The sequence below is a fragment of the Diadema antillarum genome, unplaced genomic scaffold (genome assembly GCF_040938485.1).
Source record: "Diadema antillarum isolate AM-2024a unplaced genomic scaffold, OU_Dant_1.0 seq00001323_RagTag, whole genome shotgun sequence".
Taxonomy (NCBI): Eukaryota; Metazoa; Echinodermata; class Echinoidea; order Diadematoida; family Diadematidae; genus Diadema; species Diadema antillarum.
Window position 1 is genome coordinate 530,544 of NW_027272094.1, and position 60,948 is coordinate 591,491.

At 36.4% G+C, this 60,948-nt stretch overlaps 4 protein-coding genes across 4 annotated transcripts; 2 read left to right on the plus strand and 2 right to left on the minus strand.

The window, feature by feature from the left end:
- Positions 1-17,185: 17,185 nt before the first annotated feature.
- Positions 17,186-23,183, plus strand: LOC139708257 (uncharacterized). Its single transcript, XM_071620231.1, has 5 exons — positions 17,186-17,311; positions 17,751-17,981; positions 19,036-19,182; positions 19,897-20,007; positions 21,655-23,183. Exons 1-5 carry the CDS (start codon positions 17,291-17,293, stop codon positions 21,898-21,900), a joined length of 756 nt encoding a protein of 251 aa, XP_071476332.1. The 5' UTR covers positions 17,186-17,290; the 3' UTR covers positions 21,901-23,183.
- Positions 23,184-30,580: 7,397 nt separating this feature from the next.
- LOC139708258 (uncharacterized) lies at positions 30,581-36,684 on the minus strand. The gene is made up of 2 exons (XM_071620232.1): positions 36,580-36,684; positions 30,581-31,006 (listed from the first exon to the last, which is right to left on the minus strand). Exons 1-2 carry the CDS (start codon positions 36,676-36,678, stop codon positions 30,770-30,772), a joined length of 336 nt encoding a protein of 111 aa, XP_071476333.1. The 5' UTR covers positions 36,679-36,684; the 3' UTR covers positions 30,581-30,769.
- A 537-nt stretch (positions 36,685-37,221) lies between these two features.
- LOC139708272 (uncharacterized) lies at positions 37,222-39,448 on the minus strand. The gene is made up of 3 exons (XM_071620243.1): positions 39,328-39,448; positions 38,207-38,401; positions 37,222-37,334 (listed from the first exon to the last, which is right to left on the minus strand). The coding sequence occupies exons 1-3, from the start codon at positions 39,346-39,348 to the stop codon at positions 37,242-37,244; spliced, it is 309 nt and encodes a 102-aa protein (XP_071476344.1). The 5' UTR covers positions 39,349-39,448; the 3' UTR covers positions 37,222-37,241.
- Positions 39,449-53,784: 14,336 nt separating this feature from the next.
- Positions 53,785-58,484, plus strand: LOC139708265 (uncharacterized). The gene is made up of 5 exons (XM_071620237.1): positions 53,785-53,910; positions 54,349-54,579; positions 55,631-55,777; positions 56,480-56,590; positions 58,239-58,484. Exons 1-5 carry the CDS (start codon positions 53,890-53,892, stop codon positions 58,482-58,484), a joined length of 756 nt encoding a protein of 251 aa, XP_071476338.1. The 5' UTR covers positions 53,785-53,889.
- Positions 58,485-60,948: the final 2,464 nt, after the last annotated feature.

The following is a 60,948-nucleotide window of genomic DNA, read 5'->3' on the forward strand; positions in this document are numbered from 1 at the left end:
AGCAGAGGCCGCGGATGATTGGTCCGTTTGAGTTCTGGAAATAACCGTCTGGAATCTCTCCGACGACGTCATACATAGTCATTGCCGTATCTGACACCACGTTGATGACCTGTCATTTGTCAAAACAACACACGTGAAATAATGAATACACCAAATATGCCGCTCGCCAGCAGACGCTTCTATTCAGCTATTCCAACTTGATGTATGTCTAGATGGGTTTAGAGTGATATGCAACTAATGTTATAAATTGAATAAGGACACTATACTCATTTACAAGTAACGCCTGGAGTAACAACTATTTTTTTTTTTTGTATCCGGTTGAACTATAAAAAGGAATTCACGACTTGACAAAGGGAATACGAAAACAAAGACAAAAACAGAAAGCCTTGAAATATCGCTACTTCCTTTCTTCAATAACATTTTTTTTTATGCAAATGACTCCCACCGACACAACGACTTTGATGTGAATATCTTTAAAGGACAAGTCCACCTTCATATACATAAGGATTGAGAGAATGCAGCGATATTAGTAGAATACATCAGTGAAAGTTTGAGGAAAATTGGACAATCCATTCAAAAGTTACGAATATTTTAAGTATCTGCGCAGTCACTGCTGGAAGAGAAGACTACTACAGTGTATGATGTCACATGCGTACAACTATATAAGGAAAATAAAAAGAGAATTTCACAAAACTTTACTTTTTGAATAAAGTGCACTGTTCTTCGACTTGCTACTGACGTACTTTAATCAGACAGGATTCTTTGCTAACACAATATGTTCTTTGCGAATACCAGTGGTAACACTGGTGTGGCTGTAAGTATTAAACTTTTTGCAAACATCAATCATCAGCCCTCTTTGATAATCATTATGTCTATTCTGACTTTTTTTTTTTGCTTTTGACAAAGTTCCATATCATCTTCATTATGATTTCAGTTATTTTGTCTGCTGACATCATTACTATTTTGATACAGGCCATCACTGGTATTATTGCAGTCATTATCATGAAACATTGCCCAGATACAAAGTTATATTGGGAAAAAAATATCAAATTTTTATGCGCTTATTTTCATATTGATATCACTGTTAATGAGCAAATGATATTAAGAGGATTTAATGTAATGGATAAATCTTTGATGTTGTTGAATTTGATATCAGTTTTTGCCCAATATACGATTTGTCGTTTGTACATAATTAGCAATTATACAGCAAAAATAACGAATGCTTACGCACTATTGACAGATTTTAGAACGGAGCTCATTATGAATTTGAAATTTTTGGTTAAAAAAAAGCTACTTGACTTCACGAAAAGGCAACTTTGTGAATTAGAGCAGAAGTTGGATCATAAAAATTATATTTGATTACCTGTGGATGCACAAATTAATATGCTGAGATAATGTTACATTCAGGGAATATTTTGGATATAATTTATTCGAAGTATGCTTTCAACAAAGAAATCGAAATGTATGTGATGATATGATTTTGGCAATTAATTGTTCGCACCCTTATTTTCTATGTTCATACATCCTGCTCTCTATATGTCTTTGTGAACTTTTTTAGATATCTGAAATGAAATAAAGTCCCTCGAAGGAGGATAAAGAAAAAAAAATCATGAAACATTTAATTTTCTGAAGCTTTTTCATAATGTGTCAGCTTACGATACCACAGCTCACCTGGTGTCGTTGGTCGTTGCGCACCAAGGCCTTAATCGTCTCTGCTGTCTGTTCTTGGAGGGCGAAAACCGAGCACGTCTGGTCGTCATGGAAACTCATGACAACCACAGACTGAAACAAACATTGTGTAGTAATATTTCAAAATATGCAATATAATGAACCAAACATATTATTATATTATCGTCGGGACGAAATGTCTACCTGAATGTTTACAAGGTTGAAATCCTTTGAGGAACGCTACAACAAAAAAAAAAAAAAAAAATAATCCGAAAATTATACGATTCTTTGCCATATATATCGAATCTCTAATGATATTATCAAGTATGCAAAGTCATGTTAAGAAACTCATGGATCTCTATCTCTACGAATATGCCATTAAAAACAAAGAGCTAAAAAACGAAGTGATATTTGACAACAAAAACAGGATAATAATTGTTATTTAAAGATAAAGTTCTGGTACCTCAAAAGTTTCCCTGAGTTTCCTTGTCTTAGATTGTGATTCAGGTTAAAGTACCTTTCATATAACTAACACTGTGAGACTTACTCGCCCCAAAGTGCTCTCATGTCTTAAGGCCGTGTCACACCAGCCTTGCGTGCGACTTGCAAAGAACAATTTTGACTACCCGGAGGTCCCCGTAGATGATCCGCACATGACAGTACCTAGCATGTATCTCAAAAGTACTCGCCCGGAGGTGCGCACGCATATTTTTTTTTACCCGCAACCGTGTTTAGGCCCTGTCACACCTTTCCGGGCAAGCTACTCGGGCTTGTTACGTGTAGGGATTTTCTAGCATACCGGACATTCCTGAGGGCGGAAAAGGATTTGTGCGAGTCAGCGCATGTGTCTTACTTGCTGGACGTACACTGTGTGACCTTTGTACCAGTCGCGTGGGGGCTGACAATTCAGTGAAGGAATTCCTTTAATGGAATGGCTGAAATCTCACAGAATTTCATTATCTTAGCTGCATACGGGACTACGAAGTACCTGCGTGGGAATTGCCCGGGAAGTACTGCCGCTACATGAACTCGCTTCTCCTCGTTTCACTGATCATCCACTCGACTGTTACTCGTTCCGGCTCGATCCGCTGCGTATCAGTTCGCCCTGCTGCGTATAAGCTCGTAGAGAGCTACACTGGTATAAAAAATTTGACATTTTACAGTTACGGGGGGGGGGGGGGGGCACAAGGACTTTTTGGTTCAAATTCTTCAAAAAGCACTAAATTTGGTACACGTGTTGCCAAAAGCGTACTAGTGTATTTCAATTTTTGATGGGCGCCCTGAGTCCATATTGGCCAAATCCAATATGGCCGCCATCTGAAATTCAAAAGTCAATTCCATTGTTTAAAAAGGTAAACATTTCACAATAATTTTCAAAATCTGTATTATAGGTTTTCTGGGTCAATGAAATCGATTCTGAATGTTGTTTTCATGGTCTGAAGTCAACTTTTCCTTATAGGGTCACCCTTAATGTCGCTTTGGGTCAGGACATTATTTTCAGTACAGGTTATTTCAAAATGGCTTGCCTACGGCAAGGAATGACAACCTTGCTCATTACCTGCAGTTGTTGAGGACTAAACAGAGCATATTACTGTGTTAAAAAATTACTTTTCAGCAATATACATTGTGTGGTAATACAATTCTGAGAGAGAGAGAAAAAAAAGATTTTCCACAAAACATCCGCAACGGTCCCTGCTAATGCGAGCAGAGTACTAGGAGTAGAGTGAGGTGATGCGAGGTAAAGCGAGGTAACGCGAACGAAAGCGAGGTAAGTCGAGGTGAAGCGAGCAGGTATCGTAACCATACGCAGTGAAACGCAGTTCAAAGTAAAGCTGCGTTGGCCTGCGTTAAGCAGCTCGTTGTCGCTCGCCCTTGCTCGTCCTTGCTCGCACTAGCTGGTTGTCCCTCGTTTTAGCTCGTATGAATTTTGATCTTGCGTTCAGTTGCGGATGTTTGAAAACATTTCAAACTAGCGAGCTAGAACGCAAAGCCTCTGCGTTAGTCTGCGTATTAACCTCGTAAGGGTCTCCTACGGGCGTTCTGCGTGGACCTCCGGAAAAAGTTTTGGTCATGCTCAAAACTTGGCTGCGGTTAAATCGGACTTGCGTGAGCACCTCCGGGCAACTACGCGCTAGATACTGTCAGGTGCGGACCAACTGCGGAGAGCTCCGGGGAGTAAATTTGTTTCCCCGCAAGTCAAGCCGCAGACGTTCCCCCGTACGGTATGACAAGGCAGGAATGAAAATTGCAAACATTCTTGTTCGCCCGCTGAAAATCTTCTACGTGCTGGAAACTACCTCCTCGCCACAAGCCCGCGTAGCTTGCCCGGACTGGTGTGACACGGCCTTTAGTAACCATGCAATAATGATTTCGTACAATACGTGTATATTGATTCTCGCGGTACCGCGTCGAGTCAAACTAACGGCTCGTTCGAATTTTTCAGAGCCCGCTCTGCTCTGGTACGAAACCATTATTGCATGATTACTAAGACATGAGAGCACTTTGGGGCGAGTACGTCTCACAGTGTCAGTTATATGAAAGGTACTTTAACCTGAAACACAAACTAAGACAAGGAAACTCAGGGAAACTTTTGAGATACCAAAACGTTGTATTCTCTTTAACAATTTTCACCTTAGAATGTTGTCCTTTGTCCAGGTTCTTGATACATGTTATCTAAATGCTTTTAACTTTGCTGTCGAATTTGTATGGCAAACATGATGTCTATGAAAAGAAAAGAAGTTAGCAAAATAAGCAAAGATCATTCTAAGCATGTTGTGTTTATCAATCATCGCTGGTTGTCATCAACAGAAGGACTCACACGATCGAAGTCAATCGCGATGGTTGCCGCCGATCCCACGCTGAAGTTGCCCGGTGAGTTTAGGAGAACTGTGTTAAGGGCGCTGTTGTACGTCAGTGCCTCGGAAGCAGTTTCACCAGCCTCGTCTCGGAGTTCCAGGTCTTTGACCTTTATGAAGATTGATGACAAAAACACAAGAGTCGTGAATCACGAAAAACAAAAACAAAAATGACAAAGTGAGCTGTTGTTACAATTACCGATTTGAGGTTTGTGTTTTTAGTCTTTTCAAAGTTGGATCAAATCTACTGGAATCCTTACTAATTGCAAACAAATTTTTCAAGGAAACCCAAACCCAAATATAATGAAGATTGAGTGAAACAGCAAGTACAGTAGAACATATCAATGAAGGTTTGAGGAAAATTTGACAATCATTTCAAAGGTTCGGAATTTTTCAAAATCAAATGCCATCATTACTGGTTAAGGAGGCCACTACAGTAAGAGTTCATGACGTCACTATGGACAACAACACTTAGAACATAAAGACAATTATTTTCACTTATTTTTTTTTTTTTTAGGAAATGAAAGAGCACTTGACCTACCTCTTTCAGAAAGCAGGGGAAATGATATTACAATCACATATTTGTCAGTATCAAGTCGAAGGAATCTGTACCTTTCATGACGAATGACATTTATTGGAACTCTCCTTATGTGTTCTGTATATTTTCGTCCACAATGACGCCATGAACTGTAGTATCCACCTTTAATACAGTGAGGATTACTACGAAACTTGAAACATTCATTCATTGTCCAATTTTCTAATTTTCCTCAAAATTTAACTGATATGCCTACTAATATTGCTGCTTTCACTAAATCCACATTTACATTTACGTTGTGGTTTTCTTTACATTGCATGCTTAAATGCTTGTAGCATAATGATACTTTAATTTCAATTTAAGTCCTACAGATATCAATATTTGTGGTAGTATCATTGATATTATCATCATTAGTATCTCTGACAATGATAACCGATAAATATCACTTCCTTACCACGTCAGTATCCATGATCCTGTTTGACGACCTTCCATCTTGTCCCAATTCAGAGGTCGGACACATGGTTTTCACCCGGTGGTCGCTGCGGATGATGAGCGCGACTGCGATGGCGCCGGCCACCAGCAGGGCTGCGATCACGATCGCAGTGCAGGATCGCACACGTGACACTTTGAGGGTTGCCTCATTGTCGAACTGCAGGTCGTAGGTATAGAGAGCGAAAATGGCTAGCATATCATATTCGACCTTTGAATCAGTGGTTGAGTTGTTTTCATTTTCATAGTCAAGTTTACTTCGGTGTCAGCTGAAATACAGTATGGTCTTTTTTTTTGGGGGGGGGGGGACTTGAAAGTCTAAAAACCTCCTTTAGTTATTATAGTTAAGGTATAGAAAAACTTGTGGGAATTGTCAAGATCTCTCCGCTTAAACATTAACTTAAGAGGAACTTTCTTTTTGCTTTTTAAAGTACGTAGTAAAATAGCAAGAAGCACAATCACTGAAGAATGATCAGGGATGAAAGAAGCATTTCTATAGATGCAAACAGTATAGGGCAAAGAAAGTTGAGAGACAAAAAGGAATACATAACAATCAATACATTCATAAAGGGGCTCTGATAAGCCTTTGATTTTTGCCAGGTTCCACCAGAGTTTAAAGTTTACTTTTAAGAGAAGCCTGCCAAGATACTAAAGTGACTTTTATTTCGATAAAGCTGAATCAACTCTCTCAATGGTTGATGTTGAGAATAGTTCTTTAAGATTTTTTTTCTTTTCCTTTAAAAGTGAAGTGAAGAGAACTTAATGCTGAAGGATACAATTCTTGTCTGTTACGTTATGAACGTTTTCTTTTTGTAATTAACGGCTGATTAGCAACGAATATCCGTAACGAAGCGTTGTGCCCCTTCAATCGGGTAAAATTGAATACTAGTATCTATATCACCATTATGAAATGGAGATGATATACTATAGCTATTCGTATAACGATGAATCTCCCATTTTCGGCGTTAAGGCAAACCACAATAGATAAATCTTTTGACAATAATGTAATCATCGAATAATCAAGTAATCTTTTATATTTGCCCACTTAAATTACACTGTTATCTAGTGCTAAGCTAACTATAAAAAATGATGTACTCACCAGTAGTGCTGACTTGTCCATAGTTGAAGGCAAAGAAAGATGGAGGAGGACTATCAGTGGATGTCAAAGTTGAAAACGTTTCAATCGACGGACTTTTGAATCGGTGCGAGCTTCTCTTCCCGGAGTTCGAAGCCTGATGTTTAGCCAGTGGTTAATCTACGCTATTTATCGTAAACAATGGAGGCGTGGTTTCATGCAGCGCAGCTAGCGTTACGCCCAGAGCAATTTGGATTGGTCGGCACGGAGTGCATAGATAACGAAGTAATGTTTGTTTCGAATGCCATGCCAAGATTGGTTACATTATCAAAGCTCCCCGCATAATGATGTAACTGGGCATCATTTCGTGCAGTAATCATTTGAACTTTTTGTTTTTACTTTGTTTTGCAATTTTTTCATCAAGGTCATTTTGGTTTGTTGTCCTTGTCAGTACTTGTTTTTGTTAGATCTTTTGAAATTTTTGTTAATGCCATGCGTTGGCACAACTCTTTTCGAGGAAGCTAACTGTGTGAGGAAAACGTTGGGAGATATAGAAAAGACAATAAAGGGGAATTATCCAGGTGTCCAATGACGCATTTGCAGCAAACGTTATGCCTTTTTCTTCTTAAAAGTAGCAATGCTGTGAAGACGAGTTTAAAGGGGAAATGAAACAAGAATGAAATTAATACTTGCAAATTGTCTGTCCTTTTAACAAAAACATAACGCGTACATTCGTAGATACATGTACATGTTTCATCTTTTTAATTTAGTTTTAGTTTTAGCAGTAGATATGTAAGAAAACAATGTCCTCACCGTCTTTCGAACACGGCCACTGAAAGTCACTTTTTTTTTTCTAAAAGAGCATGAAAGAGAGACAACGGACTAAAACACTTTGAGCAATACATCTAATAAACACAGCATAAAAATATATCATCGCAGCGCTGCATAATCAAAGACAGGATGTATGCTTGAAAAAAATAAAGTGTAGATTTTCTTATTTCTTTTTCAATTCGGAGAGAGTCTGGTTAAAATGCTCAGAGCGTAATTCGTGTTGTTGCTATATCAAGTCTGTGTGTGTGTGTGTGTGTGTGTGTGCGTGAGGTTCTTAGCCGTTAATAATGAGTTACCAGACTACAACCATTTGAGGATAAAATGATAACTGTTATCACAAACAAAATGTAATGATAGGTATTAGCTATTGTTACAATTGCTATCAAATTTCAGTTCTATCCCTAACAGCTTAGTATTGTAATCGTTCTCTGTGACATGGCGATCAAAGAGAAATCGGTATGATATTGATGTGATGTGTTTGTGTTTTAATCAATAAAAGACAACAAACTGTTGATTACAAGGTCTATACGTGGCAAATTATACTTTGACTCTGGATGTAAAATACTCCCGTTAAAAAGAACACGATTACAACGGAATTCTCGTTACAACGAGATAGAAAGTCAAGTCCCGAAATTACCATTTCGGTATGTTTTTACTTATTACTGTTTGGCAATAACGAAATTTCGATATAACGAAAGTAAACTGCCGGTCCCAATGACTTTTCCACTATATACGAGTAGCTTGCAGTATCAACACCTTGGCATAAGAAACATGTTGTTGTTTGTTGTTGGTGCAGTTCTTATATCTAAGGCGCGTCATTCAGATATGAATATTTACTATGTATACTACTATGTATTGGATAGGAGTTAGCCTTCTTTCAAGGCCCTCTGGCTGCATGGTGGAGAGAGACCAGCCAAGTGGGGTTGCACGAGGTCGCACTCGGCTGGGCTCGCTAATACGCCAGTTCGCAGTTCCACGTTGCGCGTGATCAGAAGAAAGGTCATTCGTACCAACAGGAATGTTGGTTTTTAAGTTCACTGGGATAAGCATATGTGATGTAATGATTATTAATGTAATCCTTGTAAATGCTGCTTGCCAGTACATTAACCTGACAACAAAAGAGGTTATTTGGCAATATCAATAGAAAGAGATTGTTAATACATTCATTGCAAAATAATGAAATGATGCTTTCCCTAGTGTTAATTGAGGGATCATTTTGGTGATCTGGGCCCCGTTTCATAAAAGATGTTAGGATGGCAACTCTTGCTGGAATGTCAACTTCAAACAGCAACAGCCAATCAGGAAGCAGGATTCTTGTCGTTACCATGACAATTGCCAATCCTAGCAAGAGTTACTATATATCATATCATTTTTTTCTTTGAAATGGGACCCTGGTCTACGCAAGTTCATTCTTTGTTTGAACAGGATCAATGAATTCCATAAATATTATTGTTACGTTACGTAAAGCTTACGCATTTTGTCGCTCTAAAATGAGTGAAGTGCCCATAACATCCTTGAATTGAATAACGGACCGACAAAAAAGAAAGTTAATTCTGACCAATGTGCCCATGAGCTAACTCCAAACTGGCTTATTCGCTCGCCCGTTATGTCTACCTTACAGCGATAGGGCCTTGACAAAAGGCTAGACAGGAGTCCGATGACAATCTGTGGTTCGCTACAATCACAAAGCAATGGAATAATCCTTACTAATATGACTGTAATGTATCTCCATCCCTCCCTCCCCCTCTCCCTCCCCCCTCTCTCTCTCTCTCTCTTTCTCTCTCTCTTGCGCAGGGTAACTTTTTTTTTCTGTGATAAGTTTCTGAGCACTGTGCATCCTGATTGGCAAGGAGTCAAAACAATGACGAGATTAAAAAACAAAACAAAAAACAAGATGCACACTTTTGAAGGCCAATAGAAGAGCAGAAGCCAGTAAACACTTCCTCCAGATAGAAGCAGGCACACTTTGATCACTGACAGATTTCCTATTCAGTGCTGTTGTTCTTTATTTTTAATGGAATACCATGCCTTCTGATGATCCAGCGATCTCGTCGCCAGAACTTAGAAGAAAAATTATAGCTTTTGAATGGATTGTCCGATTTTCCTCAATCTTTCACTGAAGTATCCTTCTAATATTGCTGCATTCACTCAATTAAATTGTTATTGCTGTTTTTTTCTTGTTTCATTCCCCTTTGATTACAACCAGACCCACCTGATAGACTTGTTTGACCATTGTAATTTGACAGAAAAAAAGGGTCAAATCTGGCGGGATTTTACCCTATTAAATGTATACCTTTTTTCCCTTCCGGGTAAGGTAAATGGCTATCGTTTCCGTTGAATAAGTCATGACAAGAATTGTGCTGTGCTTCCTCATGTGATAAAACCTTTCAATGTCAGAAATACAGGTCACAATTGGACTACGCACTATAAGAATAACTATAAACAGATGCTTTCCTGACTCTTACATTACAACAATTATAAATTGAATATACTGGGCATTGCAGTTTCAGAGTTTATAGTGATTGACATGAGAAATATTTTTTTTTTCAAAATTCATTACGAATCACAATTAACGAGGATGATGATATATAGAATTTGCCATAAGAATACATGAGTGAGGGCTCAAGAAAGGCAAGTAAAAGAAGCAAGCAAAAGGAAATTCTACACAGGTGAACTTATTAAGGAAGCTGTATTGTAATAGAATTACATTACTACATTTCTGAAATACGTGAGTCTCCGATGTCATCATCTTTGTTTAGTGCTTTTTTTCTTGGGTTTTTCAAAGTATTGGTTTCTCTGCTCAGGGACCCCAATGATGCCAATAATCTAAACATGGAGCTGTCCATTGATGTACTACATGAAGATCGCTTGGACTTTCCATTTAAATACAAGTGTTGAAAAGTCAAGCAGAGCTTCAGGTGGAGCTTAGTAATGATTATAGCCAGGAGCAGCATTTTTAAGGTTCGGATGTGTTTTATCGAGGCTCGTCATCCGCTGGCTACGCAGTCACATATTTCAACCCGACTTGGCATGTTTCCAAACGTCAGTCAGGAGGATGGTTACGTTGATCAAGGTAGAAATAAAAGGATATAAAATAGATAAACAAGTACACAAAAATATTAAGTAAATAAACAAATAAAAAATTAAGTAGCAGAACCTGCACTTTGCGACTTTTCTTTTTGCGTCCAAGAGTATCTATCATAGAGTATTTCATTCTCGTTAGAATAGATTTATACCTATGTTTCTCACTCATTTACCGAATTATGTGTCATGATATGAAGAACTCATTATTTCAATTTTGAAAAACTTCATAAATTTTTAACGCTGACCAAGGATCCCCTTTAACACTCATTGCGGAAAGGCGATATTTATTCATTGCTTTTCCGTACGCCAAGTAACGTTACTCGACTTACCCAATATAATTAACTGCAAGAGAACGGCATTAGTGGCAGTTGATTGTGAACTTTCACCTTTCATCCCTACCATTAAAAAAAAACACACACATTTTTTAAAGGTACAGTCATCTTGACTTTCACATTTCAACAGCAGTTTGTTTGTGCGAATCGATTATCGAGTCAGTTTTACCTTATCCACTGTGTGAAATCACTGTTGAATATTCCTAGAGGAATTACAGGCAATATGACTGGTGGAAAGAGAAGTATCTGAAATATTGTACAGAGACCTCTGGCCTTGAAATTACCCCTAACCACTTTTTTGTAATGGAAAGTATTGTCAGTCTTTTTCACCCTACTTGCCACATTCCTACAAGTCGAAATTCCTTGAACAAATTACAGCTGACAAATTTTTATTTCAGCCAGTGTTCTCAAAGATCTTTAATTGTGAGGAGTTTGACCAAATCTGACCAGCTCTTGTACCCTCATGTAGCACGCCTGTTGCAAGACAAGAAAAATAAGAACCTTTGTAAAAACCAGCTGTTAAGTACTAGGTTTTCCGTGAAAAAGAAGATACTTGGAGCTATAGCAATTGAACAAATGAAATTAACCAAATTGTAAGAAAAAAGCGGTGACATGGTCAGCAGTCTATAGAAAGTTGAAACTCTTAGGTGCTATGCATCTCATATTTTCAAACATTGACACAAAAATAAGGCTCATCGAAGAGCTTTTGCAAGGATTCAAGCTTGTAAATAGAATAAAAGTTTCAAACGATAAGGCTCTCAGTTTGAATACGCATGTCAAGAGTGATAACGGTGACACTGCAGCTTCACTATGCACCTGCCCATAGAATACCACACATCTATAATTATTGTAGATTACATGCACACTGTGATAGTCATCAGGGTCCCGTTTTATAAAACGTGTTATCAGTAACAACTGCCACATCTCTATGACAAATTTGCTCTCAGCCAATCAGATGTAAGGATTTCAGTATAGCTTATAACAACTATCGTAACATTGCTATTGATAACTTAAGTTTTATAAAACGGGGCCCGGGTCATGGAAGTTGGATATCATTATAGCAAGATGCTAAAACACTTTTGACAATTCATTTACAGGTAGATAGTACATTATGTTCATATATCTAGTAGGCCTACAAATATTTATCAAAATATATATATATATATATATATATATATATATATATATATATGTGTGTGTGTGTGTGTGTGTGTGTGTGTGTTTATGTGTATACATATAAGAATTTTGATATATTTCTTTCAGGATATGAATTGAATCTTTGGTGTGTGAAAGGTATCAAAAGCGACATAAGTGTATTTTGATGTTAGGTAGAACTTAAGTTTGATATTCCTGCATAGACAACAGTTTACCAAGGTGGTTTCTGTAAACCGTCATCAATGTCGAGCCCTAGCTGATATTGCAGATAACTCAATAAGGTAAGTTCATTTATGAAAACACGATTTTGGAGATTACTCAAGGAATTTTGGGTTGTATCAATGGCGCACCACGTACTCTTTCTTGGGTATGTATGTAAACCTGTAAAGTGAAAGCGCCTACCTACTCCCCACATACACATTTCCAGATGCATACTCAAGAAAGGATACTCAAGAAGGATATCATTTTACCACCCAACGTTCTCCCGACACGCAAACCTTCAAAGAAGACTCATAGAATTACTAAATAACATGTACTAAGGATTTTCAATATCAAAAGATCATATACTCATTATGCGTCAATCCAGTATCATATGACTGAGGTCCTTAATACAATGTATAATGTTCAGGAAAACCCTGTTTCCTATCAGGTATGCCATGTTGGTCCTTTAATTCAATGTACAATGTTCAGGAAAATCCTGTTTCTTATCAGGTATGCCATGTTGGTCTCTGCTTTTGAGTTTGTTTGTTATTTCCTTCCTTGTTCTCATGTTTTATAAATGTATGATTTACCATTGATTATATACGGGTATAATAGAAGTGTATAGCGTGTGCAAGTGACAGTGCGTCATGTGTGCACGTGACAGTGCAAGAGAGTATGAATGCTAGTATGCATATTTTAGACGTAAGGTATGCGCTTGACCGAAAGATCAATGCAAATAAATGCCCCTGTAAAATCGTTATCAAAGAAAAGAACGGGAGGGATGGAAAAAATCGAATAACATTTTGTATGGTTCAGGACTGACTGAGACTTGGAAAAAAAAGAGGAAAATGAATACATAGATCAATGTATCATTCAATCATGACTATTGAATGATGTCATTATTATTATTATTATTTTTATTATTATTGTTATTTTACCATTATTATTATTATTATTATTATTATTATTAATTTTATTATTATTGTTATTTTACCATTATTATTATTATTATTATTATTATTATTAATATTATTATTATCATCATCATCATCATCATTATTATTAATCAATCCAGGGCATTTGAGTGTTTAGTTGATGGCAAAATAGCGTCCTTGGCAGAACAAAATAAAATAATAGCTTTAAGCAATCGGTGACATTAATAAAGGAACAACTTCACTTTCCTTGGGTTGCAGCTATATAGGGTTGGATACATCTGCTACACGAATATTCAAACCATCCATCTGCAGAACAAACTGGACATCAAAATTTGTTACAAAGTACAGCGACCCAAGTAGCTCTGACCCTGGATGATGTGCTGGTCTGAGACTGGTACAAAAAATTAACAAACAAACATAGAAGGGGATTTCCCTTCATGCCCTACCACCTGTAGGTCGACGAAAACCCCCAAATTAGGAGCCACTGATGTTATCATAGCTTATCAAAAAAAGGAAATGTTTTAGAAGCCCTCACTTTCAAACGTGTAACCTATCACATACATGTGCCTCTCCGATAGTATTTGTAGCTGTTTCAGCCAACTTTTGATGGGATTTTCCCATTTGTGCCAAAAGGTGATGTGTTTTATTTCAATTAACTCCATATGTGCCTCGTTCGCACGCCCGACTCATCGACGGCGTGCCATGTTCGCATATTGTATTTTGTTCAAATGCTCAAACCCTCCCAAATGGTCAATTATTTGCGAAATGCCATGGTGCAGTCCAATGAAAGCTTCACTCGCAATTATACACTCCTCACGGATAACTTGTCTTTCATGATGATTGAACAGCAGTGTTCCATTGAGGTTTTTTTTTTTTTAAAGAAAATCAAAGCAAATGTTTGTTGACTATCAGTGTTGATCTTGATACCCTGATCATTACGCGTTTGCCCACAGGAACATTTTCCATGCTATTTGTTAGAAATAGAAATATCTCTTGCGATTACTTGCATACGCCAAAGAAGTCGAAAAAAACAACAACCATACATTCCAAATCAAGATTCTGTTGACGATATCATATGTCATTCAGCGCTAAAATGTTAATTTAATTTAAGAAGACACTGAATTAAATTTTCACTTAGACTAAACATAACTTAGCGTGTTTCCATGCAATGTCTTCTGTTGCTCTAATAACAATCATAATAATAACATGGATAAAATATAATAAGATATATGACACATTAGATGTTCTTATGGCCACATAAGTGATGATTAGGGTATCATAAGTCAACACAAGTCAACATGCACGTGCCTAATTAATTCACTGTTAAGTTAAAGTATAGACAACTTTGGAGTTCCGCGTCCGGCACACTGTGTGTATCACAGATGTCAAAATATTGAGATCGCCTAAGCAAAAAAGTTTTTCACAGTTTCCTTACATGAATAAAGGATTTTTGGTTTGTGATTCTTATTTCAACAAGCAAGACTATGTTTCACAGAATGAAGATCTGCTACAGTTTAGAAAGTTGTCTTCGTTATGAGGAGTGACAAGAACAACGTTGACAATATTAACCTTTTTATCAGCGCTATACAACATTTATTTTAATTGCCTTTATATGAATACTTGCAGAAAGGATTAAAAGCCGAAGTCAAGAGTGAAGATCAATGAACTTCATTAAAATTCAAATGAAGGGCAAAGTATATCACTGTAGGCCTGCTGCACATAAGTGATGGTGAGACAGTGAAATGGCTATGGTTTCGGTTCCTTATGTTTGTCCGTCTGTCTGTTTGTCTGTTTTATCTGTCTGTCTTTTTGTCCGTTTGCTAGTTTGTCTGTCTGCCTGTCTATTTATGTACAAGATAACTCAAGAACAAATGAACATATTTCACTAAACTTGAAAGTTGTGTTTATAATGAGGTAAGAGAAATTATGAAATTTGGTGTCATGATGTCAAAGGTCAGAGGTCACAGGGATCATAAAGGACATGAAATAAACTTCATCTGCGAACGGTTCTAAAAATCATTGGATTTTACCAAACTTGCAGGGTGTGATTGTGTAATGAAGTACGAAAAAAAAAAGCGAAATGGCGGAGAGAAAAGAAAATATATTGTTGTTTTTCTTTATTTTATCACCTTAAACATGTAAATTGCAATTCCACACCTTGCTCAAATTGATTTTGATATAAGGATCAAAATATATAGGCCCAAATATATCTAAGGAGTTATGGAATTCTAAAGTTTCTATGTTTTCATGAATCCTGATTAAAAATCTATCGGCAGACATGGTAGAAGTGATGATGTCACCACCGCAGAAGTCTGTGGTTGAACTGTACAGAAATCTCCCCCATTTTTACCTCCGCCAATGAAGTAATGTTTTTGCCGGCTTTGGTTAACTTTGTGGTATGTGTACGTATATATGTATCTGCCTATCTATTTGCAAAGTAACTCAAAAAAAGTTACGAACGGATTTGTTTGAAACATTCAGGAAAAGTTGATAATGACACAAGGAACAGATTCACTTAATAGATTTTGGTAGTGATCCGGATAACCGTCTGGATCCCGGATACAGTACTTTTTTTCATTTTTTGGAGGATTATCAAAGGCAAACAGGGCAGCAAACGCGGGAGTTCAAGCTGATAATAATAATAATAATAATAATAATAATAATAATAATAAGTAATAATAATAATGATAATGATGATAATTCTTTAATAATGATAATGATGATAATTCTTTAATAATGATAATGATAATAATAATAATAATAATAATAATAATAATAATAATAATAATATCTTGTTATCCAGAAATGTTGACACCGTAATACCTGACGCTCCTGCCATTATGATAGGGCCTACCCAAGCATTGCAACGTACCCTACCCATGCACCTGGGCCGAAAGGGACATGGTAGGTAAACAAATCTTGTCCAAGGACGTAAATACTGGACTGGATTCGAACTCGGCCCTCCAATTGAAAGTCAAGAGTCTTATCCACTATACCACAGCTCCCCAAGAGGTTGTGGTAGCTCAATGTTCAACAACGGAATTTAATTTGAATGATATGTGTAAAAACAAGTAAAAACTTGGAGAGATGTGAAGGCACGACTTCATCATTCTCTCTTTTTTGAGCGTATCTAAATAAGAACATACTTAAGAAATGTTTCAAATTTCCGTATTCTTATTCATGTCTTGTTTTGATGAAATCTATAACATCATACTGATCTGATTTTATACTTTTATTGCAATCAATCTGAATATGAGGCATAATTGCACTTGAATTCATATTTGGGCGTGCTCAGATAGATCGACGTAATCAAATTTCGAAAAGCGAAATAATAATATGTGCATTTTTTTCTACAGATTTAGTTAATATTTCCTTTACATCACACTAATATTTACTTGAAACAAAAACGTCTATTCATTAAAGGATAAGGTAACGCGTAACACTAATAAATCATTGCAAGATAATTGTTTGGTATGGAAGAGTGTAAACAAAGTTGGGTAACAATATGATACTGTGAAGATAATGTATTTTGAAAACACTTGAAAGTGTAAATGAGAAGACCACGCGTGTCATAGAATTTTTCAGTTAACTCAAATAATAATGTAGTGTAAATGAGAAGACCACGCGTGTCATAGAATTTTTCAGTTAACTCAAATAATAATAATAAAAAAAAAATCTCTGATAAAGGAGGAACGAAAGGAGAGGGAGAAAAGCAAACAAACCCCGGACAAAAAAAAAAAAAAAACAACCCCACAAACGATGATGAAATTTCAAGGAAGTAAGGTAAAAGGGGAGGCGCATTTGAGTTGTTCTTTCCTTTGTAGCCCCCCGTGAACATAACAAATCAAAACAAAACAAAACAAAAGTGCGTAAGTACAAATTGAACGAAAGCCAGATTTAGATGAGCGCTCCATTGATTTGGTTTCAACCAATCAGAGCACGAGGATTTTGAGTGAAGGTGGAGATCATGCAAAACCACGCCCAATCGTTTTGTTATAAATCTTGTGAACTTGCAGTGTCGTTTCATCAGTCAGCTGGACGGTAAGCAGAATTACAACCAACTCCTTCAACTGTCAACCTTGCAACTTCTTCCACTGACAGCCTTTCATCAACTTAACGACTAATTCACCATGGAGAAATCAGGATCACAGGTAAGCTCTCTTGACTGACTTGTAACATCATAGAAATAATTCTACAGGATTATTCTCATCATTCTTATCATATTAGGCATTGAATTTACTTAACTTGTGTGTCCTAATTGGATCCAAAATTATTTGTCAAGTTATTACACAAACTTTTTCGTATGAACTCAGTGCAGTGCGGCCTCATTACGATCTTGCAAAGAATTTACCACACTCCCCCCAATACAATCACCAACAATAGACATTGTTCCTCGCAACTGTTAAATGAAGACAAAATGAAGTGACAGATATACCGCTGCATCAATAACAGTAACAGATTACGACAAGATCGACGATGCTCTTGTAAATTCATCTCAGATCTTTTGGCTTTCAGTGCGCGTTAGTTCACTCCTGTTCACCAATTTTCACACCCCAACACCCAATGCCCTCTTTTTTTGCCTACCTTTAGTACGACAGCTCTTCGGCTCTGCCAGCGTACGCCAGGATGGAGGCAGATACGGCGCCACCAAAAGCCTCGCGTTTCGCCTCGTGGAGGATCCCCTGTACCGCTGTACTCATCACAGTTCTACTTGTAGCCGGTGCCATCACAATCACTGCAGTGGTCCACAAGGGGAGTCCTAATTGTCCGCAACCAACTAACTATGGTCGCCCGCACGATCAGATCCTTGATCATGATGCAGTGAGTACATCGTTTGCATACATAGATACTATAATGATTATATGTATATAGAATCATATGTCAAGTATATCGTAATTCTCTTTAATTCTCTGCTTCTATATGCGTACTGGCTATATAGATGACAGCCTTTCTATTAATATAGCAACTTTACTGCTCTGCTGAGGATAAAATACGACTGATTACATGATAATTTAATCATTCACGTCACTCATGTCTTTGTGTTATTATGTTTAATAAGGGCTTCTTTTTAAGTTTTGCACGTGGTTTACTCGGTGGAGTGGTTTACTCGCTGAATAGACATATTCAGATGGACAGATAGATAGATAGATAGAAAAAACGATTGATAATCAGCTCATTTACGAGAAATTACAAATACTTTCAAGAAGAGATATTTTTGGCGCTTGAGCCTGTAATAGTGTCATTTTTATTGAATTACATTTTCAAGAATGTCGTAACATCCAATTAGCTTTTCAATTATCACGCATATCATTTTACTCCTTCTTTAAGGCCTTCATAGATTAAAGAATTCTCATTTGAAAATTATCATATTAATGGATCGCATGAAAATTAAAAATATTAATTACGATATTACAAGCGAGGTTTGACGGAGAGTTAAAAGCTAAAAAAAAATAGACATAAGTTATGCAAGACTGTAATGATTATGCTTTCTCTCGTTTAAAAAGAATATCTGGCATGAAATTAACCCTAAAATTAATTTATAAACTATATTCTTATCTTATAGCTCCATTTATTTATTTCCATGTTGACGTGACTAATAGGATTGTAATAGAAAACTTGTTAAAGATCTTTCTATAGATTTCTACTACACGTTTAATTCGTGCTTCTGAGTCTTCTATACATGGAGCACGTACTGCATCTGCTCCTGCGTTTCACATTAGACTGCCTTTGAAAAGTGTCCACATAATGTTTGCTGAACCTGCCAATATCATGACCAAACATGAGTCGCCACACCATAATATAGTTTGTATAACCGACTAGCTCATACAAATTGCCATAGAGTCAAGGACGTGTTAACTGATCACGTGATTTGCAGGCTAGGAACCTAGAGCTGAGGGGAGGAAACGGAATGACTGCCTCAGAAACCATGAGCTACAACAGCGCCCTCAACACTGTTCTCATCAACGCTCCTGGTAATTTCAGCGGCAGCTCGCCAGCCACGATCGCCATCGACTTCGATCGGGTGAGTTTGATTTCGTGCTGCTTCCTTTTTGTTTTCAAATGATTTTTTTTTTCCATGACATACTGTGATTACATGACAAGCAGGAAATGTGCGATACGATAAGTTGAAAATATCCACTTTGTAAGATTGTGTTTCTGCACTGACGCTCGTAACATAATTGTATCATCGTATCATTATCATAAGTGCATGAAAGGGATGAATACTACAGTGAGCCCCCATCCAGAAAAACAATGATTTAGAACAAAAATTCCATGAGAAAGAATATGTGATTTTTGTTGTTGTTTGTGTGTAGGTAAATGTGTGTGTGTGTGTGTGTGGGGGGGGGGGGGGGCTGCGGGCAGGGGTCAAAGTTCCATATAACCCCTCCTCCCCTCCCCTTCGTTTATAGAAGAATCTTGGGAAGTTCTCTTTAAAGATATATATATATATATATATATATATATATATAATAAGTTGTTACAAACCTTGTAATCGAGGTTTGATAGCCAAAATGATTGATCATAAATAGCTGTGAATAAAGATTATAAATCTGTGTGAGTGAAATACTTTCATGACGATATTAAACGAAATAAAGTATAATTCAGTGTGGTGATATGTCTGATACACTCCATGGATACACTTCAATCGCCTTTCTTTCTGTCGTATTCTACATGCTACTCAGTTTTCATATCCTCTTTTATCTTGTATTGTTTTAATATAATATTCTTTCCGCAGAATGTGGTGTTCATCAATGTTCACGATCAGAACTCGTGCGTGGGTTTCGCCCTGGGAGATGAAATGGCGGAGGACACGAAAAACCTCATTAGGAGCAATGATCACAATCAGGTATGCAAATTCGTGCAGTTGTGTGTGTGTAGGTGTGTGTGTGTAAACCCATTGGAGAGCCTCTAGGGCATAATTCACGTGATTACGGGAAATGCCGGTGGTTGTCGTGGGAGGTGTTCTTGTCCCTCAAACTGTCTCTGCGTCTACTGTCATTGTTTATAACAATTAAGAACTAATTAGCATCAACTTCAGATCAGTTGAAAAAGGAAATCTTATAGGACCTTTTATGTTTGATCTATAGGATAATCTGAAATATATATTTTCATGTGTATTTTTGTGTGCTTAGCAACGCACCCTTACTCATTGCACATGGGGATTTGAAAAGTTAACACAGATTGAACATTTTTATTTGAAATTTTGTAAAGGTCTTCTTGGTGTTCATAGGAAGACCCCTAACTGTATAGTTCATGGTGAATTGGGGAGATATAAATTAGAGTATATTGTTGCAAAATTGAAAATTTGTATTTGAAATTTTGTAAAGGTCTTCTTGGTGTTCATAGGAAGACCCCTAACTGTATAGTTTATGGCGAATTGGGGAGATATAAATTAGAGTATATTGTTGCAAGTCGTATGCTTATGTTTTGGTATAGGATAGTTCATGGAAAGCAAGGTAAACTGGCTAGCATAATGTATTCGTTTTATTTTTCTCTTTTTGAAAGTTGTACTTACATCCTGCCATGGCTTGGGAAGATTAAAAGTATTTTTGATAGTTTAGGATTTTCATACATTTGGGATAACCAAGCACAAGATATGGAGTTTTCTGTGTTTAAGAAAATTGTGTCGCAGAGGTTGAATGATACACGCCAACAAGTTTGGCATAACGAAATAAATGTGAATTCTCAATGTATTGTGTATCGAATATATAAGCAAAAGCTAGTGTTTGAAGATTATATGGTGCACCTTAATCCATGTGATAGGATTTTTTTTTTTTATAGATTTCGATGTTTAAATAATAAGCTTCCTATAGTGACTGGAAGGTATGCAAATATTCCTCGAGAGGATCGAATATGTGAATGTTGCTCCCTGAATCAGATCGGGATGAATTTCATTATTTGTTTCAGTGTCCAATATTTGAAAATGATCGTAAACAAGCCATGAAGAATTTTTTTTTTTTTTTTTGGAAACGACCTAATGTATATAAAATGGATCTTTTATTTAACCACTCTACGCAAACAGTGATGTTGAAATTAGTAAAGTTTTGTAAGGTAATTGTAGATTATTTTGATAAACTTTGAAAAGATTTGCTTGTGTGTGATTATGAGTACTTATACATTAACCCTGTTAGAGGGTGATGATTTTTTAGCTTACATGAATTGCAGGCACAGTGCCTGTTATAGAAAGTAGATAGTCTGATGTATTCGTATATTCATCTCTATTCCATGTACATGTATATATCTTCATTGCATGTTTAGTCTGTCATGTAGATTGTTATTCTTGCCAATTTGTATCTTACATGTATTTATTTTTACTCACATACCCCAGAAGGGTGATTGAGTTAATAACTACTACTACTACTACTACTACTACTACTACATGTTGTGTGCTTCTAATTTTTTTTCCGCATATTTTTTTTTATATATGAATTGATTTCCCAGGAAAGTTTGAATTTTTCCTTAATTGCGTTGACCACTCTGTTTTTTTTTTCAGGTCATCGACTTGGTGTCGGACAAGGCAGGAACCGGAAACTACCGAGTCGCTGGAACGATCCCTGACGGTTACCTCCAGACCGCCAACGGACCTGTCATCCGCGGGATGTGCAGCGGTCGATCCTCTCTGTGGCTGGAGGTGGAAACGGATGAAGAGATGTCCGGGAGGCAGGAGAGAGGAAGATTCTGTGCTTACGTTTGCGCATATGTGAATGGTTTCAGATTGTGCTATCGGAGGTGCTGGTAGAGGTATAGCACCTTCAGTTGAGACATTTCTCTTCGATAGAAATCCCTATTCTAAGAAATACACAGGTATTGCTAATTATTTTTAATCTAAGCCAAACGATAGATAATCATAATCATTTTCCCTTTTTTATATCGAAAAGGAAAATTAACGTAGATTTGTTTGTAGGAAAGTCGTTAAAATCAAAGGCTTGAAGCGTTCTTCCAGTGAAGTGCATTTCGTAAGTTCCTGAGATAAATACTAAAAGTATACAGCCAAATAACATTTCAGGATTGGTCAGTGGCTTGTGTGACAGAATCATTTTATTTCAAGAAGTATTCAAAAACACGATTTACCGAAACTGTACAACATTTCAACTGAATTATTTACTACTAGTAAATAATCCAACGCAAAGTAGGCTATAGTTAGTGCCAATGAGCTGAGCTCGTTATATTCCTGTTTTCGTGCTGAAATTAACCAAAACATGGGGTAATTTGTGACACTGATTATACCTCCCCTCCCTACCCCTTTAAAAAAATGAGATTGAAGAGTCTCGAATGAATGTGCAATGACTAGTATCTAAAGTGCCGCAATGTTATGTTGCATGTTGGTATGTTATGTTGCATGTTGGTATGTTATCCGTCATACTTATCCGTGATAACTGCACATGAAGGGCATTGCCGGTATTTGAGAACAAACCCGTTTATCTTAACTATATACACATTTATTGGTATTAGATAGATTATAAATGAAACCATATACGGAAAATAGGCCTCTTAATAATTTTCACCAATTTATGATTTGAAACGTTTACAAAGGGATTTGTAATTTGCAATAATGGCACTGCTATAGAATTGTAGCTTTTCAGGCATTATACCATCGTGACATGTATAAAGCCTTTTTCCCTCTCTACCCTACTAGCTTCCACAGGGTTTTAGTAAAAAATAAATAAATATAGAAACATATACGCATATACACTTCCTTATCAACATTCGGTTGTCTAAGATTCTTTCCCTCCATTCTGCTTGGCTAAATGATATGTATACGTAGATGGGTTTCCTGGGCTGCCACGTGTTCAAGCATCCGCTTGTAGTGGCAGTCCTTCTTCTGCATGATTTCTTGGGGAATTATTTTCAAATTTGGTAATACAATATATTTTGGTAATGGAATCAATGTTCCATTCTTTTTTTCTCCATTGAATCATTGTAATCTATATAGTGATGTTTTTTAAAGTATGTGTGAAATAAATTCTGATTCATGTGTGAAATTATGTTGAAGAAAAATAAATCTAGATAAATCAAAACAAATATATGGCGATTTTGAAGTTTGCAGTACATCATGTGAGTAGTCCTAAAATGAACTGTCCTGTAGAGAGAAGAGATGGGAAATGTGAAAAGTCAAGTGTAAAGGAGGGAGAGTAGAGATTTCTTGTGTTGTGAATCGGTGTTATGTAAAGGTGGAAGGCCATATGGATGATACATGAAATGACTTGCAATTGAAAGTTTTGAGGAGGGGGGGGGGGATCACTGAGTGGGGGCTCTGATATGAACCGTTTGATTAATTCTTATGCTATCACGTGCAGTCATGAGAGGACAGGTGAGCGTGTGGAGAACCCTGAAAACCGACTGTTGGGTTTTTCCGTTCTGCATTCTAAATTGACAAGAGTCAAATGATACTCTTAAATAACAAAATATCTTACTTGGCAGACGTTAACAAAATCAAAGATATTCGATAAATACTTTGACATGTTTGACTATTCTCCCCCCCCCAAAAAAAAAATACATCTCTTTTTCTATGAAATTAAGTTTTAGATTCTTTTTTTAAATTCGCAACCAGTTCTGCACTAGTCTGTAAATGATCGTTTCTTCTTACCTCGATCATGATGATGTTAAACACCAATATGACGCTCATGAAATGCAACGGATATGTTCGGATTTGCAAGTTTAATGTTATAATCATTATAGACCAGCCACAACCAAAATTCTGACATACAAAAAATCTCCACTGAGATGGGACACGAACAAAACATGCACACTCTTGTTCCTTCACTTCATTTCAAACAAAATTTGAATACACAAAATCGTTCTGCTATCGCTGCATTTCAGCAAGTGGTGAATTTTACTTCATTCATTATCTTGAACGTCAGGAATAATGCATACAGATTTCGTCACCTTTGATAAGTTCGTTTTTGACAAAGTCCAGTCAAGTTGCATCACCCGAACCATGGATTTTTTTTTTTTTTGTAGCTCCATTCTCAAAAAAATGATATGAAAGAAAATATATTTGCGGTTCATATCGACCCTGAAATTTACGATATGAACATAAACGATAAATTTGTCATGTTTGTAACGTATGATATAAAAAAAATATACAAAATTGAATACTAGTAAAATTTAAAGTGCTGTGGCCACAAATTAACTTTTTTTTTCCTGGGACTATTTCACATGGCTCACATACAGTGAACTCTACACTAATGGAAAATGCAAATTTGATACTGCCTAGGACATATTTGCATGATTGGAGTAAAACTGAGTGGAACACATCAACAGATTTTCTTGTGTGTGTGTGTGTGTGTGTGTGTGTGTGTGGTGTGCGTGTGTGTCCAGTGGACAAAAACTGGATATATTTATGGATATCTTGAGAGATATCCGCACCAGCAAATATCCATTTTCTTTAATTTCTTAATATACACTTGCTATCTATAATACCACAGTAGTTTTAAACATAATAACTTCGTCAAGTTTGCCATTCCATTCAAACAAAATTGTATAAAAGCATCGATTTATATCTTCATAATTCGTACTAATGTCAATAAAATAAAGAAAGGTTAAGTCATCAGACTTAGGTACAGATAATGATTCTACTGTGTTGGTCTCCGGGAGTCCCCCTTTTTTTATTTAGCCAAATGCAATACATCTCATGGTACTCATCGAAATCTCTTCAAAGAAATTAGTTTAACCATGCCAAAAACGCTGAATCAATCTATGCCCAATCATTACCTGAAATATTTTTCATACATCCAAGTAAGCTTGACCCATGTGCTTCTGCAGACTTCCTGCTTAAAGATTACTGTTTCTACCAAACCTTATCACTAGAATGATTGATTTTTCATTTCAAAGTTAGATATACATATATGTATATCATGTATATGCTGTTTCATTTTCCATCTGAGAACATCGCTGGATAGCCCACTATTCAGCTGCACGAGCTGGTGTTCTATGGGGTTGTTCAATGCGAGGAGTGACCTCTTGAGTACACGTCATGAGACCGATAACACGAGTCATACAACCTACGTGTTATACAGCCCACGAGTCATACAGCCCACGAGTTCGACACTAAACAAACAAGGCCCACGAGACCGACAAATTAAGCCTGAGTTGTATCTGGCGAACTCGTGGGCTGTATTTATGCAGTGTCGAACTCGTGGGTTGCATGCCTCATGGGATGACCCCGACCACTTTACCGGCTTATACACCACTATCTCAGATGAGCTCTCATTCCAACCCTCTGTCTCAAGAGAGACAGCCGCCTCATTTCAGCTGTCCTTACAATCCCTTTCAGGAGAAGTTTTATTATGTTTTCAGATTGGATCTTGGAACTTACACGAAATCATTCGGAAATGAAAATGTCATGGCATTAATGTTCATTTTAATTGTAAGAAAAAAAAAATCTTTTTGAATAAAATCCTTGGGAGAAAAAGGCAAATACAACTCCTTTCATATACAAATTCGGGCCAGATTTCGTCTTGTCCATATCATTCTTACAATCATCTATGTGCACAAAATTTAGTTTAACTTGAACAAAATTAATTTTCAACCCACTGTCACCTGTTTTAAATAAATAAACGTGCATGCCAAACTCTCTTTACACTTGGTGTTTTAGAACTAGTATCCAATGAACGATTACATTATGTGATAATTTACATTGCCTCCCAACCTTTACAACGCAACCTCACCGCCAATGAATTGCGGACTCCATTAACGAACAGGAACTATTAAAGGGATGGTACAGTATTGGTGGAGATGAGAATTGGGCTCTTAACTTTTTGCGAGATACCAAGAAAACATAGGTTTTATGATATAGTACAGAGCACACCGTTTTAAGAGGAATTCAAAGTTTTGGAATGACAGAAACGTCCAAAAACAAAGTAAAATAAAGCGATCGTAATAAAGTTTGTTTCCACACTTTATTAGAATCGCTCTTTATTGGATATCTCAGCCATTTAAAAACCAATTTTCGTCAAATAAACGTCGAATTCTTTATAGAATTACATGCTCTTTCATATTTCATAAGAGGTTTCTAATTATCACACCAAAAAATGTTAGAAACCTGAAATTAGGTCTCAACCAAAACTGAACGATCCCTTTAAAGCTTTCAGCTTATAAACTTACAAACTGAATGTCGGATAATCTCTCTGTCGTGTTCTCTCCCTCCCCCCCCATGTCATTTTCATGTGCTCACTTTAATGATGAAACCATATGTTTTTGTGCCAATTGCAGAAAGGAACGAATATTCGCTATTCGCATCAATCATTCTACGTTATGGCTCGAAATTCTTGCCACACACGGGCAGTGTATTCAATTTATTTTCTTTGCTATAGGAATTATTCTTTACTAAGATGCAAAACGTTCCAAATATTGAAAATAGTATGAAGTTCATCACTCACATTTTCGTTGTGAGTCGCAGAAAATGTGCACAGGACGTCAATGTTTGGAATCCGCGAGTGACATGTGTTTTGTCCCCCGCAAAAAAAAAAAAAAACAAAAAAAAAAACACCACAAAACAAAACAAACCAACAGGGCCACAACATTCATCCAAAAATCTTTGATTATAAAGGATACCAGCTTGACGAGAGAATCTGAGAGGTGGGGCTGATGAAGGGGAATTTCCCTAGAAAGTGTCCTCTATTGAAATCTGAAAAAGGGGAAGTCGAAATAAATACATCTGTGAAACGCATTATCAGTATGTAAACTACGATGGCTTTTGAAAGACTCTGAGGGCGATATACGCGAGAAGGTAGAGTGTCATCATTGCGACGCAGAGGGCGCTATAGTACGCCGTCCCAGAGAGGGAAGAGAAAGCCGTTTGTCTGTCTGTCTGTCTGTCTCTCTGTCTCTCTCTCTCTCTCTCCTGCGAAGTGTGAACTTTGGAAAAGTTTCCGCCCACTGTGCATCCTGATTTGTTGGCACCGAGTGTAAAAACAATGATTGGATGAAAAGATGTACTTCATTTGAAGGCCAACAGGCGAGACGCAGTGGAAACGCTTCAGCAGGATACCAATATATAGAGCACACTAATTATTGACCGATTTTCACTACATTGTTGTTGTTTTTGAAGTGAAATACTTGTCACTAATATATGAAGAGTTTGTTTGCAAAAACCGATAAGTCCATATTTGCCAAATGGAGATATTTGCGATTAAAGGTCAAGAAAACTATTGAGAATAATCAAAAATGTTTGCTTCTTTTCACCATAACTTCAAAAATGTACCTCTATATGTAGTGACCAATATATCATTTAAAAGGTATTATTTTGTACTTTATGACAGAGACCGTACTTCAAAATCTTCAAAAATGGACTTATCGGTTTTTGCAAACAAACTCTTCATATATATATATATATATATATATATATATATATAAAGATATATACATAATATGTATATATACATATATATATATATATATATAAAGATATATACATAATATGTATATATACATATATATATATATATATATATATATATATCTATATTACATATATATATATATATATATATATATATATATATATATAATATCAACAAAAACAAAACTGACTCTGTCCATAAAAGTATTTATCTGTACAGGGGGTATATATTTATATAAATGGATATATGTGTGTGTGTGTGTGTGTGTGTGTGTGTGTGTGTTTGTACATACATACATTTATCCAATTAGTAGAACCGCATGTGTATAATATTATGCGCGATTCCTTGTGTCCATCTACACTTATCAAAAAAAAAAAGAAAAGAAAAGAAAAGAAAGCAAAGACTCTTTCCAGCACATATTTTTCATAAAAGATTTTGATCAAAATAATTGTTTCATAAACCATAATCATTATTAGAAATTATTTTATTAGCTATCGACCTGGTAAGTTAATACAAAAGGAAATTTCATGCATAAGTGAACACAATGATATTTATCCTTCAAGACACTAAAGTTAAATTGCAAAAATTGACATTTTGTCGTTCATTTGCAAAAGCCCTTTAAGATGACAATGATACCAAAAAAGATCAACTTAACACAGAGACATGAATGAAATAACAAAAATAAGTTTTCGTCCCCTTATGTCTCTTTATATCCTCACACACTAAACAAAGTGGGAAACTAATGGCGAAAAATAAGAGTTTTCTGCCGAATCTAACTCGCAAGGACACACTCAAGGAGTAAACCGCAAAGGTGATAAATGAACAGACTTTCTTTATTTCATTCTTTTGATTTAGGAATTTAAGTATTCATGAGACAAATTCACACTCAAACATAATGTTCAAGGTTCTTGATATGAAATAACATAATGAAACTTCTACCACTTTTGTCAATGTTGCCTCTTTCATGCCATTGAATTTGCATTTTACAAAAGATTCTTAATTTCTCAATCATTTATCTTCTCGGGCTACAAAGTCATTATAGAGATTATTGGATATTTCTGAAATTAATTTTTAATTCTTGTTTTGAATTATCTTTTGTTGTCATCGTTACATTGAACAGCACATACGCATGATAGAAAATTTGTCCATTTTTGCAATTTCTACTTTTGTGCTTCAGAAGAGAAAAACGAATGTGTTCACTCATGTATAAAGTTTTCCTTTTTATTGACCTACCAGGTTGATAGTCAATTAAATTACCTTTAACATGGTTTATGAAACATTAATCGTTAGCCTAATTTTCTATGAGAAGTATGAACTTGAAAAAGTATTTACTTCTTTTTTGTTTCTTTTTGTTTTTTGCTGAGTGTATAAATATCCACCCTATCCACAGGGTACTGTAGAGTCAAGCCGGCGGAAAATTGGACAATCGATGCAAAAGTTATGATTTTTTTTTTAATTTTTGTGTTGGAACCGCTGGCTGAGGAGACTACTACAGCTTGTGAGTCATATGCGTACAACAATATAAAGAAAATGTAAAAGAAATTCAACATATTTTCACTTTTTTCGCATAATAAAAGAGCACTTCACTTGCCTCTTTGTAAATGCAGGGGGAATAATATTACCCATAACATTTGTCGGTAACGAGTCAGGGGAATTTGTACTTTTTTCAAAAGATGGAATTTTGTGAAATTCTCTTTATATTTTCCTTATATTGTTGTACGCATGTGACATCTAAGTTACTCATACACTGCAGTAGTCTTCTCATCCAGCGGGTACTGCACAAAAACTTCAAAAATTCATAACTTTTGAACGGATTGTCTGATTTTCCTCAAACTTTCAATGATGTGTTCTACTAATATTGCTACATTCTCTCAATCCTTATGTTTATGAAGGTGAACTTGTCCTTTAAAGAAGGAACCTCGTGCGATATGATGACGGAAAATTCATTTGAGTGTGTGTGTGTGTGTCTGTGTGTTTATGTGTATGTATAAATGTATGTATTTAATTTTCAATTATCCTCCATCAGTATGGTTCTTTATAAACCTAATCACGCAATGGGTGTTCTTTATAATCAGAGTAGGGAAAAATAAACAGCTTTGATACGGAGAACGTCATACGGAGAATTATCATTGCGTAGGAAAATAGTGTGGTACGGTTTTTTAGTCTGTCATAGTTGAACATTGTAAAATCAACTCTGTAGAGAGTTCCGAAACTTGTATGTAGTATAGGGCGTATACAGAATGTTTTATTTTAAAGTTCTTATTGCAGTGTGTGTGATATTAGCTAAAAAAATCACTTCAGAGTGCTAAATTCAGTGCTCTTATTTGTATTAAAAAAGTAAGCCTTTTTGATTTTGCTTTGTTTTGCCTTTGCCCTATTTTGAAAACAAAATCTTTAGTTTTAGTAAGTGATGGTTTCTGGATGTATATTGTACTGAATATATAGAAAGCTATCGACTCAAATAAACCAAGCAAAAAAAAAAAACAAGAAAAAAACACTTAACAGAAATACACTTCATGCATTAATTAATTAATTAATTAATTGACTTGAATTTATTTCCACTTTTTGTTCATAAAATCAAAGAGATATCGTACTACAACGATTATTCCTGTACGGAAACATTTTGTCTTTTCATGACACAAAAAGATAATCGCAATGTATCCTTTAACAATAACTTCATATATGTACATGTACATGTATAACAAAAGACAATACAAAATAGTCCTAAGAACAAAAGGGCGGGGGTTGCCAGATCAAAGACACGCCTAGATCTTACATTACTTTAACGTTTCCATGCACGGAAATTTAACACATAAGAAATATGATACACCTTGTCGCACTTCAATTTCAAATCCAACTTAACATAAAGAAATGCAGGCTGTTTTAAAATCTTAGTGATGCACTGCAAATTTGAAAAAAAAAATTATGAGGGTTGTAGCTGAAATGAAGAATTTTTTTCGTTGTCTTTGTTTCCTGAAAGTTAAAATGGTACCTTGGTTGATAGAGGACTAACTTGCATATCCAATAGAGATGATGCTACCGCATGCAATATATTAATTTCACAGACAGGATACAGCATGTTACCAACAGCAGCTGCTATCTTAATCACTTATTATTTCAACGAACAGTATATTTCTTCTTAAGTTTTAACAACAATTTCCTTGAATATCTCTGAGTAGCCTATATGGTACTTTATATACTAGTATACAATTATATCAACTCCAGCTGAAACCGTCATATCAGCTGAATGGGTGCAAAACCATCTCAAAATCTGCATACGACCCTGCACCCCCATACGCCTCCAAAATAGCCACACTGAACAGAGCATCCCCTCTTCTGCAAGTCATGCCCAGAGTTAGCCTTAACCGCCATCCACTGCGCAGGACGGCCGGAGCAGAGTCCGCGGATGATTGGTCCATTTGAATTCTGGAAGTAGCCGTCTGGAATCTCTCCAACTACGTCATACATAGTCATTGCCGTATCTGACACAATGTTGATGACCTGTCATTTTTGTGAAACAATCATTCATACGACTTTATGAAAAAAAAATCGCAACAACAATTTGAAACAAACATTTTCTATTTATGTATTCCTTCGTACTACTTGATGTACAATGAATAGATGGGTTGTAGGGTGATTATGCAACTAATGGTGTGAAGGGAGATGTTTCAATTTTGGTTGGTTGTTTTATATCTGTTTCGTTAAAAATGTTAATGTTTTGTACCCCCTTTTTGGTCTCCTGACGGAATCAAAGAAATTACATTTTGTTTTCTTAAATTACCATATGATTTGCAATACTTTTATGCAGTGTATTTCAGTACAAGAATGTTCAAGTCACATGTAGCATGTAGCATGTAGCAAATCATGGACGACGGAGCCGGAGTTTAGGGTGGGGGTGGGGGAGGGGAGGTAGGTGGCGGAAGATATAACCCCTCCCGTACACTTAAACACTAAAAAAACGGGACTAAACACCTGACAAAATTAGAAACCATCTCCAACCCCCTCACAATCTGTGGAGTTGGAATATTTACCGGTATTCATAAAAGGAAACTCTGCCTTAAGCAGGCATCAACCCCCCCCCCCTCACACACACATGTGCACACGTTAAAAAACGTTCCTAAGACCCCATGTAATAAAACAACATCAACAACAACAACAACAACAACAACAAACAAAAACCAAACAGAGCGGCAGGGCCATTAAAAAGTTCCAACACGCAGATAAAGATGAATGGAAAGAATAATGGTAATTTGAAGCAAAACATGAAAATTATGTTGTCCTATCATGTTCTTTTACATGTTACCCTGAACCCAGGATTCGATATTTGTCGATGTTTTCGATAATAAGAAAAGAAATGGCAATATAGTCTAGCGGATATAGGGCACATATAGGGTGAATCATGCACATTATGGTAAAAGCACCATATTTGGTACACATGTATATGATGCCAATACAAATCATTTCTGATATGGAAGCCACTCTGGTTCTGCCTGTGGCGGCCGTGGCGGCCATTTTTTCAAAATGGCCGCCATGTGATATAGCAATGCTGTGTATTTTGGAAACTATAAACTTCCGATTGTCATGATTCTTGTACCAAAGTATAGGTTATGAGGGTCAAGGATTCCAATAAAATAATTTTGAGAGGATAAAACCATGGCAACCTACTTATTGGCGGACATTTTGAAAAAAATATGGCCACCATGCTAGATACAACATATCCTTAAAACGTATGGACAAAGGGTCATGACTCTGATACCAACTTATATGTTTTTGGCGTCAAGAATTCTGATAAATTCAACTGTAAGCGAGTATGAATCGTTTCATCCTACGTTTTGGCGGCCATTTTAATAAATATGGCTGCCATACAACGGATAATGAATATTGTACATCTTCGAACTCTGTGAATATATAATCACGATTCAAGTGTAAAAGTATAGATTTGGGGTGAAGGTTTTCAATATAATGATGTTTTAGCAAAGTGAATAGGTTCATCACATCCTTTGTTTTGGCGGCCATTTAATAAATATGGCCTCCCTCCAGTTAAACATGGCTGCCGCTCTACATTCTATTCATATATCTTTAAAACCAATGGATGCATCTTCATGATTCTGGTACAAAAATATGTTTTTGAGGTTCAATTATTTAAACGGATACATCTTTTCGTGTATACAACCATCACATCCTATGTTTTGGCTGCCATTTTAAAATATGGCCACCGCAATATATACAATACTGTACGTCTTTGAAACTAATTGTGGTCAATGATATTAAACAAGCATTTGTTGATGAATAGAACTAACACATTTCGTTTTCATGTCCATTTTGATAAATATGACTGCCCCACTACATAGAGTATGCACACACACACACACACACACACACACACATTATATACAGTGTGGCCTAGAATAAATGCAAATATCTGCACATTTGCATTACTTTGATGCCAAAATGAATGACATAAGAGTTGTAGAGAATTTATCTAGAAGAAGAATGAAACCAAAATCATCCGATTTGGTTGAGTAGTTTTCATTCTACAGATGTTTTTGTAAAGACGGGTCGAGCGTAAATTTCTTAGCTCAATTCAACAAATTTCAGCATTGAACGAAAGCCACTTGGGAGACTAACAAAGAATTGAGGCCGCACATCACAATATGGAATGCTTGAATAGGATTATTGTCGAAAATTGACCTTCAATTGTTGGGTAGTCTCCGTTGCTGAGCTTTGATAAAATAAAGTAAGAAATTAATGATTAACAAAAAAATGTCTAGAAAGAAAAGTAGTCAACCAAATTGGACAATTTCGTTTTGGTTTTGGAAAAATATTCGTTTCCATTTTCTGAGGGGCCACCCTGTATGCATTATATATACACCCTCACTTGCCATATGTATTGTCCCATTGACAAGAATCGTTCACCTATTATTAGTAAATGAACCTCCTATGTCGTTACGGCGTTTAGTTCTTTATTGTTCATTGATTGCTGTTGGTTGACCATACCTCTATCACATTCACTATTCAAGTAGGTATTGAACATCACATATTTAAAGTACAATTGTTGCATACCTGGAATACTAAAGATAATCATGTTGAATATCAAAGGTAGAACAAAATGGTGAGAATGGAATAGAAGACTTTCCCCCCAATTTTGGATGCATAGACAGGAGAGTGCAATTAGTGTACAGTCATAGTTTCCAGCCACAAAGACATGATTATTGCAGTCTTATAAGACCTACTGATTTCTAATGTTTGTTTTCAGTTCTTGTTCATTATTTCATAGTATGACCTTGTCAAAATTGTAACACAAAATTATAAGGAATCATATGAAGGAATCGAATTAGCTATGACAATCCAAAACAATTATTGTTCCTGATCACATATTGCTGAGCGGTGATGAACGTGAATGCATAGATAGATGCAGGTGCGCTTTAGAGAACGTCTTCAGTATTTCTACTGGTGCCGGTAAGTAAGATCGATTTACTGAATATTTTATTCTGCAGTTTTATCTTCCAATAATTATGAACCTAAAAATTTGTATTTCTTTGAGGTTTTCCTTAAATTCATATACTAGCATAATTTTTCTTGTAGTTTATATTTTGCTAGTAGACTCATTTGGAGCTGCAAATGACAATTACTGTATACGCTATATATTTCGCGGGGGTTTTATTTTCGCGAATTTCGCGAGTCGGGAGCTATTCGCGAAATTAACAACACGCGAAAATATTACCTTTCAAAATGAATCCCTTGCCTTGATGATACGAACATTTCATTACTAGTATACCATGTCACGGCTTACCGAACAGACCATACTGGCTAAGCTTGTTTACGCACGTCCACGTCTACTTACGAATACTGTAGAGAGCCAATCCATTATCGCAAGAGGACCACTCGTCAGAAATCTAGCGCGATGGACTTAACCACTTCAAAAATGTTGAATTCTAAGTTACTAGTTCGCAGAGTTTGGTAAGTTTTTTTTTCATGCAGTGTATAACTAGTATCATTCTTATTTGCTAGTAAGTTGAAAATTCACACTTTCTTTGCCACTTCATATTTTCTCTGGTCCCCCAATCGCGAATTTAACCACTCGCGAAAATGTGTGACAGCGGCAATTCGCGAAAATTTGTGTACGCGAAAATTATAGCAACACAGTAGATGTAAACCTATAAAGATGTATTGTATAATACCTATTATATTTGCCGGAGAGATGATGAACTACAACACCTAACCGCCTTAGGGGTTCCGCTCCGGATTTGGATAAGGTTTACTCCCTAGCCTTTGATTAACCAAAAAACTGCCCGCAAGGAAGCGGGAGACTCGTGGAGGGCGGGGACGTCTTTCTACCCGTATAGGACCAGAAGGAACTGCCCACTGCCACTATTTACTTTATCGTTTGATGTATAAGATTCAGTGTAGTTATAAGTATCAGAACAGCCTGGTCAATCATGGATTTTATAGACATACATATAGTGTGTTTACATTTGATGTAAGTGACCCAAGAAGTTTTAGAAGTTTTCTCACACTTAGTGTCATTTTTCCAAAGAAAACAGATGTACTAATTGGTTGAAAACTATGATTTTCATTCCATAGTCCAGGGACCAGAGAAAGCGAGAGTCTATATTTCTAGAAAATATATAATCTTGATTAATATGTACTTCAGACATGAAATTGTGAAGATCATGTTTTTCACATACACTGTACACACAGAAATCCTATAAAGGAAGTTGAGCATATTTTCCAAAATGCTTACAAAGTTAACTATGCCCAGATGTCCCACATTAGAATACTAAAAATGGGTGAACAAGTAATTGTTGACCCCTAAAAGAAACGTTTACACCAGAATCAATCCAAAATGGGCATCCCGCTTTCATAACACTCGTTAGCTATTTATTAAATGGCCGCCAAAACAAAGGATGTGATGAACCTATTCACTTTGCTAAAACATCATTATATTGAAAACCTTCACCCAAAAACTATACTTTTACACTTGAATCGTGATTATATATCATTTGAGTTCGAAGATATACAATATTCATCATCTGTTGTATGGCAGCCATATCTATTAAAATGGCCGCCAAAACGTAGGATGAAACGATTCATATTCACTTACAGATGATCAGAATCCTTGACCCAAAAACATATAAGTTGGTACCAGAGTCATGACCCTTTGTCCATACGTTTTAAGGATATGTTATATCTGTAGCATGGTGGCCATATTTTTTTTTTCAAAATGTCCGCCAATAAGTAGGTTGCCATGGTTTTATCCTCTCAAAAATTATTTCATTGGAATCCTTGACCCTCAAAACCTATACTTTGGTACAAGAATCACGACAATCGGACTTATAGTTTCCAAAATACACAGCATTGCTATATCACATGGCGGCCATTTTGAAAAATGGCCGCCACGGCCGCCAAAGGGAGAATCAGAGTGGCTTCCATATCAGAAATGACTTGTATTGGCATCATGTACATGTGTACCAAATATGGTGCTTTTACCATTAAGTGCATGATTTTTTCTATATCCGCTGGACTAATATACTTATGTACGAGTAAACGTCTGGAGTAAAAACAAATTTTTACCCCTGTACCCTTTGTTGAATTATACTAGTGAATTAACCGCTTGACAAAGGGAATAAGAAAAACAATGACAAAAACTGAGAGCCTTGAAATATCGCTACTTCCTTTCTCCAATAAAATTTCTGTATGCAAATGACCCCCAGCGACACTACGACTTTGATGTGAATTTCTTCATCAGACAGGATTCTTTATTTACGATGTACCTTGGAACTTTGTGGGTACATGCGAAAACCAGGTGGTAACACTGTAGTGGCTGTAGGTATTCAACTTTTTGCAAACGTCAATCATCAGTCATCTTTGATAATAATTATTATGACTATTCTGTCTTTTTTTCTTTTGACAAAGTTACATATTATCTTCAGTATGACTTCAGTTATTTTGTCTGGTGACATCATTACTATTTTGATACACGTCATCATTGGTATTATTGCAGTCATTATCATAAAACATTTAATTTTCTGAAACTTTTTCATAATGTGTCAGCTTCCGATACCACCACTCACCTGGTGCTGTTGGTCGTTGCGCACCAAGGCCTTGATCGTCTCTGCTGTCTGTTCTTGTAGGGCGAAAACCAAGCACGTCTGGTCCTCATGGAAACTCATTACAACCACAGACTGAAACAGACATTGTGGAGTAATATTTTAAAATATGCAATGTAATGAACCAAACAAACATCGTTGGGACGAAATGCCTTCCTGAATGTTTACAGGGTTGAAATCCTTTGAGGAACGCTATACGAGAAAATGACACATAAATTATACGATTCTTTGCCTAATATCTAGAATCTTTATCAAGTATGCAAAGTCATGTTAAGAAACTCATAGATCCATATCTCTACGAATATGCCATCAAAAACCAAAAGCCAAAAGAACGAAGTGATATTTGACAAGGAAGACAGGAAAATAAATGTTATTTGACAATTTTCACCTTTGACTGTTGTCCTCTGTCTAGGTACTTAATACATGTTGTCTAAGTGTTTTTAACATTACTGTCGAATTTGTATGACAAACAGGATGCCTTTGAAAAAAAAAGTTTAGCGAAATACGCAAAGATTATTCCAATAAATTATGTTTATCAATCATCAATAGTTGTCATCAACAGAAGGACTCACACGATCGAAGTCAATCGCGATGGTCGCTGCCGATCCCACGCTGAAGTTGCCCGGTTAGTTCAGAAGAACAGTATTGAGGGCGCTGTTGTAAGTCAGTGCCTCGGAAGCCGTTTCACCAGCCTCGTCTCGGAGTTCCAGGTCTCTGACCTTGGTAGAGATTGATGACAGAAACACAGGAGTCGTGATTTAAGAGAAAAAACAAAACGAAAAATAACAAAGTAAGCTATTGTTACAATTATGTTTTTTTAAATTATTTAAAGTCGGATGAAATCTAATGGAATCCGTACCAATTTCAAACAAGGAAGCCAAAACCTAGAATAAAATGTGGATTGGGTGATAAAAGCAAGTAGAGTAGAACACATCAGTGAAGGTTTTAGGAAAATTTGACAATAAATTCAAAAGTTATGCATTTTTCAAAGTTAGATGCCATCATCACTAGTTAAGGAGACCACTACAGTAACAGTTCATAACGCCACTATGGACAACAACACTTGGAACACAAAGACAATTCGACACATTATTTCCACTTATTTTTTTTTTTATAGGAAATAAAAGAGTACTTGACCTACCTCTTTTTGAAGGCAAGGGTAATGCTATTACAATCACATATTTGTCAGTATCAAGTCGAAGGAATCTGTAAACCTTTCATGACGAATGAAGTTTATCGGAACTCTCCTTGCATATTTTGTATATTTTCGTACACAATGACGTCATGAACTGTAGTATCCATCTTTAATACAGTGAGGATTACTACGAAACTTGAAACATTCATTCATTGTTCAATTGTTTAATTTTCCTCAAAATTTCACTGATATGCCTACTAATATTGCTGCTTTCACTAAATCCACATTTATATTTACGTTCTGGTTTCCTTTAAATTGCATGCTTAAATGCTTGTAGCATAATGATACTTTAATTTCAATTTAAGTCCTACAGATATCAATATTTGTGGTAGTATCATTGATATTATCATCATTAGTATCTCTGACAATAATAACCGAGAAATATCACTTCCTTACCACGTCAGTGTCCATGATCCTGTTTGACGACCTTCCGTCTTGTCCCAATTCAGAGGTCGGACACATGGTTGTCACCCGGTGGTCGCTGCGGATGATGAGCGCGACTGCGATGGCGCCGGCCACCAGCAGGGCTGCGATCACGATCGCAGTGCAGGATCGCACACGTGACACTTTGAGGGTTGCCTCATTGTCGAACTGCAGGTCGTAGGTATAGAGAGCGAAAATGGCTAGGATATCATATTCGACCTTTGAATCAGTGGTTGAGTTGTTTTCATTTTCGTAGTCAAGTTTACTTCGGTGTCAGCTGAAATACAGTATGGTCTTTTTTTTGGGGGGGGGGGGGGGACTTGAAAGTCTAAAAACCTCCTTTAGTTATTATAGTTAAGGTAAAGAAAAACTTGTGGGAATTGTCAAGATCTCTCCGCTTAAACATTAATTTAAGAGGAACTTTCTTTTTGCTTTTTAATGTACGTAGTGAAATAGCAAGAAGCACAATCACTGAAGAATGATCAGGGATGAAAGAAGCATTTCTATAGATGCATACAGTATAGGGCAAAGAAAGTTGAGAGACAAAAAGGAATACATAACAATCAATACATTCATAAAGGGGCTCTGATAAGCCTTTGATATTTGCCACGTTCCACCAGAGTTTAAAGTTTACTTTTAAGAGAAGCCTGCCAAGATTCTAAAGTGACTTTTATTTCGATAAAGCTGAATCAACTCTCTCAATGGTTGATGTTGAGAATAGTTCTTTAAGATTCTTTTTCTTTTCCTTTAAAAGTGAAGTGAAGAGAACTTAATGCTGAAGGATACAATTCTTGTCTGTTACGTTATGAACGTTTTCTTTTTGTAATCAACGGCTGATTAGCAACGAATATCCGTAGCGAAGCGTTGTGCCCCTTCAATCGGGGAAAATTGAATACTATCTGAATTGGAGATGATATACTATTGCTATTCGTATAACGATTAATCTCCCATTTTCGGCGTTAAGGCAAACCACAATAGATAAATCTTTTGACAATAATCTAATCATCGAATAATCAAGTAATCTTTTATATTTGCCCACTTTAATTACACTGCTATCTAGTGCTAAGCTAACTATAAAAAAATGATGTACTCACCAGTAGTGCTGACTTGTCCATAGTTGAAGGCAAAGAAAGATGGAGGAGGACTATCAGTGGATGTCAAAGTTGAAAACGTTTCAATCGACGGACTTTTGAATTGGTGCGAGCTTCTCTTCCCGGAGTTCGAAGCCTAATGTTTAGCCAGTGGTTAATCTACGCTATTTATCGTAAACAATGGAGGCGTGGTTTCATGCAGCGCAGATAGCGTTACGCCCAGAGCAATTTGGATTGGTCGGCACGGAGTGCATAGATAACGAAGTAATGTTTGTTTTGAATGCCATGCCAAGATTGGTTACATTATCAAAGCTCCCCGCATAATGATGTAACTGGGCATCATTTCGTGCACTAATCATTTGAACTAATTGTTTTTACTTGGTTTTGCAATTTTTTCATTAAGGTCATTTTGGTTTGTTGTCCTTGTCAGTACTTGTTTTTGTAAGATCTTTTGAAATTTTTGTTAATGCCATGCGTTGGCACAACTCTTTTCGAGGAAGCTAACTGTGTGAGGAAAACGTTGGGAGATAAAGACAATAAAGGGGAATTATCCACGTGTCCAATGACGCAATTGCAGCAGACGTTATGCCTTTTTCTTCTTAAAAGTAGCAATGCTGTGAAGACGAGTTCAAAGGGGAAATGAAACAAGTATGAAATTAATAGTTGCAAATTGTCTGTTCCTTTTATAAAAACAAAACGCGTACATTCGTAGATACATGTACATGTTTCATCTTTTTAATTTAGTTTTAGTTTTAGCAGTAGATGTGTAAGAAAACAATGTCCTCACCGTCTTTCGAACACGGCCACTGAAAGTCACTTTTTTTTTCTAAAAGAGCATGAAAGAGAGACAACGGACTAAAACACTTTGAGCAATACATCTAATAAACACAGCATAAAAATATATCATCGCAGCGCTGCATAATCAAAGACAGGATGTATGCTTGAAAAAAATAAAGTGTAGATATTCTTATTTCTTTTTCAATTCGGAGAGAGTATGGTTAAAATGCTCAGAGCGTAATTCGTGTTGTTGCTATATCAAGTCTGTGTGTGTGTGTGTGTGTGTGTGTGTGTGTGTGTGTGTGCGTGAGGTTCTTAGCCGTTAATAATGAGTTACCAGACTACAACCATTTGAGGATAAAATGATAACTGTTATCACAAACAAAATGTAATGATAGGTATTAGCTATTGTTACAATTGCTATCAAATTTCAGTTCTATCCCTAACAGCTTAGTATTGTAATCGTTCTCTGTGACATGGCGATCAAAGAGAAATCGGTATGATATTGATTTGATGTGTTTGTGTTTTAATCAATAAAAGACAACAAACTGTTGATTACAAGGTCTAAACGTGGCAAATTATACTTTGACTCTGGATGTAAAATACTCCCGTTAAAACGAACACGATTACAACGGAATTCTCGTTACAACGAGATAGAAAGTCAAGTCCCGAAATTACCATTTCGGTATGTTTTTACTTATTACTGTTTGGCAATAACGAAATTTCGATATAACGAAAGTAAACTGCCGGTCCCAATGACTTTTCCACTATATACGAGTAGCTTGCAGTCACAACACCTTGGCATAAGAAACATGTTGTTGTTTGTTGTTGGTGCAGTTCTCATATCTAAGGCGCGTCATTCAGATATGAATATTTACTATGTATACTACTATGTATTGGATAGGAGTTAGCCTTCTTTCAAGGCCCTCTGGCTGCATGGTGGAGAGAGACCAGCCAAGTGGGGTTGCACGAGGTCGCACTCGGCTGGGCTCGCTAATACGCCAGTTCGCAGTTCCACGTTGCGCGTGATCAGAAGAAAGGTCATTCGTACCAACAGGAATGTTGGTTTTTAAGTTCACTGGGATAAGCATATGTGATGTAATGATTATTAATGTAATCCTTGTAAATGCTGCTTGCCAGTTCATTAACCTGACAACAAAAGAGGTTATTTGGCAATATCAATAGAAAGAGATTGTTAATACATTCATTGCAAAATAATGAAATGATGCTTTCCCTAGTGTTAATTGAGGGATCATTTTGGTGATCTGGGCCCCGTTTCATAAAAGATGTTAGGATGGCAACTCTTGCTGGAATGTCAACTTCAAACAGCAACAGCCAATCAGGAAGCAGGATTCTTGTCGTTACCATGACAATTGCCAATCCTAGCAAGAGTTACTATATATCATATCATTTTTTTCTTTGAAATGGGACCCTGGTCTACGCAAGTTCATTCTTTGTTTGAACAGGATCAATGAATTTCATAAATATTATTGTTACGTTACGTAAAGCTTACGCATTTTGTCGCTCTAAAATGAGTGAAGTGCCCCTAACATCCTTGAATTGAATAACGGACCGACAAAAAAGAAAGTTGATTCTGACCAATGTGCCCATGAGCTAACTCCAAACTGGCTTATTCGCTCGCCCGTTATGTCTACCTTACAGAGATAGGGCCTTGACAAAAGGCTAGACAGGAGTCCGATGACAATCTGTGGTTCGCTACAATCACAAAGCAATGGAATAATCCTTACTAATATGACTGTAATGTATCTCCATCCCTCCCTCCCCCTCTCCCTCCCCCCTTCTCTCTCTCTCTCTCTCTTGCGCAGGGTAACTTTTTTTTTTCTGTGATAAGTTGAGCACCGTGCATCCTGATTGGCAAGGAGTCAAAAAAATGACGAGATTAAAAAACAAAACAAAAAACAAGATGCACACTTTTGAAGGCCAATAGAAGAGCAGAAGCCAGTAAACACTTCCTCCAGATTGAAGCAGGCACACTTTGATCACTGACAGATTTCCTATTCAGTGCTGTTGTTCTTTATTTTTAATGGAATACCATGCCTTCTGATGATCCAGCGATCTCGTCGCCAGAACTTAGAAGAAAAATTATAGCTTTTGAATGGATTGTCCGATTTTCCTCAATCTTTCACTGAAGTATCCTTCTAATATTGCTGCATTCACTCAATTAAATTGTTATTGCTGTTTTTTTCTTGTTTCATTCCCCTTTGATTACAACCAGACCCACCTGATAGACTTGTTTGACCATTGTAATTTGACAGAAAAAAAGGGTCAAATCTGGCGGGATTTTACCCTATTAAATGTATACCTTTTTTCCCTTCCGGGTAAGGTAAATGGCTATCGTTTCCGTTGAATAAGTCGTGACAAGAATTGTGCTGTGCTTCCTCATGTGATAAAACCTTTCAATGTCAGAAATACAAGTCACAATTGGACTACGCACTATAAGAATAACTATAAACAGATGCTTTCCTGACTCTTACATTACAACAATTATAAATTGAATATACTGGGCATTGCAGTTTCAGAGTTTATAGTGATTGACATGAGAAATATTTTTTTTTTCAAAATTCATTACGAATCACAATTAACGAGGATGATGATATATAGAATTTGCCATAAGAATACATGAGTGAGGGCTCAAGAAAGGCAAGCAAAAGAAGCAAGCAAAAGGAAATTCTACACAGGTGAACTTATTAAGGAAGCTGTATTGTAGTAGAATTACATTACTACATTTCTGAAATACGTGAGTCTCCGATGTCATCATCTTTGTTTAGTGCATTTTTTCTTGGTTTTTCAAAGTATTGGTTTCTCTGCTCAGGGACCCCAATGATGCCAATAATCTAAACATGGAGCTGTCCATTGATGTACTACATGAAGATCGCTTGGACTTTCCATTTAAATACAAGTGTTGAAAAGTCAAGCAGAGCTTCAGGTGGAGCCTAGTAATGATTATAGCCAGGAGCAGCATTTTTAAGGTTCGGATGTGTTTTATCGAGGCTCGTCATCCGCTGGCTACGCAGTCACATATTTCAACCCGACTTGGCATGTTTCCAAACGTCAGTCAGGAGGATGGTTACGTTGATCAAGGTAGAAATAAAAGGATATAAAATAGATAAACAAGTACACAAAAATATTAAGTAAATAAACAAATAAACAATTAAGTAGCAGAACCTGCACTTTGCGACTTTTCTTTTTGCGTCCAAGAGTATCTATCATAGAGTATTTCATTCTCGTTAGAATAGATTTATACCTATGTTTCTCACTCATTTACCGAATTATGTGTCATGATATGAAGAACTCATTATTTCAATTTTGAAAAACTTCATAAATTTTTAAAGCTGACCAAGGATCCCCTTTAACACTCATTGCGGAAAGGCGATATTTATTCATTGCTTTTCCGTACGCCAAGTAACGTTACTCGACTTACCCAATATAATTAACTGCCAGAGAACGGCATTAGTGGCAGTTGATTGTGAACTTTCACCTATCATCCCTACCATTAAAAAAACACACACATTTTTTAAAGGTACAGTCATCTTGACTTTCACATTTCAACAGCAGTTTGTTTGTGCGAATCGATTATCGAGTCAGTTTTACCTTATCCACTGTGTGAAATCACTGTTGAATATTCCTAGAGGAATTACAGGCAATATGACTGGTGGAAAGAGAAGTATCTGAAATATTGTACAGAGACCTCTGGCCTTGAAATTACCCCTAACCACTTTTTTTGTAATGGAAAGTATTGTCAGTCTTTTTCACCCTTCTTGCCACATTCCTACAAGTCGAAATTCCTGGAACAAATTACAGCTGACAAATTTTTATTTCAGCCAGTGTTCTCAAAGATCTTTAATTGTGAGGAGTTTGACCAAATCTGACCAGCTCTTGTACCCTCATGTAGCACGCCTGTTGCAAGACAAGAAAAATAAGAACCTTTGTAAAAGCCAGCTGTTAAGTACTAGGTTTTCCGTGAAAAAGAAGATACTTGGAGCTATAGCAATTTAACAAATGAAATTAACCAAATTGTAAGAAAATAGCGGTGACATGGTCAGCAGTCTATAGAAAGTTGAAACTCTTAGGTGCTATGCATCTCATATTTTCAAACATTGACACAAAAATAAGGCTCATCGAAGAGCTTTTGCAAGGATTCAAGCTTGTAAATAGAATAAAAGTTTCAAACGATAAGGCTCTCAGTTTGAATACGCATGTCAAGAGTGATAACGGTGACACTGCAGCTTCACTATGCACCTGCCCATAGAATACCACACATCTATAATTATTGTAGATTACATGCACACTGTGATAGTCATCAGGGTCCCGTTTTATAAAACGTGTTATCAGTAACAACTGCCACATCTCTATGACAAATTTGCTCTCAGCCAATCAGATGTAAGGATTTCAGTATAGCTTATAACAACTATCGTAACATTGCTATTGATAACTTAAGTTTTATAAAACGGGGCCCGGGTCATGGAAGTTGGATATCATTATAGCAAGATGCTAAAACACTTTTGACAATTCCTTTACAGGTAGATAGTACATTATGTTCATATATCTAGTAGGCCTACACATATTTATCAAAAAATATGTATATATATATATATATATATATATATATATATATGTGTGTGTGTGTGTGTGTGTGTGTGTGTGTGTTTATGTGTATACATATAAGAATTTTGATATATTTCTTTCAGGATATGAATTGAATCTTTGGTGTGTGAAAGGTATCAAAAGCGACATAAGTGTATTTTGATGTTAGGTAGAACTTAAGTTTGATATTCCTGCATAGACAACAGTTTACCAAGGTGGTTTCTGTAAACCGTCATCAATGTCGAGCCCTAGCTGATATTGCAGATAACTCAATAAGGTAAGTTCATTTATGAAAACACGATTTTGAAGATTACTCAAGGAATTTTGGGTTGTATCAATGGCGCACCACGTACTCTTTCTTGGGTATGTATGTAAACCTGTAAAGTGAAAGCGCCTACCTACTCCCCACATACACATTTCCAGATGCATACTCAAGAAAGGATACTCAAGAAGGATATCATTTTACCACCCAACGTTCTCCCGACACGCAAACCTTCAAAGAAGACTCATAGAATTAGTAAATAACATGTACTAAGGATTTTCAATATCAAAAGATCATATACTCATTATGCGTCAATCCAGTATCATATGACTGAGGTCGTTTATACAATGCATAATGTTCAGGAAAACCCTGTTTCCTATCAGGTATGCCATGTTGGTCCTTTAATTCAATGTACAATGTTCAGGAAAATCCTGTTTCTTATCAGGTATGCCATGTTGGTCTCTGCTTTTGAGTTTGTTTGTTATTTCCTTCCTTGTTCTCATGTTTTATAAATGTATGATTGACCATTGACTATACAGGTCAAATAGAAGTGTATAGTGTCTGCAAGTGACAGTGCGTCGTGTGTGCAGGTGACAGTGCAAGAGAGTATGAATGCTAGTACGCATATTTTAGACGTAAGGTATGCGCTTGACCGAAAGATCAATGCAAATAAATGCCCCTGTAAAGTCGTTATCAAAGAAAAGAACGGGAGGGAATGGAAAAAATCGAATAACATTTTGTATGGTTCAGGACTGACTGAGACTTGGAAAAAAAAGAGGAAACTGAATACATAGATCAATGTATCATTCAATCATGACTATTGAATGATGTCATTATTATTATTATTATTATTATTATTATTATTATTATTATTATTATTGTTATTATTATTATTATTATTATTATTAATTTTATTATTATTGTTATTTTACCATTATTATTATTATTATTAATATTATTATTATCATCATCATCATCATCATTATCATTAATCAATCCAGGGCATTTGAGTGTTTAGTTGATGGCAAAATAGCGTCCTTGGCAGAACAAAATAAAGTAATAGCTTTAAGCAATCGGTGACATTAATAAAGGAACAACTTCACTTTCCTTGGGTTGCAGCTATATAGGGTTGGATACATCTGCTACACGAATATTCAAGCCATCCATCTGCAGAACAAACTGGACATCAAAATTTGTTACAAAGTACAGCGACCCAAGTAGCTCTGACCCTGGATGATGTGCTGGTCTGAGACTGGTACAAAAAATTAACAAACAAACATAGAAGGGGATTTCCCTTCATGCCCTACCACCTGTAGGTCGACGAAAACCCCCAAATTAGGAGCCACTGATGTTATCATAGCTTATCAAAAAAAGGAAATGTTTTAGAAGCCCTCACTTTCAAACGTGTAACCTATCACATACATGTGCTTCTCCGATAGTATTTGTAGCTGTTTCAGCCAACTTTTGATGGGATTTTCCCATTTGTGCCAAAATAGTCTGGGTGCCAGAGGCTGAACCTTGTTTTACCGTCCACCCAATGTTTTTTGATGGTTTTACCCTATTTCGGGGGTGCTGAATCCGATTCCGGATGATGCAACTCTTGCATCCTTGAGGGTTTTGAGATATTCAAGATGGCCGCCAAGATGGCCGCCAAAACCGGAAATTCCCACGTATTTCCTTCTAAATGGTGAGATATTGAAAACAAGTGATGGTTTTACCCTATTTCGGGGGTGCTGAATCCGAATCCGGATGATGCAACTCTTGCCTCCTTGAGGGTTTTGAGATATTCAAGATGGCTGCCAAAATGGCCGCCAAAACCGAAAATTTCCAGCGTATTTCTTTCTAAATGGTGTGAAATTGAAAAGAATTGATGATTCTCCCTATTTGGAAGGTGCTGAATCCGAATCTGGATGATGCAACTCTTGCATCCATGGAGTTTTTGAGATATTCAAGATGGCCGCCAAAATGGCCGCCAATTAAAACCGGAAATTCCCATGTATTTCCTTCTCAATGTTGAGAAATTAAAAACAATTGATGGTTTTACCCTATTTCGAGGGTGCTGAATCCGAATCTGGATGATGCAACTCTTGCATCCATGAAGTTTTAAAGATATTCAAGATGGCCGCCAAAATGGCCGCCAATTAAAACCGGAAATTCCCTCGTATTTCCTTCTAAATGTTGAGAAATTAAAAATAATTGATGGTTTTACCCTATTTCGAGGGTGCTGAATCCGAATCTGGATGATGCAACTCTTGCATTCATGAAGTTTTTGAGATATTCAAGATGGCCGCCAAAATGGCCGCCAATTAAAACCGGAAATTCCTACGTATTTCCTTCTAAAAGGTGAGATGTTGAAAACAATTGATGGTTTTACCCTATTTCGAGGGTGCTGAATCCGAATCTGGATGATGCAACTCTTGCATTCATGAAGTTTTTGAGATATTCAAGATGGCCGCCAAAATGGCCTCCAATTAAAACCGGAAATTCCCACGTATTTCCTTCTAAAAGGTGAGATGTTGAAAACAATTGATTTTTTTACCCTATTTCGAGGGTGCTGAATCAGAATCTAGATGGTGCAACTCCTGCATTGTTGAAGATTTTGAGATAGTCAATATGGCCGTTAAAATGGCCGCCCAAAACGGAAGTTCCCATGTATTTCCTTCTAAATGGTGACAATTTGAAAGCAATTGGTGGTTTTTATCTTATTTTGAGTGTGCTGAATCCGAAGCTCAAGATACAACTCTTGCATCCTTAAGGGTTTTGAGATGATAAAGATGGTCGCCAAAAATGACCGCGAAAAACGGAAATTCATATGTAAACCCCCTATTTCCTTCTAAATTGTGTAAAATATAAAACAGTTGGTGGTTTTACACTATTTTGAGTTTGCTGAATTTGAAGCTCCAGTATACAGCTCTTACTTCCTTGAGGGTTTTGAGATAATAAAGATGGCCGCCAGAATGGCCCCTAAATGGCCGTCAAAAACGAAAATTTCCATGTGAGCCCTATATTACCTTCTAAATGGTGTGAAATTGAAAACAAGTGGCGGTTTCACTCTATTTCGAGGGTGCTGAATCCGAACCTGGTTGATGCAACTTTCGTGTTCTTTTTTAAGGGTTTTGAGATGTCCAAGATGACCGCCAAAATAACTGTCAAAAATTGGTAAATTTTAGGCCCTATTCAGCACCCTCGATCTTGGTTGTTGAAATTCGTCCATTCTTTAGGGTTTTTAGACGTCCAAGATGACAGCCAAAATAAGTGGCAGAAATTCCAATTTCAATATATTTTTTCTTAATGGTAAAATTTTTAAAATAAATTGATGGTCTTACCCTATTTCGAGGGTGCTGAAGGTCTTTGAAGGTTTTCGGACATCTATAAATGTCCTGTATGAACGGAAACTCCTTAACATGTTCTTATACTGAAATGGTGAAGTATTGTGCTCCAACGCGAAGCGGGAGATTAAACCCATGCAGGGTGAAAAACAATGATTCGTATTCTTGAATTCAACTCAGTTGAGCGAATTTGTCAAATCAGCCAAATTTAATTGAAAGTCAAAATGACAGTCACAATGGTATTGTAATATACTGAGATATTCCTATATGTCTCAAACGGAACTATAACACGTACTGGAAAAAACAAGAAGTGATATTGACATCATACTGAAACGTACAAACGCAAAGAAAGATACGATTGAAAATGTCGTTATGCATAATTGTTATGAAATAATGCTTGTGGTCTCCAATAATATGGCTCCATAGATATAAAGTTAATCCTTTTCGGCTATCAATAGAGTAAAATTAAATTATGGCATGTTGGTATTTGGTGTTGAAACTTGTCTTGTATTCTGACGAGTCTCGCCTCGTATTCTTGTGAAACTTGTCGCATATTCTGATTAGGTCATTGGAAATGGTTGCATCCATGACCACTATAGTAGATATCAATAAGGGTAATTTCAAAAGCACTCTGCGCGATTATGATGTTCGTAAGTACTGGATTATCAAGTATTACCTTCCATGTTGTCGTTTGATTTTTATTTAGTTTTGTTTTCCAAGGCGCGTTACCTGTGTTTTGTCCGTCCCCTCGTGTGTGTTTGTAATAGACTATATATACATATATACATACATAATGTTACAAAATTGAAGCATAACAATAAAAATGTCCCACTCGTGTCTTCAACAATGTCATCAAGACCACCAATATAAACCAAATAACCAATTTGAGTGTTCATGGATAAAGAGATTAAAACTGCTCATGGATTAAGGCAGGTAATGTTGGGTAATTTCAGTACACTTCTCTACATCACTATCACAATATGATTTAGATGAACATGTCTTGTCCATTAATTGTTAGTGTTCAAAACTTATCCATTATATGTAGAGGAAATTACAGTGTAATCTTGCAATTATTCAACCGCATCTGTAGACTTGAAGGGTTAATTATTGCTGGCACACTTGTATCGTACCAACTCAAAGATATCCAGTAGAGCTGGTTTCACTGTATAAACAGCAATTTCAAACTGTGCCATTGACGAAAACCATCAATTGTTATCAATTTCTCACCATTTATAAGAAGGAAATACATTGGAGTTTCCGTTTCGGCGGCCATTTTGGCGGCCATTTTGACTATCTCGAGGTGCATCATCCAGATTCGGATTCAGCACCCTCGAAATAAAAACCATCAACTGTTTTCTATTTCTCACCATTTAAAAGCTAATACATAGATATTTCCGGTTTTGATTGGCGGCCATTTTGGCGGCCATTTTGGCGGCCATTTTGGCGGCCATCTTGAATATCTCAATACCCTCAAGGATGCAAGGTTTGCATCATCCAGACTCGGATTTAACACCATAGAAATAGGGTAGATCCATCAATTGTTTTCAATTTCTCACCATTCAGAAGGAAATACATGGGAATTTCCGGTTTTAATTGGTGGCCATTTTAACAGCCATTTTGGCGGCCGTCTTGAACATCTCAAAAACTTCATGGATGCATGAGTTGCATCATCCAGATTCGGATTCAGCACCTTCCAAATAGGGAGAATCATCAATTATTTCCAATTTCACACCATTTAGAAGGAAATACGTGGGAATTTTCGGTTTTGGTGGCCATTTTGGCGGCCATCTTGAATATCTCAAAATCCTCAAGGATGCAAGAGTTGCATCATCCAGATTCGGATTCAGCACCCTCGAAATAGGGTAAATCCATCAATTGTTTTCAATATCTCACCATTTAGAAGGAAATACGTGGGAATTTCCGGTTTTGGCGGCCATTTTGACGGCCATCTTGAATATCTCAAAACCCTCAAGGATGCAAGAGTTGCATCATCCAGATTCGGATTCAGCACCCCCGAAATAGGGTAAAACCATCAAAAAACATTGGGTGGACGGTAAAACAAGGTTAGACCCAAAAAGTGGCTTTGGCACCCAGACTAAAAGGTGATGTGTTTTATTTCAATTAACTCCATATGTGCCTCGTTCGCACGCCCGACTCATCGACGGCGTGCCATGTTCGCATATTGTATTTTGTTCAAATGCTCAAACCTTCCCAAATGGTCAATTATTTGCGAAATGCCATGGTGCAGTCCAATGAAAGCTTCACTCGCAATTATACACTCCTCACGGATAACTTGTCTTTCATGATGATTGAACAGCAGTGTTCCATTGAGGTTTTTTTTAAAAAGAAAATCAAAGCAAATGTTTGTTGACTATCAGTGTTGATCTTGATACCCTGATCATTACGCGTTTGCCCACAGGAACATTTTCCATGCTATTTGTTAGAAATAGAAATATCTCTTGCGATTACTTGCATACGCCAAAGAAGTCGAAAAAAACAACAACCATACATTCCAAATGAAGATTCTGTTGACGATATCATATGTCATTCAGCGCTAAAATGTTAATTTAATTTAAGAAGACACTGAATTAAATTTTCACTTAGACTAAACATAACTTAGCGTGTTTCCATGCAATGTCTTCTGTTGCTCTAATAACAATCATAATAATAACATGGATAAAATATAATAAGATATATGACACATTAGATATTCTTATGGCCACATAAGTGATGATTAGGGTATCATAAGTCAACACAAGTCAACATGCACGTGCCTAATTAATTCACTGTTAAGTTAAAGTATAGACAACTTTGGAGTTCCGCGTCCGGCACACTGTGTGTATCACAGATGTCAAAATATTGAGATCGCCTAAGCAAAAAAGTTTTTCACAGTTTCCTTACATGAATAAAGGATTTTTGGTTTGTGATTCTTATTTCAACAAGCAAGACTATGTTTCACAGAATGAAGATCTGCTACAGTTTAAAAAGTTGTCTTCGTTATGAGGAGTGACAAGAACAACGTTGACAATATTAACCTTTTTATCAGCGCTATACAACATTTATTTTAATTGCCTTTATATGAATACTTGCAGAAAGGATTAAAAGCCGAAGTCAAGAGTGAAGATCAATGAACTTCATTAAAATTCAAATGAAGGGCAAAGTATATCACTGTAGGCCTGCTGCACATAAGTGATGGTGAGACAGTAAAATGGCTATGGTTTCGGTTCCTTATGTTTGTCCGTCTGTCTGTTTGTCTGTTTTATATGTCTGTCTTTTTGTCCGTTTGCTTGTTTGTCTGTCTGCCTGTCTATTTATGTACAAGATAACTCAAGAACAAATGAACATATTTCACTAAACTTGAAAGTTGTGTTTATAATGAGGTAAGAGAAATTATGAAATTTGGTGTCATGATGTCAAAGGTCAGAGGTCACAAGGATCATAAAGGACATGAAATAAACTTCATCTGCGAACGGTTCTAAAAATCATTGGATTTTACCAAACTTGCAGGGTGTGATTGTGTAATGAAGTACGAAAAAAAAAGCGAAATGGCGGAGAGAAAAGAAAATATTGTTGTTTTTCTTTATTTCATCACCTTAAACATGTAAAGTGCAATTCCACACCTTGCTCAAATTGATTTTGATATAAGGAGCAAAATATATAGGCCCAAATATATCTAAGGAGTTATGGAATTCTAAAGTTTCTATGTTTTCATGAATCCTGATTAAAAATCTATCGGCAGACATGGTAGAAGTGATGATGTCACCACCGCAGAAGTCTGTGGTTGAACTGTACAGAAATCTCCCCCATTTTTACCTCCGCCAATGAAGTAATGTTTTTGCCGGCTTTGGTTAACTTTGTGGTATGTGTACGTATATATGTATCTGCCTATCTATTTGCAAAGTAACTCAAAAAAAGTTACGAACGGATTTGTTTGAAACATTCAGGAAAAGTTGATAATGACACAAGGAACAGATTCACTTAATAGATTTTGGTAGTGATCCGGATAACCGTCTGGATCCCGGATACAGTACTTTTTTCATTTTTTGGAGGATTATCAAAGGCAAACAGGGCAGCAAACGCGGGAGTTCAAGCTGATAATAATAATAATAATAATAATAATAATAATAATGATAACAATACTAATGATAATAATGATAATGATGATAATTCTTTAATAATGATAATGATAATAATAATAATAATAATAATAATAATAATAATAATAATAACAATAATAATAATAATAATATCTTGTTATCCAGAAATGTTGACACCGTAATACCTGACGCTCCTGCCATTATGATAGGGCCTACCCAAGCATTGCAACGTACCCTACCCATGCACCTGGGCCGAAAGGGACATGGTAGGTAAACAAATCTTGTCCAAGGACGTAAATACTGGACTGGATTCGAACTCGGCCCTCCAATTGAAAGTCAAGAGTCTTATCCACTATACCACAGCTCCCCAAGAGGTTGTGGTAGCTCAATGTTCCACAACGGAATTTAATTTAAATGATATGTGTAAAAACAAGTAAAAACTTGGAGAGATGTGAAGGCACGACTTCATCATTCTCTCTTTTTTGAGCGTATCTAAATAAGAACATACTTAAGAAATGTTTCAAATTTCCGTATTCTTATTCATGTCTTGTTTTGATGAAATCTATAACATCATACTGATCTGATTTTATACTTTTATTGCAATCAATCTGAATATGAGGCATAATTGCACTTGAATTCATATTTGGGCGTGCTCAGATAGATCGACGTAATCAAATTTCGAAAAGCGAAATAATAATATGTGCATTTTTTTCTACAGATTTAGTTAATATTTCCTTTACATCACACTAATATTTACTTGAAACAAAAACGTCTATTCATTAAAGGATAAGGTAACGCGTAACACTAATAAATCATTGCAAGATAATTGTTTGGTATGGAAGAGTGTAAACAAAGTTGGGTAACAATATGATACTGTGAAGATAATGTATTTTGAAAACACTTGAAAGTGTAAATGAGAAGACCACGCGTGTCATAGAATTTTTCAGTTAACTCAAATAATAATGTAGTGTAAATGAGAAGACCATGCGTGTCATAGAATTTTTCAGTTAACTCAAATGATAATAATAAAAAAAAAATCTCTGATAAAGGAGGAACGAAAGGAGAGGGAGAAAAGCAAACAAACCCCGGACAAAAAAAAAAAACAACCCCACAAACGATGATGAAATTTCAAGGAAGTAAGGTAAAAGGGGAGGCGCATTTGAGTTGTTCTTTCCTTTGTAGCCCCCCGTGAACATAACAAATAAAAACAAAACAAAACAAAAGTGCGTAAGTACAAATTGAACGAAAGCCAGATTTAGATGAGCGCTCCATTGATTTGGTTTCAACCAATCAGAGCACGAGGATTTTGAGTGAAGGTGGATCATCGAGATCATGCAAAACCACGCCCAATCGTTTTGTTATAAATCTTGTGAACTTGCAGTGTCGTTTCATCAGTCAGCTGGACGGTAAGCAGAATTACAACCAACTCCTTCAACTGTCAACCTTGCAACTTCTTCCACTGACAGCCTTTCATCAACTTAACGACTAATTCACCATGGAGAAATCAGGATCACAGGTAAGCTCTCTTGACTGACTTGTAACATCATAGAAATAATTCTACAGGATTATTCTCATCATTCTTATCATATTAGGCATTGAATTTACTTAACTTGTGTGTCCTAATTGGATCCAAAATTATTTGTCAAGTTATTACACAAACTTTTTCGTATGAACTCAGTGCAGTGCGGCCTCATTACGATCTTGCAAAGAATTTACCACACTCCCCCAATACAATCACCAACAATAGACATTGTTCCTCGCAACTGTTAAATGAAGACAAAATGAAGTGACAGATATACCGCTGCATCAATAACAGTAACAGATTACGACAAGATCGACAATGCTCTTGTAAATTCATCTCAGATCTTTTGGCTTTCAGTGCGCGTTAGTTCACTCCTGTTCACCAATTTTCACACCCCAACACCCAATGCCCTCTTTTTTTGCCTACCTTTAGTACGACAGCTCTTCGGCTCTGCCAGCGTACGCCAGGATGGAGGCAGATACGGCGCCACCAAAAGCCTCGCGTTTCGCCTCGTGGAGGATCCCCTGTACCGCTGTACTCATCACAGTTCTACTTGTAGCCGGTGCCATCACAATCACTGCAGTGGTCCACAAGGGGAGTCCTAATTGTCCGCAACCAACTAACTATGGTCGCCCGCACGATCAGATCCTTGATCATGATGCAGTGAGTACATCGTTTGCATACATAGATACTATAATGATTATATGTATATAGAATCATATGTCAAGTATATCGTCATTCTCTTTAATTCTCTGCTTCTATATGCGTACTGGCTATATGATGACAGCCTTTCTATTAATATAGCAACTTTACTGCTCTGCTGAGGATAAAATACGACTGATTACATGATAATTTAATCATTCACGTCACTCATGTCTTTGTGTTATTATGTTTAATAAGGGCTTCTTTTTAAGTTTTGCACGTGGTTTACTCGGTGGAGTGGTTTACTCGCTGAATAGACATATTCAGATGGACAGATAGATAGATAGATAGAAAAAACGATTGATAATCAGCTCATTTACGAGAAATTACAAATACTTTCAAGAAGAGATATTTTTGGCGCTTGAGCCTGTAATAGTGTCATTTTTATTGAATTACATTTTCAAGAATGTCGTAACATCCAATTAGCTTTTCAATTATCACGCATATCATTTTACTCCTTCTTTAAGGCCTTCATAGATTAAAGAATTCTCATTTGAAAATTATCATATTAATGGATCGCATGAAAATTAAAAATATTAATTACGATATTACAAGCGAGGTTTGACGGAGAGTTAAAAGCTAAAAAAATAGACATAAGTTATGCAAGACTGTAATGATTATGCTTTCTCTCGTTTAAAAAGAATATCTGGCATGAAATTAACCCTAAAATTAATTTATAAACTATATTCTTATCTTATAGCTCCATTTGTTTATTTCCATGTTGACGTGACTAATAGGATTGTAATAGAAAACTTGTTAAAGATCTTTCTATAGATTTCTACTACACGTTTAATTCGTGCTTCTGAGTCTTCTATACATGGAGCACGTACTGCATCTGCTCCTGCGTTTCACATTAGACTGCCTTTGAAAAGTGTCAACATAATGTTTGCTGAACCTGCCAATATCATGATCAAACATGAGTCGCCACACCATAATATAGTTTGTATAACCGACTAGCTCATACAAATTGCCATAGAGTCAAGGACGTGTTAACTGATCACGTGATTTGCAGGCTAGGAACCTAGAGCTGAGGGGAGGAAACGGAATGACTGCCTCAGAAACCATGAGCTACAACAGCGCCCTCAACACTGTTCTCATCAACGCTCCTGGTAATTTCAGCGGCAGCTCGCCAGCCACGATCGCCATCGACTTCGATCGGGTGAGTTTGATTTCGTGCTGCTTCCTTTTTGTTCTCAAATGATTTTTTTTTTCCATGACATACTGTGATTACATGACATGCAGGAAATGTGCGATACGATAAGTTGAAAATATCCACTTTGTAAGATTGTGTGTCTGCACTGACGCTCGTAACATAATTGTATCATCGTATCATTATCATAAGTGCATGAAAGGGATGAATACTACAGTGAGCCCCCATCCAGAAAAACAATGATTTAGAACAAAAATTCCATGAGAAAGAATATGTGATTTTTGTTGTTGTTTGTGTGTAGGTAAATGTGTGTGTGTGTGGGGGGGGGGGGGGGGGGCTGCGGGCAGGGGTCAAAGTTCCATATAACCCCTCCTCCCCTCCCCTTCGCTTATACGAGAAGAATCTTGGGAAGTTCTCTTAAATATATATATCCAATATGTAATAATAAGTTGTTGCAAACCTTGTAATCGAGGTTTGATAGCCAAAATGATTGATCATAAATGGCTGTGAATAAAGATTATAAATCTGTGTGAGTGAAACACTTTCATGACGATATCAAACGAAATAAAGTATAGTTCAGTGTGGTTAATATGTCTGATACACTCCATGGATACACTTCAATCGCCTTTCTTTCTGTCGTATTCTACATGCTACTCAGTTCTCGTATCCTCTTTCATCTAGTATTGTTTTAATATAATATTCTTTCCGCAGAATGTGGTGTTCATCAATGTTCACGATCAGAACTCCTGCGTGGGTTTCGCCCTGGGAGATGAAATGGCGGAGGACACGAAAAACCTCATTAGGAACAATGATCACAATCAGGTATGCAAATTCGTGCAGTTGTGTGTGTGTAGGTGTGTGTGTGTAAACCCATTGGAGAGCCTCTAGGGCATAATTCACGTGATTACGGGAAATGCCGGTGGTTGTCGTGGGAGGTGTTCTTGTCCCTCAAACTGTCTCTGCGTCTACTGTCATTGTTTATAACAATTAAGAACTAATTAGCATCAACTTCAGATCAGTTGAAAAAGGAAATCTTATAGGACCTTTTATGTTTGATCTATAGGATAATCTGAAATATATATTTTCATGTGTATTTTTGTGTGCTTGGCAACGCACCCTTACTCATTGCACATGGGGATTTGAAATGTTAAAACAGATTGAAATTTTTTATTTGAAATTTTGTAAAGGTCTTCTTGGTGTTCATAGGAAGACCCCTAACTGTATAGTTCATGGTGAATTGGGGAGATATAAATTAGAGTATATTGTTGCAAAATTGAAAATTTGTATTTGAAATTTTGTAAAGGTCTTCTTGGTGTTCATAGGAAGACCCCTAACTGTATAGTTTATGGCGAATTGGGGAGATATAAATTAGAGTATATTGTTGCAAGTCGTATGCTTATGTTTTGGTATAGGATAGTTCATGGAAAGCAAGGTAAACTGGCTAGCATAATGTATTCGTTTTATTTTTCTCTTTTTGAAAGTTGTACTTACATCCTGCCATGGCTTGGGAAGATTAAAAGTATTTTTGATAGTTTAGGATTTTCATACATTTGGGATAACCAGGCACAAGATATGGAGTTTTCTGTGTTTAAGAAAACTGTGTCGCAGAGGTTGAATGATACACGCCAACAAGTTTGGCATAACGAAATAAATGTGAATTCTCAATGTATTGTGTATCGAATATATAAGCAAAAGCTAGTGTTTGAAGATTATAATGGTGCACCTTAATCCATGTGATAGGATTTTTTTTTGTGTGTATAGATTTCGATGTTTAAATGATAAGCTTCCTATAGTGACTGGAAGGTATGCAAATATTCCTCGAGAGGATCGAATATGTGAATGTTGCTCCCTGAATCAGATCGGGGATGAATTTCATTATTTGTTTCAGTGTCCAATATTTGAAAATGATCGTAAACAAGCCATGAAGATTTTTTTTTTTAACGACCTAATGTATATGAAATGGATCTTTTATTTAACCACTCTACGCAAACAGTGATGTTGAAATTAGTAAAGTTTTGTAAGGTAATTGTAGATTATTTTGATAAACTTTGAAAAGATTTGCTTGTGTGTGATTATGAGTACTTATACATTAACCCTGTTAGAGGGTGATGATTTTTTAGCTTACATGAATTGCAGGCACAGTGCCTGTTATAGAAAGTAGATAGTCTGATGTATTCGTATATTCATCTCTATTCCATGTACATGTATATATCTTCATTGCATGTTTAGTCTGTCATGTAGATTGTTATTCTTGCCAATTTGTATCTTACATGTATTTATTTTTACTCACATACCCCAGAAGGGTGATTGAGTTAATAAACTACTACTACTACTACTACTACTACTACTACTACTACATGTTGTGTGCTTCTAATTTTTTTTCCGCATATTTTTTTTATATATGAATTGATTTCCCAGGAAAGTTTGAATTTTTCCTTAATTGCGTTGACCACTCTGTTTTTTTTTTCAGGTCATCGACTTGGTGTCGGACAAGGCAGGAACCGGAAACTACCGAGTTGCTGGAACGATCCCGGATGGTTACCTCCAGACCGCCAATGGACCTGTCATCCGCGGGATGTGCAGCGGTCGATCCTCTCTGTGGCTGGAGGTGGAAACGGATGAAGAGATGTCCGGGAGGCAGGAGAGAGGAAGATTCTGTGCTTACGTTTGCGCGTATGTGAATGGTTTCAGAGTGTGCTACCGGAGGTGCTGGTAGAGGTATAGCACCTTCAGTTGAGACATTTCTCTTCGATAGAAATCCCTATTCTAAGAAATACACAGGTATTGCTCATTATTCTTAATCTAAGCCAAACGATAGATAATTATAATCATTTCCCCTTTTTTATATCGAAAAGGAAAATTAACGTAGATTTGTTTGTAGGAAAGTCGTTGAAATCAAAGGCTTGAAGCGTTCTTCAAGTGAAGTGCATTTCGTAAGTTCCTGAGATAAATACTAAAAGTATACAGCCAAATAACATTTCAAGATTGGTCAGTGGCTTGTGTGACAGAATCATTTTATTTCAAGAAGTATTCAAAAACACGATTTACCGAAACTGTACAACATTTCAACTGAATTCTTTACTACTAGTAAATAATCCAACGCAAAGTAGGCTATAGTTAGTGCCAATGAGCTGAGCTCGTTATATTCCTGTTTTCGTGCTGAAATTAACCAGAACATGGGGTAATTTGTGACACTGATTATACCTCCCCTCCCTACCCCTTTAAAAAAATGAGATTGAAGAGTCTCGAATAAATGTGCAATGACTAGTATCTAAAGTGCCGCAATGTTATGTTGCATGTTGGTATGTTATGTTGCATGTTGGTATGTTATCCGTCATACTTATCCGTGATAACTGCACATGAAGGGCATTGCCGGTATTTGAGAACAAACCCGTTTATCTTAACTATATACACATTTATTGGTATTAGATGAATTATAAATGAAACCATATACGGAAAATAGGCCTCTTAATAATTTTCACCAATTTATGATTTGAAACGTTTACAAAGGGATTTGTAATTTGCAATAATGGCACTGCTATAGAATATTGTAGCTTTTCAGGCATTATACCATCGTGACATGCATAAAGCCTTTTCCCTTCTCATACCCTACTAGCTTCCACAGGGTTTTAGTAAAAAAATAGATAAATATAGAAAGATATACACATATACATTTCCTTATCAACATTCGGTTGTCTAAGATTCTTTCCCTCCATTCTGCTTAGCTAAATGATATGTATACGTAGATAGGTTTTCTGGGCTGCCACGTGTTCAAGCATCCGCTTGTAGTGGCAGTCCTTCTTCTGCACGATTTCTTGGGTAATTATTTTCAAATTTGGTAATACAATATATTTTGGTAATGGAATCAATGTTCCCTTTTTTTTCTCCATTGAATCATTGTAATCTATATAGTGATGTTTTTTAAAGTATGAGTGAAATAAATTCTGATTCATGTGTGAAATTATGTTGAAGAAAAAATAAATCAAAACAAAACAAATATATGGCGATTTTGAAGTTTGCAGTACATCATGTGAGTAGTCCTGAAATGAACTGTCCTGTAGAGTGAAGAGATGGAAATGTGAAAAGTCAACTGGTGTAAAGGAGGGAGAGTAGAGACTTCTTGTGTTGTGAATCGGTGTTATGTAAAGGTGGAAGGCCATATGAATGGTCCTGGTATGACTTGCAATTGGCAGTTGGGGTTGGGGGTTGGGGAAATCACTGAGTAGGGTCTCTGATATGAACCATGTGATTAATTCTTTTATTATCACGTGCAATCATGAGAGGACAGGGGAACGTATGGAGAGCCCTGATAGGAACTGTTAGGTTATTCCTTTCTGCAGTGTAAAGTGACAAGACTCAAATAGGACTTTATTTCAATAACAAAATGCACCAACAAATATTCGTCTTATTTTTTTTTTATTCTACCGTTGCTATCTAATTGCCACATTAGTTTCAAACATATTTCGTCACGTTTGCCATTTCATGTATAAAAACAGATTTATGCAAAAACATCAATTTATATCTTCATAATCTGTATTTTTGTTAATGGAAGAGATGAATGTAAAATCATCAGATTTAGGTACAGATAATGATTTAATTGTGTTGATCTCTTGTGAGTACCCCCCCCCCCCATTTGTTTTGTTTGTTTGTTTGTTTGTTTTTTCGAGGGGGTGAGGGGGTAAATGCAATACATCTCATGATACTCATCGAAATCTATTCAAAGGCATTATTTCAACTGTGCCAAAAGCACTGAAACAATCTGTGCCCAATTTGTACTTTGAATATTTTCGTATTTTCAAGTAAGCTCGTGCTTCTGCAGACTTCCTACTATAAATATTGGTGTGTTTAACCAAACCTTATCACTAAAATAATTGTTTTCATTTCACGGAATTACATATATATATATAATTTGAGTATATGAGAGCTATGCTCCGTTTTTAAGATCTTCAAGATCTAGGATTTATTATTTTTTTTTTCTACTGATTCTTCTACTGATTCTTTGAATATATATATATATATATATATATATATATATATATATATTCCATCTGAGAAGATTTAAAAAAATGAAAAATATGACATTGATGCTTGTTTATTTAATAGAAAAAAAAACAAACACCCCTTGTGAAAGAAATCTTCAGGGAAAGTTCAAATACACCTCATTTTGTTTACAATTTCGG

Coding starts and splice junctions, on each gene's coding strand:
- LOC139708257 (XM_071620231.1), top strand. CDS start 17,291: ATGGAGAAATCAGGATCACAG. Junction 17,312..17,750: donor TGGAGAAATCAGGATCACAG/GTAAGCTCTCTT, acceptor GCCTACCTTTAG/TACGACAGCTCTTCGGCTCT. Junction 19,183..19,896: donor TCGCCATCGACTTCGATCGG/GTGAGTTTGATT, acceptor TTCTTTCCGCAG/AATGTGGTGTTCATCAATGT.
- LOC139708258 (XM_071620232.1), bottom strand. CDS start 36,678: ATGAGTTTCCATGAGGACCAGACGTGCTTGGTTTTCGCCCTACAAGAA. Junction 31,007..36,579: donor GCAACGACCAACAGCACCAG/GTGAGTGGTGGT, acceptor CAAAAATGACAG/GTCATCAACATTGTGTCAGA.
- LOC139708272 (XM_071620243.1), bottom strand. CDS start 39,348: ATGGACAAGTCAGCACTACTG. Junction 38,402..39,327: donor TGGACAAGTCAGCACTACTG/GTGAGTACATCA, acceptor TACGACCTGCAG/TTCGACAATGAGGCAACCCT. Junction 37,335..38,206: donor GGATCATGGACACTGACGTG/GTAAGGAAGTGA, acceptor ATCTCTACCAAG/GTCAGAGACCTGGAACTCCG.
- LOC139708265 (XM_071620237.1), top strand. CDS start 53,890: ATGGAGAAATCAGGATCACAG. Junction 54,580..55,630: donor AGATCCTTGATCATGATGCA/GTGAGTACATCG, acceptor CGTGATTTGCAG/GCTAGGAACCTAGAGCTGAG. Junction 56,591..58,238: donor GGAACAATGATCACAATCAG/GTATGCAAATTC, acceptor TTTTTTTTTCAG/GTCATCGACTTGGTGTCGGA.